Source organism: Betta splendens, chromosome 11 (assembly GCF_900634795.4).
Source record: "Betta splendens chromosome 11, fBetSpl5.4, whole genome shotgun sequence".
NCBI lineage: Eukaryota > Metazoa > Chordata > Actinopteri > Anabantiformes > Osphronemidae > Betta > Betta splendens.
Window position 1 is genome coordinate 16,454,525 of NC_040891.2, and position 54,612 is coordinate 16,509,136.

General features: G+C 44.8%; 1 protein-coding gene across 5 annotated transcripts; it reads right to left on the reverse strand.

Annotated features, from left to right (window-relative positions):
• Positions 1–29,394: 29,394 nt before the first annotated feature.
• LOC114865278 (retinal guanylyl cyclase 1-like) lies at positions 29,395–48,985 on the reverse strand. Of its 5 annotated transcripts, XM_055512873.1 has the most exons (18): positions 46,770–47,920; positions 46,433–46,652; positions 45,633–45,708; positions 45,475–45,559; positions 45,233–45,349; positions 45,067–45,150; positions 43,401–43,577; positions 42,864–43,017; positions 42,540–42,683; positions 42,274–42,422; positions 42,018–42,181; positions 41,370–41,493; positions 41,225–41,293; positions 40,802–40,976; positions 40,397–40,495; positions 40,219–40,304; positions 33,013–33,098; positions 29,395–32,882 (listed from the first exon to the last, which is right to left on the reverse strand). In XM_055512873.1, exons 1-18 carry the CDS (start codon positions 47,019–47,021, stop codon positions 32,795–32,797), a joined length of 2,349 nt encoding a protein of 782 aa, XP_055368848.1. In that variant the 5' UTR covers positions 47,022–47,920; the 3' UTR covers positions 29,395–32,794. The 5 variants fall into 5 exon arrangements, 4 of the variants coding, with proteins under 4 accessions (XP_055368848.1, XP_055368851.1, XP_055368850.1 ...); XM_055512876.1 differs by lacking the exons at positions 45,233–45,349; positions 46,770–47,920 and having other exon boundaries at positions 45,067–45,184; positions 46,433–46,496; XM_055512875.1 differs by lacking the exons at positions 45,633–45,708; positions 46,770–47,920 and having other exon boundaries at positions 46,433–46,437.
• Between the last annotated feature and the right edge of the window lie 5,627 nt (positions 48,986–54,612).

Sequence of the window (54,612 nt, forward strand, 5' to 3'; positions counted from 1 at the left end):
TGTCTGTGTGTCTGTGTCTGTGTCTGTGTGTCTGTGTGTTGTCAGTTGTGGTTTTATCACTTTATGGCTAAGTTGAAAAATTGAGAAGCTGATAGCTACACTACCAGCGCTGACCACTCTGACTGACTTTCTGCCCAGCCGGCCTTACATCTGCACAAAGCTCTGAATTCAAGCTTTAAGGAGATATAAGAACCATTCAGCTGTGACCTTCCTATCAGGTTCTACAGCAGGGAGGAAAGCCTCAATTTCTGGACGGCTGCGCGCAGGCTCTGGCCTCAAGAAATATGTAGTATTATAACGGCTGTGTCTCAGCAGGACAAGGTCACAGACAGATGGGCCTTGCATCTGCACAAAGCTCTGATTCTAAGCTTTAAGGAGATATAAGAACCATTCAGCTGTGACCTTCCTATCAGGTTTTAGAGCTGGGGGGAATGTGTCATTTTCTGGGCAGCTGCAGGACAGGCTCGCGCTTCCAGAAATATGTACTATTAGAACGCCTGTCTCTCAGCAGGACAAGGTCACAGACAGATGGGCCTTACATCTGCACAAAGCTCTGAATTCAAGCTTTAAGGAGATATAAGAACCATTCAGCTGTGACCTTCCTATCAGGTTTTACAGCAGCTGCATGGCAGGCTCTGGCCTTCAGAAATATGTAGTACTACAACGCCTGTCTCTCAGCAGACATGTGGACGCTGTGCTTCCTGACATTCATATGACTGTGTAGCACCATCTTACACAGCTCCACTACGTTGTAATGATGTTTTGTGCAATCTACGATGGCATCGCTCAAGCACACGCACGCACACAGACAGACACGCACACTGAACACAGAAGGAAATTGACACAGAGGTCAGAGGTCACTCGCTCATAACTGTTGAACGGCTGAACGTAGCCGGAAAACATGAGATTTCTGAAGTCGGCATGAAATTGTCATGCAGAAAAGTGCCACCAAACCCCCCCTCACGCGCGTTTGTCGCTAAACATCACGTGTATCACAGTCACACAAAGTGTAGAGGCTGCTTGGTCCTCCCTTGCTCATAACTTTTAAACCGCTTTACACAGACAAAAAACAACGACATTTCTGAACTCAGCACGAGATTCTCATGTACAAACGTGCCGGCAGTCACCTCCATGCCCCCCCCCTGACCCAAATTGCAGGGGTCACGTGCTGATAACTCTTGAACCACTGCATTTACAGTGAAAACAATGACATTTCAGGACTCAGCGCGGAATTCTCATGCAGAAAAATGCCATGATATCCCTCAATGCCTCCATTCAGGCATGAACAAGCACCCTGTAGAGCTGACCTGAGCGTTATCTGTTGTAAACAGCCAGGATTTTTCACAGACACCTGCTGAATCATTGTAGCGCCTCGTGGCCAAAGCAGGTCACTGCGCCTGTCCGTTTGTGTGCAAACTGGCAGACTTTGCACAGCCTCGGACACCTGCGCCTGTCACATCCTCACACTCTGAAGGAGCTTACAGATGCTCCTGTCTGCCCAGCCGCTCTTTTAAAAGCAATAGAACATAAAAAAATCACTTCATGGTTGTCTGTGTTAAGTGCTTTCCAATGGTACCAGGCTCGTCTGTGTATGTTGTTCCTGCGACAGACTCAACGGTGCAGGTCCTGCAGCAGTCACTCAGCCGTTCTGAAGAGATATTAATTAAAATAATAAATTTTGACATCTCTAAATAATGCGGATTAAACAACATATTGGCAACTAGTCGCAAGAGAATTTTGCGCCGAATCCATCCGTGCAGGTCCCGTGGCGATCGGACCGTCCGTTCCCGAGATATTATTTTTAAAATAATAAATTTTGACATCTCTAAATATTGCGGATTAAACAACATATTGGCATCTCGGAACAAGAGAATTTTGCGCTGAATCCATCCGTGCAGGTCCCGTGGCGATCGGATCAGCCGTTCCCGAGATAATAATTTACGGAGCTTCCTGGTTTTGGATATAGCAACCTCTCCCTCTGGTGGACAACATCGGGCACTGCACTACTGGCCGCCTGGCATTCCCCGTTCTCGAGATATGATTCTTTCAGATTTAAACACAAGCGCTTCCACACTCATGCCTAAGCCTAATGCCAGATCCATACCTAACCATAACCACCCTAGTAATCATGCCTAATCATAACCACTTTTTAACCAAACGCCTCATCCTAAGCACCTTCAAACCCATCCCCCAACACAGGCCCAACCTATTTGTATTATAATTGTATAAAATGTTCATCCATTTCAACAAAAGGGACACGTCTGTCTGTTTGTGTGTGTGTGTGTGTGTGTGTGTGTGTGTGTGTGTGTGTGTGTGTGTGTGTGTGTGTGTGTGTGTGTGTGTGTGTCTGTGTCTGTGTCTGTGTCTGTGTGTCTGTGTGTTGTCAGTTGTATGTCATTGCAGGAGGCAAAGCAATAGAAAGTGGTTTTATCACTTTATGGCTAAGTTGAAAAATTGAGAAGCTGATAGCTACACTACCAGCGCTGACCACTCTGACTGACTTTCTGCCCAGCCGGCCTTACATCTGCACAAAGCTCTGAATTCAAGCTTTAAGGAGATATAAGAACCATTCAGCTGTGACTTTCCTATCAGGTTTTAGAGCTGGGGGGAATGTGTCATTTTCTGGGCAGCTGCAGGACAGGCTCGCGCTTCCAGAAATATGTACTATTAGAACGCCTGTCTCTCAGCAGGACAAGGTCACAGACAGATGGGCCTTGCATCTGCACGAAGCTCTGATTCTAAGCTTTAAGGAGATATAAGAACCATTCAGCTGTGACTTTCCTATCAGGTTTTAGAGCTGGGGGGAATGTGTCATTTTCTGAGCAGCTGCAGGGCAGGCTCTGGCCTCAAGAAATATGTAGTATTATAACGGCTGTGTCTCAGCAGGACAAGGTCACAGACAGATGGGCCTTACATCAGCACAAAGCTCTGAATTCAAGCTTTAAGGAGATATAAGAACCATTCAGCTGTGACCTTCCTATCAGGTTTTACAGCAGCTGCACGGCAGGCTCTGGCCTTCAGAAATATGTAGTACTACAACGCCTGTCTCTCAGCAGACATGTGGACGCTGTGCTTCCTGACATTCATATGACTGTGTAGCACCATCTTACACAGCTCCACTACGTTGTAATGATGTTTTGTGCAATCTACGATGGCATCGCTCAAGCACACGCACGCACACAGACAGACACGCACACTGAACACAGAAGGAAATTGACACAGAGGTCAGAGGTCACTCGCTCATAACTGTTGAACGGCTGAACGTAGCCGGAAAAACATGAGATTTCTGAAGTCGGCATGAAATTGTCATGCAGAAAAGTGCCACCAAACCCCCCCTCACGCGCGTTTGTCGCTAAAACATCACGTGTATCACAGTCACACAAAGTGTAGAGGCTGCTTGGTCCTCCCTTGCTCATAACTTTTAAACCGCTTTACACAGACAAAAAACAACGACATTTCTGAACTCAGCACGAGATTCTCATGTACAAACGTGCCGGCAGTCACCTCCATGCCCCCCCCCCTGACCCAAATTGCAGGGGTCACGTGCTGATAACTCTTGAACCACTGCATTTACAGTGAAAACAATGACATTTCAGGACTCAGCGCGGAATTCTCATGCAGAAAAATGCCATGATATCCCTCAATGCCTCCATTCAGGCATGAACAAGCACCCTGTAGAGCTGACCTGAGCGTTATCTGTTGTAAACAGCCAGGATTTTTTCACAGACACCTGCTGAATCATTGTAGCGCCTCGTGGCCAAAGCAGGTCACTGCGCCTGTCCGTTTGTGTGAAACTGGCAGACTTTGCACAGCCTCGGACACCTGCGCCTGTCACATCCTCACACTCTGAAGGAGCTTACAAGATGCTCCTGTCTGCCCAGCCCCTCTTTTAAAAGCAATAGAACATAAAAAAATCACTTCATGGTTGTGTGTTAAGTGCTTCCATGGTACCAGGCTCGTCTGTGTATGTTGTTCCTGCGACAGACTCAACGGTGCAGGTCCTGCAGCAGTCACTCCAGCCGTTCTGAAGATATAATTAATTAAAATAATAAATTTGACATCTCTAAAATATGCGGATGAAAGGACATATTGGCAACTTGTCGCAAGAGAATTTTGCGCTGAATCCATCCGTGCAGGTCCCGTGGCGATCGGACCGTCCGTTCCCGAGATATGATTTATTAAAATAATAAATTTTGACATCTCTAAAATATGCGGATGAAAGGACATATTGGCATCTAGTCGCAAGAGAATTTTGCGCTGAATCCATCCGTGCAGGTCCCGTGGCGATCGGACCGTCCGTTCCCGAGATATGATTTATTAAAATAATAAATTTTGACATCTCTAAATATGCAGATGTAAGGTCATATTGGCATCTCGGAACAAGAGAATTTTGCGCTGAATCCATTCGTGCAGGTCCCGTGGCGATCGGACCGTCCGTTCCCGAGATATGATTTATTAAAATAATAAATTTTGACATCTCTAAAATATGCGGATAAAAGGACATATTGGCATCTAGTCGCAAGAGAATTTTGCGCTGAATCCATCCGTGCAGGTCCCGTGGCGATCGGATCAGCCGTTCCCGAGATAATAATTTATGGAGCTTCCTGGTTTTGGATATAGCAACCTCTCCCTCTGGTGGACAACATCGGGCACTGCACTACTGGCCGCCTGGCATTCCCCGTTCTCGAGATATGATTCTTTCAGATTTAAACACAAGCGCTTCCACACTCATGCCTAAGCCTAATGCCAGATCCATACCTAACCATAACCACCCTAGTAATCATGCCTAATCATAACCACTTTTTAACCAAACGCCTCATCCTAAGCACCTTCAAACCCATCCCCCAACACAGGCCCAACCTATTTGTATTAAAATTGTATAAAATGTTCATCCATTTCAACAAAAGGGACACGTCTGTGTCTGTTTGTGTGTGTGTGTGTGTGTGTGTGTGTGTGTGTGTGTGTGTGTGTGTGTGTGTGTGTGTGTGTTGTCAGTTGTATGTCACTGCAGGAGGCAAAGCAGAGTGTTTGAAAGGCCCCCCCCCCCCCTGCTGTATAAAACGTTTATACATTTATACAAAAGGGACACGTGAGTGTGTGTGTCTCTGTGTCTGTGCATATGTGCACGTGTGCACAGCATTTCATATATGTTCTTGGAATTCAGTTTTACAATGAAGGCTATTTTATTTCATCACTGCTGTTACGAGGGCCAGGACAGATACTGTGTGGGGATGTGGACAGTGGATGCGGGTCACCTGGAGCTCACCTGGATGCAGAGTGCACGGATCCTTCCATCCCGTCTCCTCAGACAAACACATCACACTCGGGATGCATGTGGCTCAATACCCACTCTTGGCATCCCATACTCATATCCCTGACTAGTGACAGACAGCAGCGCCAGCCAATGGGCACACAGCCTCCGCTTCGCCTGCCTCCCTACCTGCCTGCTTGCAACTTCACAAAATCTGGGACGCTCCTGCCAACAGACGCCATCCTAGAACCTGGCTCTCCATTCAAACCCGGGAACCCACTTTTAAGCCCCCCCCCACACGCCTACCCCAACTGTGATGAAGCCAACCGCGCTCCCAAACCACGGTTAGGGTTAACGTCCCACTTGGGAAGCATGGTCTGGTGCCCATGTGGACACGGACCAAAAGGGGACATGCGAGTCTGCTCCTTTCCGGACTCTGTCCACGACGGAACATGCGAGTCTGCTCCGATGTGGACACTGTCCACGACGGAACATGCGAGTCTGCTCCGATCTGGACACTGTCCACGACGGAACATGCGAGTCTGCTCCGATCTGGACACTGTCCACGACGGAACATGCGCGTCTGCTCCTTTCTGGACACTGTCCACGATGGAACATGCGCGTCTGCTCCTTTCTGGACACTGTCCACGACGGAACATGCGAGTCTGCTCCTTTCCGGACACTGTCCACCAGGCAAGCTGCAGGTGTGCTCCCAACTGTACACTGTTCTTCATAATAATAGTTGTATGTCATTGCAGGAGGGACAGCGCAGTGTTTAAAGGTTTTTCAAAAACACTCTGGTACCTCTTTGTCACTGAGGCTGCAGCCCTCTGTTACAAAAAGTGTAGTCCTACACTTTTCGAAATCTTCCCTTAACCCTAGCAACCGGGTGGCCCGTTTTGGACGCAGACGAGTGCCCATGTGGACGCAGTGCTTCCTGACATTCATGTGACTGTGTAGCACCATCTTACACAGCACTATGTTGTAATGATGTTTTGTGTCCAAGCTTACACCAGATTGAAGCTTTAAGGAGATATAGAACCATTCAGCTGTGACCTTCCTATCAGGTTTACAGCAGCTGCACGGCAGGCTCTGGCCTTCAGAAATATGTAGTACTACAACGCCTGTCTCTCAGCAGACATGTGGACGCTGTGCTTCCTGACATTCATATGACTGTGTAGCACCATCTTACACAGCTCCACTACGTTGTAATGATGTTTTGTGCAATCTACGATGGCATCGCTCAAGCACACGCACGCACACAGACAGACACGCACACTGAACACAGAAGGAAATTGACACAGAGGTCAGAGGTCACTCGCTCATAACTGTTGAACGGCTGAACGTAGCGGGAAAAACATGAGATTTCTGAAGTCGGCATAAATTGTCATGCAGAAAAGTGCCACCAAACCCCCCCTCAGCGCGTTTGTCGCTAAACAGCACGTGTATCACAGTCACACAAAGTGTAGAGGCTGCTTGGTCCTCCCTTGCTCATAACTTTAAACCGCTTTACACAGACAAAAAACAACGACATTTCTGAACTCAGCACGAGATTCTCATGTACAAACGTGCCGGCAGTCACCTCCATGTCCCCCCCCTGACCCAAATTGCAGGGGTCACGTGCTGATAACTCTTGAACCACTGCATTTACAGTGAAAACAATGACATTTCAGGACTCAGCGCGGAATTCTCATGCAGAAAAATGCCATGATATCCCTCAATGCCTGCATTCAGGCATGAACAAGCACCCTGTAGAGCTGACCTGAGCGTTATCTGTTGTAAACAGCCAGGATTTTTCACAGACACCTGCTGAATCATTGTAGCGCCTCGTGGCCAAAGCAGGTCACTGCGCCTGTCCGTTTGTGTGCAAACTGGCAGACTTTGCACAGCCTCGGACACCTGCGCCTGTCACATCCTCACACTCTGAAGGAGCTTACAGATGCTCCTGTCTGCCCAGCCGCTCTTTTAAAAGCAATAGAACATAAAAAATCACTTCATGGTTGTCTGTGTTAAGTGAAGAAGATATAATTAATTAAAATAATAAATTTTGACATCTCTAAAAAATGCGGATTAAACAACATATTGGCAACTAGTCGCAAGAGAATTTTGCGCCGAATCCATCCGTGCAGGTCCCGTGGCGATCGGACCGTCCGTTCCCGAGATATGATTTATTAAAATAATAAATTTTGACATTTCTAAAATATGCGGATGTAAGGTCATATTGGCATCTCGGAACAAGAGAATTTTGCGCCGAATCCTTCCGTGCAGGTCCCGTGGCGATCGGACCGTCCGTTCCCGAGATATGATTTATTAAAATAATAAATTTTGACATCTCTAAAATATGCGGATTAAACAACATATTGGCAACTAGTCGCAAGAGAATTTTGCGCTGAATCCATTCGTGCAGGTCCCGTGGCGATCGGACCGTCCGTTCCCGAGATATGATTTATTAAAATAATAAATTTTGACATTTCTAAAATATGCGGATGTAAGGTCATATTGGCATCTCGGAACAAGAGAATTTTGCGCCGAATCCTTCCGTGCAGGTCCCGTGGCGATCGGACCGTCCGTTCCCGAGATATGATTTATTAAAATAATAAATTTTGACATCTCTAAAATATGCGGATGAAAGGACATATTGGCAACTAGTCGCAAGAGAATTTTGCGCTGAATCAATTCGTGCAGGTCCCGTGGCGATCGGACCGTCCGTTCCCGAGATATGATTTATTAAAATAATAAATTTTGACATTTCTAAAATATGCGGATGTAAGGTCATATTGGCATCTCGGAACAAGAGAATTTTGCGCTGAATCCATTCGTGCAGGTCCCGTGGCGATCGGACCGTCCGTTCCCGAGATATGATTTATTAAAATAATAAATTTTGACATCTCTAAAATATGCGGATGAAAGGACATATTGGCATCTCGGAACAAGAGAATTTTGCGCTGAATCCATCCGTGCAGGTCCCGTGGCGATCGGATCAGCCGTTCCCGAGATAATAATTTATGGAGCTTCCTGGTTTTGGATATAGCAACCTCTCCCTCTGGTGGACAACATCGGGCACTGCACTACTGGCCGCCTGGCATTCCCCGTTCTCGAGATATGATTCTTTCAGATTTAAACACAAGCGCTTCCACACTCATGCCTAAGCCTAATGCCAGATCCATACCTAACCATAACCACCCTAGTAATCATGCCTAATCATAACCACTTTTTAACCAAACGCCTCATCCTAAGCACCTTCAAACCCATCCCCCAACACAGGCCCAACCTATTTGTATTATAATTGTATAAATGTTCATCCATTTCAACAAAAGGGACACGTGTGTGTGTGTGTGTGTGTGTGTGTGTGTGTGTGTGTGTGTGTGTGTGTGTGTGTGTGTGTGTGTGTGTGTGTGTGTGTGTGTGTGTGTGTGTGTGTGTGTGTGTGTGTGTGTTGTCAGTTGTATGTCATTGCAGGAGGCAAAGCAGAGTGTTTGAAAGGCCACCCCCCCCCTTGCTGTATAAAACGTTTATACATTTATACAAAAGGGACACGTGAGTGTGTGTGTCTCTGTGTCTGTGCATATGTGCACGTGTGCACAGCATTTCATGTATGTTCTTGGAATTCAGTTTTACAATGAAGGCTATTTTATTTCATCACTGCTGTTACGAGGGCCAGGACAGATACTGTGTGGGGATGTGGACGGTGGATGCGGGTCACCTGGAGCTCACCTGGATGCAGAGTGCACGGATCCTTCCATCCCGTCTCCTCAGACAAACACATCACACTCGGGATGCATGTGGCTCAATACCCACTCTTGGCATCCCATACTCATATCCCTGACTAGTGACAGACAGCAGCGCCAGCCAATGGGCACACAGCCTCCGCTTCGCCTGCCTCCCTACCTGCCTGCTTGCAACTTCACAAAATCTGGGACGCTCCTGCCAACAGACGCCCTCCTAGAACCTGGCTCTCCATTCAAACCCGGGAACCCACTTTTAAGCCCCCCCCCCACATGCCTACCCCAACTGTGATGAAGCCAACCGCGCTCCCAAACCACGGTTAGGGTTAATGTCCCACTTGGGAAGCATGGTCTGGTGCCCATGTGGACACGGACCAAAAGGGGACATGCGAGTCTGCTCCTTTCCGGACTCTGTCCACGACGGAACATGCGAGTCTGCTCCGATCTGGACACTGTCCACGACGGAACATGCGAGTCTGCTCCGATCTGGACACTGTCCACGACGGAACATGCGAGTCTGCTCCGATCTGGACACTGTCCACGACGGAACATGCGAGTCTGCTCCGATCTGGACACTGTCCACGACGGAACATGCGAGTCTGCTCCGATCCGGACACTGTCCACGACGGAACATGCGAGTCTGCTCCGATCTGGACACTGTCCACGACGGAACATGCGAGTCTGCTCCGATCTGGACACTGTCCACGACGGAACATGCGAGTCTGCTCCGATCTGGACACTGTCCACGACGGAACATGCGCGTCTGCTCCTTTCTGGACACTGTCCACGATGGAACATGCGCGTCTGCTCCTTTCTGGACACTGTCCACGACGGAACATGCGAGTCTGCTCCTTTCCGGACACTGTCCACCAGGCAAGCTGCAGGTGTGCTCCCAACTGTACACTGTTCTTCATAATAATAGTTGTATGTCATTGCAGGAGGGACAGCGCAGTGTTTTAAAGGTTTTTCAAAAACACTCTGGTACCTCTTTGTCACTGAGGCTGCAGCCCTCTGTTACAAAAAGTGTAGCCCTACACTTTTCGAAATCTTCCCTTAACCTAGCAGCCTAGCAGCCGGGTGGCCCGTTTTGGACGCAGACGAGTGCCCATGTGGACGCAGTGCTTCCTGACATTCATGTGACTGTGTAGCACCATCTTACACAGCTACACTACGTTGTAATGATGTTTTGTGTCCAAGCTTACACCAGATTGAAGCTTTAAGGAGATATAAGAACCATTCAGCTGTGACCTTCCCATCAGGTTTTACAGCAGCTGCATGGCAGGCTCTGGCCTTCAGAAATATGTAGTACTACAACGCCTGTCTCTCAGCAGACATGTGGACGCTGTGCTTCCTGACATTCATATGACTGTGTAGCACCATCTTACACAGCTCCACTACGTTGTAATGATGTTTTGTGCAATCTACGATGGCATCGCTCAAGCACACGCACGCACGCACACAGACAGACACGCACACTGAACACAGAAGGAAATTGACACAGAGGTCAGAGGTCACTCGCTCATAACTGTTGAACGGCTGAACGTAGCCGGAAAAACATGAGATTTCTGAAGTCGGCATGAAATTGTCATGCAGAAAAGTGCCACCAAACCCCCCCCTCACGCGCGTTTGTCGCTAAACATCACGTGTATCACAGTCACACAAAGTGTAGAGGCTGCTTGGTCCTCCCTTGCTCATAACTTTTAAACCGCTTTACACAGACAAAAAACAACGACATTTCTGAACTCAGCACGAGATTCTCATGTACAAACGTGCCGGCAGTCACCTCCATGTCCCCCCCCTGACCCAAATTGCAGGGGTCACGTGCTGATAACTCTTGAACCACTGCATTTACAGTGAAAACAATGACATTTCAGGACTCAGCGCGGAATTCTCATGCAGAAAAATGCCATGATATCCCTCAATGCCTCCATTCAGGCATGAACAAGCACCCTGTAGAGCTGACCTGAGCGTTATCTGTTGTAACAGCCAGGATTTTTCACAGACACCTGCTGAATCATTGTAGCGCCTCGTGGCCAAAGCAGGTCACTGCGCCTGTCCGTTTGTGTGCAAACTGGCAGACTTTGCACAGCCTCGGACACCTGCGCCTGTCACATCCTCACACTCTGAAGGAGCTTACAGATGCTCCTGTCTGCCCAGCCCCTCTTTTAAAAGCAATAGAACATAAAAAATCACTTCATGGTTGTCTGTTAAGTGCTTTCCAATGGTACCAGGCTCGTCTGTGTATGTTGTTCCTGCGACAGACTCAACGGTGCAGGTCCTGCAGCAGTCACTCCAGCCGTTCTGAAGATATAATTAATTAAAATAATAAATTTTGACATCTCTAAAAAATGCGGATTAAACAACATATTGGCAACTAGTCGCAAGAGAATTTTGCGCCGAATCCATCCGTGCAGGTCCCGTGGCGATCGGACCGTCCGTTCCCGAGATATGATTTATTAAAATAATAATATTTGACATCTCTAAAATATGCGGATGAAAGGTCATATTGGCATCTCGGAACAAGAGAATTTTGCGCTGAATCCATCCGTGCAGGTCCCGTGGCGATCGGAGCAGCCGTTCCCGAGATATGATTTATTAAAATAATAAATTTTGACATTTCTAAAATATGCGGATGTAAGGTCATATTGGCATCTCGGAACAAGAGAATTTTGCGCTGAATCTATCCGTTCAGGTCCCGTGGCGATCGGACCGTCCGTTCCCGAGATATGATTTATTAAAATAATAAATTTTGACATTTCTAAAATATGCGGATGTAAGGTCATATTGGCATCTCGGAACAAGAGAATTTTGCGCTGAATCCATCCGTGCAGGTCCCGTGGCGATCGGACCGTCCGTTCCCGAGATATGATTTATTAAAATAATAAATTTTGACATTTCTAAAATATGCGGATGTAAGGTCATATTGGCATCTCGGAACAAGAGAATTTTGCGCTGAATCCATTCGTGCAGGTCCCGTGGCGATCGGACCGTCCGTTCCCGAGATATGATTTATTAAAATAATACATTTTGACATCTCTAAAATATGCGGATAAAAGGACATATTGGCATCTAGTCGCAAGAGAATTTTGCGCTGAATCCATCCGTGCAGGTCCCGTGGCGATCGGATCAGCCGTTCCCGAGATAATAATTTATGGAGCTTCCTGGTTTTGGATATAGCAACCTCTCCCTCTGGTGGACAACATCGGGCACTGCACTACTGGCCGCCTGGCATTCCCCGTTCTCGAGATATGATTCTTTCAGATTTAAACACAAGCGCTTCCACACTCATGCCTAAGCCTAATGCCAGATCCATACCTAACCATAACCACCCTAGTAATCATGCCTAATCATAACCACTTTTTAACCAAACGCCTCATCCTAAGCACCTTCAAACCCATCCCCCAACACAGGCCCAACCTATTTGTATTATAATTGTATAAAATGTTCATCCATTTCAACAAAAGGGACACGTGTGTGTCTGTTTGTGTGTGTGTCTGTGTGTGTGTGTGTGTGTGTGTGTGTGTGTGTGTGTGTGTGTGTGTGTGTGTGTGTGTGTGTGTTGTCAGTTGTATGTCATTGCAGGAAGCAAAGCAGAGTGTTTGAAAGGCCACCCCCCCCCTGCTGTATAAAACGTTTATACATTTATACAAAAGGGACACGTGAGTGTGTGTGTCTCTGTGTCTGTGCATATGTGCACGTGTGCACAGCATTTCATATATGTTCTTGGAATTCAGTTTTACAATGAAGGCTATTTTATTTCATCACTGCTGTTACGAGGGCCAGGACAGATACTGTGTGGGGATGTGGACAGTGGATGCGGGTCACCTGGAGCTCACCTGGATGCAGAGTGCACAGATCCTTCCATCCCGTCTCCTCAGACAAACACATCACACTCGGGATGCATGTGGCTCAATACCCACTCTTGGCATCCCATACTCATATCCCTGACTAGTGACAGACAGCAGCGCCAGCCAATGGGCACACAGCCTCCGCTTCGCCTGCCTCCCTACCTGCCTGCTTGCAACTTCACAAAATCTGGGACGCTCCTGCCAACAGACGCCATCCTAGAACCTGGCTCTCCATTCAAACCCGGGAACCCACTTTTAAGCCCCCCCCCACACGCCTACCCCAACTGTGATGAAGCCAACCGCGCTCCCAAACCACGGTTAGGGTTAACGTCCCACTTGGGAGGCATGGTCTGGTGCCCATGTGGACACGGACCAAAAGGGGACATGCGAGTCTGCTCCGATCTGGACACTGTCCACGACGGAACATGCGCGTCTGCTCCTTTCTGGACACTGTCCACGACGGAACATGCGAGTCTGCTCCGATCTGGACACTGTCCACGACGGAACATGCGAGTCTGCTCCGATCTGGACACTGTCCACGACGGAACATGCGAGTCTGCTCCGATCTGGACACTGTCCACGACGGAACATGCGAGTCTGCTCCGATCTGGACACTGTCCACGACGGAACATGCGAGTCAGCTCCGATCTGGACACTGTCCACGACGGAACATGCGAGTCTGCTCCGATCTGGACACTGTCCACGACGGAACATGCGAGTCTGCTCCGATCTGGACACTGTCCACGACGGAACATGCGAGTCAGCTCCGATCTGGACACTGTCCACGACGGAACATGCGAGTCTGCTCCGATCTGGACACTGTCCACGACGGAACATGCGAGTCTGCTCCGATCTGGACACTGTCCACGACGGAACATGCGAGTCTGCTCCGATCTGGACACTGTCCACGACGGAACATGCGAGTCTGCTCCGATCTGGACACTGTCCACGACGGAACATGCGCGTCTGCTCCTTTCTGGACACTGTCCACGATGGAACATGCGCGTCTGCTCCTTTCTGGACACTGTCCACGACGGAACATGCGAGTCTGCTCCTTTCCGGACACTGTCCACCAGGCAAGCTGCAGGTGTGCTCCCAACTGTACACTGTTCTTCATAATAATAGTTGTATGTCATTGCAGGAGGGACAGCGCAGTGTTTTAAAGGTTTTTCAAAAACACTCTGGTACCTCTTTGTCACTGAGGCTGCAGCCCTCTGTTACAAAAAGTGTAGCCCTACACTTTTCGAAATCTTCCCTTAACCCTAGCAACCGGGTGGCCCGTACGCAGACGAGTGCCCATGTGGACGCAGTGCTTCCTGACATTCATGTGACTGTGTAGCACCATCTTACACAGCTACACTATGTTGTAATGATGTTTTGTGTCCAAGCTTACACCAGATTGAAGCTTTAAGGAGATATAAGAACCATTCAGCTGTGACCTTCCTATCAGGTTTTACAGCAGCTGCATGGCAGGCTCTGGCCTTCAGAAATATGTAGTACTACAACGCCTGTCTCTCAGCAGACATGTGGACGCTGTGCTTCCTGACATTCATATGACTGTGTAGCACCATCTTACACAGCTCCACTACGTTGTAATGATGTTTTGTGCAATCTACGATGGCATCGCTCAAGCACACGCACGCACACAGACAGACACGCACACTGAACACAGAAGGAAATTGACACAGAGGTCAGAGGTCACTCGCTCATAACTGTTGAACGGCTGAACGTAGCCGGAAAAACATGAGATTTCTGAAGTCGGCATGAAATTGTCATGCAGAAAAGTGCCACCAAACCCCCCCCTCACGCGCGTTTGTCGCTAAACATCACGTGTATCACAGTCACACAAAGTGTAGAGGCTGCTTGGTCCTCCCTTGCTCATAACTTTTAAACCGCTTTACACAGACAAAAAACAACGACATTTCTGAACTCAGCACGAGATTCTCATGTACAAACGTGCCGGCAGTCACCTCCATGTCCCCCCCCTGACCCAAATTGCAGGGGTCACGTGCTGATAACTCTTGAACCACTGCATTTACAGTGAAAACAATGACATTTCAGGACTCAGCGCGGAATTCTCATGCAGAAAAATGCCATGATATCCCTCAATGCCTGCATTCAGGCATGAACAAGCACCCTGTAGAGCTGACCTGAGCGTTATCTGTTGTAAACAGCCAGGATTTTTCACAGACACCTGCTGAATCATTGTAGCGCCTCGTGGCCAAAGCAGGTCACTGCGCCTGTCCGTTTGTGTGCAAACTGGCAGACTTTGCACAGCCTCGGACACCTGCGCCTGTCACATCCTCACACTCTGAAGGAGCTTACAGATGCTCCTGTCTGCCCAGCCCCTCTTTTAAAAGCAATAGAACATAAAAAATCACTTCATGGTTGTCTGTGTTAAGTGCTTTCCAATGGTACCAGGCTCGTCTGTGTATGTTGTTCCTGCGACAGACTCAACGGTGCAGGTCCTGCAGCAGTCACTCCAGCCGTTCTGAAGATATAATTAATTAAAATAATAAATTTTGACATCTCTAAATAATGCGGATTAAACAACATATTGGCAACTAGTCGCAAGAGAATTTTGCGCCGAATCCATCCGTGCAGGTCCCGTGGCGATCGGACCGTCCGTTCCCGAGATATGATTTATTAAAATAATAAATTTTGACATCTCTAAAATATGCGGATGTAAGGTCATATTGGCATCTCGGAACAAGAGAATTTTGCGCCGAATCCATTCGTGCAGGTCCCGTGGCGATCGGACCGTCCGTTCCCGAGATATGATTTATTAAAATAATAAATTTTGACATTTCTAAAATATGCGGATGTAAGGTCATATTGGCATCTCGGAACAAGAGAATTTTGCGCCGAATCCTTCCGTGCAGGTCCCGTGGCGATCGGACCGTCCGTTCCCGAGATATGATTTATTAAAATAATAAATTTTGACATCTCTAAAATATGCGGATGAAAGGACATATTGGCATCTCGGAACAAGAGAATTTTGCGCTGAATCCATTCGTGCAGGTCCCGTGGCGATCGGACCGTCCGTTCCCGAGATATGATTTATTAAAATAATACATTTTGACATCTCTAAAATATGCGGATAAAAGGACATATTGGCATCTAGTCGCAAGAGAATTTTGCGCTGAATCCATCCGTGCAGGTCCCGTGGCGATCGGATCAGCCGTTCCCGAGATAATAATTTATGGAGCTTCCTGGTTTTGGATATAGCAACCTCTCCCTCTGGTGGACAACATCGGGCACTGCACTACTGGCCGCCTGGCATTCCCCGTTCTCGAGATATGATTCTTTCAGATTTAAACACAAGCGCTTCCACACTCATGCCTAAGCCTAATGCCAGATCCATACCTAACCATAACCACCCTAGTAATCATGCCTAATCATAACCACTTTTTTACCAAACGCCTCATCCTAAGCACCTTCAAACCCATCCCCCAACACAGGCCCAACCTATTTGTATTATAATTGTATAAAATGTTCATCCATTTCAACAAAAGGGACACGTGTGTGTGTCTGTTTGTGTGTGTGTGTGTGTGTGTGTGTGTGTGTGTGTGTGTGTGTGTGTGTGTGTGTGTGTGTGTGTGTGTGTGTGTGTGTGTGTGTTGTCAGTTGTATGTCACTGCAGGAGGCAAAGCAGAGTGTTTGAAAGGCCACCCCCCCCCTGCTGTATAAAACGTTTATACATTTATACAAAAGGGACACGTGAGTGTGTGTGTCTCTGTGTCTGTGCATATGTGCACGTGTGCACAGCATTTCATATATGTTCTTGGAATTCAGTTTTACAATGAAGGCTATTTTATTTCATCACTGCTGTTACGAGGGCCAGGACAGATACTGTGTGGGGATGTGGACAGTGGATGCGGGTCACCTGGAGCTCACCTGGATGCAGAGTGCACGGATCCTTCCATCCCGTCTCCTCAGACAAACACATCACACTCGGGATGCATGTGGCTCAATACCCACTCTTGGCATCCCATACTCATATCCCTGACTAGTGACAGACAGCAGCGCCAGCCAATGGGCACACAGCCTCCGCTTCGCCTGCCTCCCTACCTGCCTGCTTGCAACTTCACAAAATCTGGGACGCTCCTGCCAACAGACGCCATCCTAGAACCTGGCTCTCCATTCAAACCCGGGAACCCACTTTTAAGCCCCCCCCCACACGCCTACCCCAACTGTGATGAAGCCAACCGCGCTCCCAAACCACGGTTAGGGTTAACGTCCCACTTGGGAAGCATGGTCTGGTGCCCATGTGGACACGGACCAAAAGGGGACATGCGAGTCTGCTCCTTTCCGGACTCTGTCCACGACGGAACATGCGAGTCTGCTCCGATCTGGACACTGTCCACGACGGAACATGCGAGTCTGCTCCGATCTGGACACTGTCCACGACGGAACATGCGAGTCTGCTCCGATCTGGACACTGTCCACGACGGAACATGCGAGTCTGCTCCGATCTGGACACTGTCCACGACGGAACATGCGAGTCAGCTCCGATCTGGACACTGTCCACGACGGAACATGCGAGTCTGCTCCGATCTGGACACTGTCCACGACGGAACATGCGAGTCTGCTCCGATCTGGACACTGTCCACGACGGAACATGCGAGTCAGCTCCGATCTGGACACTGTCCACGACGGAACATGCGAGTCTGCTCCGATCTGGACACTGTCCACGACGGAACATGCGAGTCTGCTCCGATCTGGACACTGTCCACGACGGAACATGCGAGTCTGCTCCGATCTGGACACTGTCCACGACGGAACATGCGAGTCTGCTCCGATCTGGACACTGTCCACGACGGAACATGCGAGTCAGCTCCGATCTGGACACTGTCCACGACGGAACATGCGAGTCAGCTCCGATCTGGACACTGTCCACGACGGAACATGCGAGTCAGCTCCGATCTGGACACTGTCCACGACGGAACATGCGAGTCTGCTCCGATCTGGACACTGTCCACGACGGAACATGCGAGTCTGCTCCGATCTGGACACTGTCCACGACGGAACATGCGCGTCTGCTCCTTTCTGGACACTGTCCACGACGGAACATGCGCGTCTGCTCCTTTCTGGACACTGTCCACGACGGAACATGCGAGTCTGCTCCTTTCCGGACACTGTCCACCAGGCAAGCTGCAGGTGTGCTCCCAACTGTACACTGTTCTTCATAATAATAGTTGTATGTCATTGCAGGAGGGACAGCGCAGTGTTTTAAAGGTTTTTCAAAAACACTCTGGTACCTCTTTGTCACTGAGGCTGCAGCCCTCTGTTACAAAAAGTGTAGCCCTACACTTTTCGAAATCTTCCCTTAACCTAACCCCCTAACCCTAACCCTAACCCTAACCCCCTAACCCTAACCCTAACCCTAACCCCACATTGCTCCATCCTAGATAAAAAGAAAGAGAGAAAAAAATACAAAGGTTTACTCACCGGACAACAAGCTAACAGGAACATCTTAACATAAATAAACAGGAAATTTATCAGACAAACTGCAATATCAACCCCTGTATGCCAGTGCGCCCTAATCCACCTTTTGTGGACTATTTAAATTGATTTAACCCTAACCTAACCTAGCCAGATGCCAGGGGTTAATTGCACATCTGATTAAGCCTTAACTTTTCTCCTTCCTTGAATTAGAGTCACCCTGTGAAAGCTACAGATGAAGCATGTGTCAACTCCAACACAAACATCCATTCTTTTCCTCTATATGGACAGATATTGGTTGTTCTCCACCTACACAAACCCCTCCTTTCTGTCCTATCTTTTTTTCTTTATTCTATCTCACCTCCTCCTTCCTACACACATCCTGATTATGTTCCCCATGGATCCTCCCAGATCATCTTTCCCTCCAAAAACTTCAGGTAACACAACCTATCATTGGGCAGCTTATCACATGTGCAGATATCTCTTTTACAGGATTGGCTGCAAGCACGACCATCATTACCTATCAGACAGGGCTCAACCAATTGAGTTAAACCAAACATCAGGGGGCGGGGGGGCCCGCCCTCCTTCCACATCTTCATTTACACCTGCTGTGCTCCCCGGCAGAAAAAAACCTCCCTCTGAAGAAGCAGTGTCTACTGCGAAACGTTAGGGAATTTTTTAAGCTGAATCAGGTGAATACCTTGTGATCGAGTTTCACCTAAAGCTTTATTGGATTAATTCAATCCTTTTTTATCGAAATAGTGACCTTGGTCAATTTAATAAATTTTATTTTTTTTACAAAATTCTTTTAACAGATTTTATCTAACGAATTTGTCTAATAAAGATTTAGTTTTTTAACTATGGGACACTAGTCAGGGATCTACTGAACGGGTTGGATTAAAATGACGGAAATGGACAATTTTAATGGAAGTGTCGCCCCATCTCTGAAGTAGCAAGACGGCGGTTTTTTCTATCATCGACGACTCCAGCGAACACGCCAGCGACTCCATTCAACACCTCCTCAACGAAGGGCGGACGGAGAGAGCAGAGACACCTCACGGCGAGGGCTGGAGGCGTGAGCCCCAAGGTAGGCCCCTGACTAACTATGTCCTCAATTCACAGATCCAAGATCGCCTGCTCCAGCTTACCGGGGACCACAGCATCACCAACACATAATAGGGACAAATATAGGAATAACAGACTGTCTCTCTCTAGAAAGAATAGAATAAACAGGGAAAGTAATGACAATGAACACACAGCCGCTCTACCTCCCCCTCCTCCTCCTCCTCGGACTGCTCAGCCAGGCTTAGATATAACCACGAAACAACTCTGTAAAAGTTACTTTAAACTCATACAAGCGGTACACCATAAGCAGATTATGGATAAGGCCATCTCCACTCAGACACCGCCGAAAGGCATGTACAGGCAGGTTAGGAAGCTTACTAACTTTATTAAACCATCCTCTCCTACAGAACAATTCATAGCCTCCATAGAAGAAAACACCTTGCTATGGATGCAAAATAATTTATTAATCCTCCAAAATCATTATTCCAATATTATTCTTAATTATAAGCAATTAATTTTTGAAGAAACTGCCTTCCGCATTTCCACAAACTGGGCGCATAGACGCTACGGGAACAGACTAACGCAGGACACAATCCAGGCGGCCCGGGCTGTAATAGAGGACCGACCCGAACAACTTCATGCTCTGGACTCCCTACCTCCCTCCCCCATAGAGAGACCCAGGCTCAAAACAGCGCTCGACCTGAACCTGGAGGATCAGGAGGAATTTCCCTCCTTACCGGAGCCAGGGGGCGATTTCGGACCCCGACACAGCAGACCAGCAACGACAACGGGAGGAGCGATTTCTAATGAGGAGAACATCCCTCCCCCCCAGCCTGCCAGGTCACCTGCCAAGCAGATCCCCTAGAGGGACGTAATTTTACCTCACCGACTGCACAGATTCCCAAATCACCGCCACTTACTGCCGTCCAATATCCTCTCCAGTCCGAACCGAACAAGCAGCGGACAGCGACTCCACTCCCTCCACACGCAAAGCGACGCATTCCTGCTGGGGATGAAGACATGACAACGAGCGAAACAGAAGAAGAAAACCATGATGGTGATAATTTAAATGCAACGAACAACTCAAACAGTGGACAGGCACAAGAGAATCAGCCTCACGTGACTACTCACCTCAGCCGATCCAATGTGGCAGTAGATTGCAGCCAGCGCATAGAACCACTCGCCTCACAACCCACCGCTGAGACTAACCTCTTCTTCTTCTTCCTCCACCTTTCCTTTACAGTGCGACACGGGACCGAGGCACGATAGCCAGCGACACTCCACACATCCCGAGCAAAACGCAAACACAAAAGAGGTGGTGGGAAATCACATGACGAAAAGAGGTCGGACGTGTTTAATTACACGGCCCAAAATGGCACACCGACCCGTTCTGATCCCACTAATACCACCCACAAGGGATGTGTGGATAACACTGCCTCGGCCCGTGCGCACGACGAGGGGGAGGGACAAACGGAGGCTGCATCAGCCTCAAGTTTCAAACACAAACCCATACACCTTCCAACTCAACATAAAGTTAGGGAAGGCAGAAAAATAATTGATTGGCATTTCAAAGGCCGTAAACCAATCTGGTTTCTAGGCGACTCCAATCTATTTCGAATCCCAGCCTTCTATGACCACAACATCCAAATTGACAGCTACCCGGGAGCCGCATTCTACCACTTTCAGAACATCCTGGAGAAAACACCGGAGCATCCTCTCGTCAAGATTGTGGTCATATCAGTAGGCATAAATAACAAAGATCAGGACCCACATAAAACTTCCATAAAACAGTTGAGACAGATCTACAGGAGAGCTCAATCGGTCTTTCCAACGCTAACATCGCCTTCCCTCTCATTAATTATTCACCTCTTCTTTCACAAGCGCAAAAAAACAACTTGAATATCATTAACGACTTCATCTCCAGCCACTTACCTTTCTTAGTCCGCTGCCAGCCGAGGAATTTGCCACCACACAGGACGCCATACACTGGACGAAGGACACCGCCAGAAACATGTTCCATCACTGGTGCGCAGAGCTACAGCTAAATTTAAAATAGCCGTGAGGTCCATTCTGGACACGGAGGAAACACTACGGGACAGTGGAAGCTCGGTGAGTGAAAAAATAACAAAAACTCTCTCCGGAGCTCAGCCCCGCCCTCATGCTCTCTCGACGCCTCCCTCCCTCGCGCACAGCACTCACTTCCAACACACGGATATCGTGCTCCCTCGTTCAGATTTGACAATAAATGCACACCCGAATCCACGGATAAAACCGGACCTGTCCTGGAGCTCTCCATCAAACATTTTAAACCTGTCCACACTCTTTGAACCGAACACACTTCAAATTCGTCTATTGGAGAAGGGACTTACTTTTATCCCACTCCCAACCCGCTAGATCGGACAACGCTGCGCCGGGACCTCCATAACTTCCATCGAAGAATCAAACTGATCGAGTACTTCCAGGATGAGAATATGACACAGCCGCCGTTCGCTACCGTCGAGCTGGGAGCCTCCTTGCGACGCAATAAGCAAACACACACAGAGCTGATCCGCCGGGACATCACCATTCTAAACCGTTACACACCGCTCTTTCAAAGAACGGACCATGACGGTGGAGGACAGGGCAGCGATCTCAGCTCTGAAACATAATCCCAATATCATCATAAAACCAGCGGATAAAGGATCAAAAATTGTCATCATGGATTCACAACAATATGCACTGGAGGCACGGAGACAGTTGAACAACACAAAATACTACAAACCTATTGCCAACAGCATACAAAGTCAGACTCAGTCACGTGCTAGACATATTATACAAAGTTTGTATACAAACCACTTTATTTCTGCCAAGCAGAGAGACTTTCTCTTTGGACCGGATCCACCTCGCAATAGACTTTTTTACCTACTCCCCAAAATTCACAAGGACCCACTTACCTGGACAGTTCCACACATCATCCCTCCCGGCAGACCCATTGTTTCGGACTGCGACAGTGCCACATACAATATATCAAAGTATATTGATTTTTTCTTGGGCCCCCTTGCCTGCAGACATCCCAGTTATTTGAAAGACACCTATCACTTTTTAAATAGGATACGGCCCATGATTTTGCCACACAATGTCATACTCTTCACCATTGACATTGATAGTTTATACACAAACATTAACACAGAGATGGGCTTGAGAGCGATACAGCGAGTGTTTGATCAATATCCGGACCCGAACAGACCAGATGTGGAATTGATGTCACTTCTGAAACTATGTCTGAAAAACAATGATTTTGAATTTGATGGCCAGCAATACTTACAGGTGGAGGGTACAGCCATGGGTCACAGATATGCCCCTTCCTATGCAAACATTTATATGAGTGAGTGGGAACGGGAGGCACTGCAGAAATGCCCATTGAAACCCACTTTTTATTTTCGATTTCTGGATGACATCATTGGAGCCTGGAGCCATGGACGGGAGAACTTTCAAACTTTTTTTGAAACCTTAAACAACCATCATCCCTCCATTAAATGCAAATATGACCTGCAATCCGATGAAATTAACTTTTTAGACACTACAATATTCTTTGAATCCATTGATACAGACAATAAAAGATTACTGTCCCGGGTCTACTTTAAACCCACAGATGCTCATGCACTACTTCATAAGGCCAGTTATCATCCCAAACACACGTTCAAAGGCATAATCAAATCACAGATCATCCGCTTTCACAGAATATCTTCCAGAGAGACAGACCTGAACCAGGCCATTTCCACACTGTTCTGCAGCCTCAGAACACGCGGCTACTCCAGGAGGTTTCTCAGGGCCATCAAAACAAACACACTGGCATCTATCAACAACCCCTCTCCGTCTCTCCCCTCTCCTCACCGACTGACTCCTTTGCTGCCTCCTCCTCCTCCCCACAGCCGAGAAGGCAGACCTCGAGATGGGAGACAAGACAGGAAGATGGAGAACCTCATCCCCCTGGTCACAACTTACTCTAAACCTTACCTTAATCTGCAGAGCATCTGGAAAGAAAACTTTCACACTACAATGTCGGATCACAGATTATTCCACAACCACAAGATAATCTCAGCTTTTCGGAGAAACAAAAACCTGAGAGACCTGTTGACTCAAGCAAAGTTCTGCAGATACAAAAGTACAAGTGATGACGACACACATTGGGCCTTCAGGCAGGTAAAGTTTTTATTCAACAGACATAGCGGTGCTGGTGTAGCAGTCAATGGCAGATTCAACTTGAATAGCTTCAATCTGGTTTACTGCATTGTTTGTCAGACCTGTGGAAAGATGTATGTGGGTGAGACAGGAAAAACACTTCTCACCAGATTGAAACAGCACATCCACAACATTCAAGTGGCAAAGCTGAATTCTCTCCTGGTCCAACACTTCCAAATTCATTCCCTTCACAGCCTCACCATCTCAGGCATTCAAACCTGTGCTACATGGACAACTGGACAGAGGAGGAGACATGAGTCATTATGGATCAATAAATTACTGACCAGGACCCCTCTGGGACTAAACAGCTGAACTCCTATGATGATGTACCAGCATATCTTGTCCAATTATAAACACAATATAATTAATTCTGATTTATCTATTTATATAAACATAATAATGAATTGGAGGATTACTAACATAATAACAACAACAACTATAGGTAGTAGCTACTATCATTTAGCTTGATTTAAATCTGTGAGGCTGGCGGTTATTTTCAATTGTAACTATTCCTATCCTTATCTCCCTTTCTCTAATCTAACCTGATAAAATTTTAGTTTTTCTTCCCCTACCGTCATCCAGGTTTCTTTTTTTTTTTTCTGCTTGAACTTTCTCCTCTCATCCTACTTTTTATTTATTACCTAATCCTAATTTTCTTATTTCTACTGTTACTGTACCCCCCTCCCCCTCCTCTTCTCCTAACCCTAAGGACTCAGGTCTCTTGCCTGACCCCAACCCCTTGGCTCTTCAATTTAACCTACTCCCCTATCTCACTCCCTTACCTCTTGGTTGATTGATTTCATCAGCTACTTACGTCCCGTTCCTCACTCGTCCTGACTGGGACCTTTGGAGTGAGAGGAGGCCCAACTAATGGAGGGTCACGATGCTGGGGTGCCACCTATGTCTAATATACCGTTGCTGATAATAAAACATCTTCTAGAAAGAAATATTCTCCTGATTATGTTTATTACAACCAGCTAAGATGAGACCAGCACTTATTTCTTTGCCTGATTATATTATGAACTTTTTGAATTTATTATCATGAGAATAAAACTTCTATATGCATTCTGGCTGGCATGATCTACAGTATAATACGCCATTATGCATTTAATTGAATAATATTTATTGTTTGTATTCTGTGTGTTTGTGTGTGTGTATATATCTATATGTGTGTGGGTGTGTGTGTGGATGTGCACACACAACAGAACAATCATTATAGGGATCTAGAATGATTCTGTATGCATGAATAATAATACTAAAACTTTGACTATGTATTATGACGCTATTTATTTATTTATTTATTTATATTTGAAAATACATGCATGAATAGCACAATAGGACCTTAGGTGTATGGGAGGAATACCCCCCTTTTTTTTCCCCCCCTTAATAATCTACTCTAATTTATTCTTCACTTGCATGAACTTTATACTTACCTGATGTTGGCACTTGTCCTCTTATTGTCATTTGTTCTGCATGAAAAAGGAAAAAAGATATACAAATATGAATATTATTACAATTTTGATATTAATTCACAAGACAGGAACTGCAGGCACTTTATAATACTTCAGCACTTACCGACCTAGGTGGCAGCCGGAGCCAGAAGGCCTCAATCCAGGGGTGGACCACCTCCTCCTCCTCCTCCTCCTTCTTCTCCTCCCTCTCTGCCGTCATCACATTGCTCCATCCTAGATAAAAAGAAAGAGAGAAAAAAATACAAAGGTTTACTCACCGGACAACAAGCTAACAGGAACATCTTAACATAAATAAACAGGAAATTTATCAGACAAACTGCAATATCAACCCCTGTATGCCAGTGCGCCCTAATCCACCTTTTGTGGACTATTTAAATTGATTTAACCCTAACCTAACCCTAACCCTAACCCTAACCCTAACCCTCTCCGCTCACCTCAGTCCACATCTCCGTCCTCCATCGGGACCGACCGACATCAGCTGGGAGCAAATGAGCAGGGCACGGACTACAGAGCGATCGTCCCACTAGTTACAACCTACTCAAAACCATACCTTCCGTTACAAAATTTCTTTAAAAACAATTTTTATACAGCAATGTCAAAACAGGACCCATTTAAAGACATTAAAATAATCTCTGCTTTTAGGAAGAATAATAGTCTAAAAGATCTTCTAATTAAGACCAGATTTTGTAGACACAGGCAGGCCAATAACAGGGATAAGCACTGGGCGTTTAAACCAAAAAAGTTCATATTTAATCCACACGGGGGCGCTGGAGCACCAATTATAGATAACTTCAGCCTTAGAAGCTCCAACCTGGTTTATTGCATCGTTTGTGATACCTGTGGGAAACTGTACGTGGGGGAAACAGGTCAGACTTTACTCTTGAGGCTTCAGCAGCACATCCGAAGTATTGAGACAGCCAGAACGTCGACCCCCCTGGTGCAGCACTTCAATACTCACCCCCTGCAATCCTTAAGCATCACTGGGATCCAATCATGCACGACCTGGACAGAGGGTCAACGCAGGAGACAAGAGAAACTATGGATGGAGAGATTAAACACTAAAACTCCGTCAGGGTTGAATGTGTAATAGCATTTATTAAAAGTTTTCATATTTCTCCTTATCCTACCACCTCTCTTCTCTTTTTTCCCCCCCCAACCCAGGCCTAAGTCCAACCAGCGCGGCGCGCCTCCCCCGGGGCCAGCCGACGACGCCGGGGCCCCACCGCAGGGGGGGAACGCGACGACCGGCCCGCTCCGCAGCCCCGAACCCGAACCACGGGCCGTGAGCCAAACGGGAGGACGCCCCCCCCATCCCCTAACCCTAACCACTGTCCTTCATTATATCCAAACTTTTTATTACCTTCCCCCTCCCTCATCCCCTAATCCTAACCACCCCCCTCATCTCATTCCCTAACCCCAACCATCTTCTTTTTCATTCATATTTGTCTACATTAGAGCAGCCACTGGAAGGGATGTACGTAATTTTATGTAGTTGAAGGTCCTTTACCCATGAGGGAGTACAGCAAAATGATTATCTCCACTATACATCACAGGCACTTATTAAACAAGTTTTGACTATTTTACTATATTTATTCTCCTGGGTTATGTGTACACGTATGCATGTAGTTGTGAGATGTGTGTGTATATGTGTATATGTATGTGTGTGTATATGTTACTGTGTGTGCGTGTGCGTGTGCGGGCCAGCAAGTATGAATGATGGATAGAATGTTTGTGGTCGAGTGCACACATAATCCAGGTATCCTACATGAATTTCTCTTGATATGAAATTACCTTTTACTAATGCATGGTGTGCTTTTTATAAAATTTTAGATATCTGCAATGATGTTGTGAGGTTTCTATTTAATTATTTATTATGTGTTCCTGTATATGCATGACCTCTATTTACTAATGCACTTTTTTTCCCCACTGATGGCACTTTTGATTGTGGAGATCCTCAAACCCAGACACTCCTCCCTCGGACTGGTAGGGAGATGCTGCTGAGATGCTTGCCTCTCTCTCCCTCTCATGACCACTGGACAAACATCTAAAACAAATAAAATTACAAAATATTAGGCCCAACCACAGAGCATAAATAGATGGGATCAAGTCCTCAGGCCTCTGTTAGTGCAGACCCCTGTTGCCAGCGCAAACAGATCCACATCGTGGTGAAATTGTAGAATTATTTGCCCCTATCCTAACCCTAAATCAGGGCATTATATAGGGCAGCCACTGTTGTTTTTCCAAATGCTAACATCTTCTTCCCCCTCATTAATTACTCATCTTCATTGAGACAGGTGCAGAAAACAATCTGGCGGTTATTAACAGATACATTACAGATTACTTGCCTTCATTGCCCAGACTTCCACAGGACCGGTTCAGAACCCGAGCAGACAACATCCACTGGACCACGGATACAGCACACAACATCCTACACCTGTGGTGTCAAAAGTTAAATTTACATTAAGATGTGACCCTAGCCAGGGCAGGGAGGACAGGGGATCTGGGCCGCCCACCTCATACACACGTGACAGACCAGAGAAAATGGAGTCCTCTCACTCCAATGTTCTTATCCTCTCCAGGTTTTTTATACCGACAACAGCCCAACTGAGTCTACTGTAGAGGGGCCTGACTTTTATTCCGCAGCAACCACACATAGATGTCTCAGAACTTAGGAGAGATCTACATTCTTACCATAGACGCATTAAACTGATGGATCACTTTGACAATCCACAGCCACAAGCACTGCCATTCATTCAGGCATCTAGCTGGGAGCCTAAGTGGACACAGCTCAGCAAAGGGGTTCAGAAGCTGATCAAGAAAGATGTACGTTGCTTGTCCTCTCATACACCAGCAGATGGAGCCATTGCCAACCTGTCTGTTGATGAGCGACAGGCAGTGAGGGAGCTGCAGACTAATCCACACATCATTATTAAACCGGCCGACAAAGGCTCCAAAGTAGTGATCATGGACAAGCAGCAGTACTCACTTGAGGCACGAAGACAGCTTAGCAATCAGGAACACTACAGATCCATTACTGAAAGCCTGCAAACACAAACACAGACTAGGATTCACTCCATAGTCCAGCAGTTATATGTGGCAGGTTATATTAAGGCTAAACAAAGGGATTACCTATATGGCCCCAATGATCCCAGGGGCAGGCTATTTTACCTGTTGCCCAAAATCCATAAAGATCCGAACACCTGGCCAGTCCCACATCAAGTGCCCCCGGGCAGACCTATAGTTTCAGATTGCAATAGCTGCACTTACCACATCTCTCAATACATAGACCACTTTCTTGGGCCCCTCTCCAGTAGACATCCTAGTTATCTGAAGGACACTTACCACTTTTTGGAGGTCATCAAAGGCTTAAAGCTCCCTTGCCACGCCATGCTCTTTACAATAGACGTAACCAGCCTGTACACTAACATTGACACAGAAATGGGACTCAGTGCAATCCGTGCTAACTTTGAAAGATTTCCGGACCCACGTAGACCTGACCGCCACCTGTTGCAATTATTAGAAATATGCCTGAGGAACAATGACTTTGAGTTTGATGGTGACCTTTATCTGCAGGTACAGGGGACGGCCATGGGACAGAGATACGCTCCTTCTTACGCCAATTTATACATGAGTAAGTGGGAGCGAGAAGCGCTGGCAAAGTGTCTGCACAAGCCGATCCTCTACCGCAGGTTCTTGGATGACATCATAGGAATCTGGACACATGACCAAGACAGTTTCATTCAGTTTTTCCATACCCTTAACAACCACCATCCTACCATCAAGTTACAGTATACACTGCACACTGAACAAGTTAATTTCTTGGACACGACAGTGTTTTTTTACACCTACCTCGGCGGAAGAAAAGACGATTTTAACAAAAGTCTACTTCAAAGCCACAGACACACACGCTCTTCTCCATAAAACCAATTACCATCCTAAACACACTTTTAAGGCTGTAGTTAAATCACAAATCATTCGCTTCCATAGAATCTGCTCTAGACACAGTGACACCTTAGCGGCCATACGTGAGCTGTTCCAAAGCCTGCGGCGGAGGGGATATTCCAGGTCCTTCCTGAGAAAAGTGAAGAGAGACACACTGTCCGCCCTCGCTCCCACTTGCCCCCGACTGATACCGCTTATAACCACGTTCTCCCACAGCTACCGGAACTGGCATCGAGAAGTTTCAGTCATTCAAAAGTCATTTCAGCGTACAGGAAAAATAAAAATCTCAAAGACCTACTGGTACATGCCAAGTTTGTTCAGGAACCGCAGGGCCGTTTGGGTCCTCACCATAAGCATAAGCCGGTCCTGTGTCTGGGCAATGTACGCTTTACACACAGAATATGGTTTACTGTATAATATGTAATGTGTGCCGTAAGATCTACATCGGAGAGACAAAACATGACATTGCCACTAGACTCCAGCAACACCTGTACACAATTCAGAAAGGACAACTTGATAAGGAACTGGTCAAACATTTTCAAACTCATTCGGTCAGATTTCTGACCATCTCTGGCCTGGAGTGGCGGGCCACCGGGACAGATGGGCAGCGGAAGAGAAGGGAGAGGCATTGGATACACACATTGAACACAAGAACACCAACTGGTTTAAATGAAAAATGGTGTATTTGTAGCAAGGGAAAACTTTGACAATCAGGACGTTTGGTAAAAGAGGAGGAAGGCTTTGCACAGATCCATGGGGGAGACAGCTTGTAACTCCTATAGAACAGACAGGGGAAACAAAAGAAGGATTTATGAGCACCTTGTGTAAATATTTCCTTGGCCATTTATTGGTATTATTTATTTATTTATATATTGCATGCCTACTAATGAATATTGTGTATTAGACTTATAGCTTTGTAATATTACTCACCTGGTATATATGGTTTTTGTTTCTTCTTCTATAATGAATGCACTTGAGTCACAATGCATGATTTACCTATTGTGACCATAATTAATAGCACTTAAACATAAGCACTTATCCGAGGATTAACTCCTCACTGTATTGAATCATATGATGATGTTAATAATAATAATAATAATAAAAGTAATAAATAGATAAACTTCATTTTGTGTTCTCCTATAAACCAACTTCTATTTGGAAATTTCAAGCTTCATAAGTAGCGACCTAACCAGAGAGCCGACAGCCACCTGAGCCAGTGCACCAAAACTCAAATAAGAGTCTACAATTCACTTAAACCTATCCTTCACCTAACCCTAACCCTGGCTGTAACTCTTGGGCATCGGTCTTTTCATTGCACCTCTCTGGGCCTCTGTCATTTGGCTCACTTCCCTCCGAGCTGACTTGATTTTGGCTTTCAACCCTCATTTCCATGGTGGGTATTGTTTCTCATGGCTCCCATGGTTGCTCTTATAGCCAAGCACCTCCAGGATCACTGATGCTGAAGCGTATATCAGCTCATTGGTTTCAGTGATTGTTGTGGTAGGGATCGCTCTGAATGCTGCATTCATATCTTCCATGACACTTTATGATGGTACTTCCCTTAGTTGTTGTAGTTGGCTTCGGGTTGCCTGCTCAATCTTGTCATGATCTTATCTTTCAGGTCAGTCGCTGCCGCGCTCAGCGTGTCCGTGCTCATTGGGGCTTCGTACCCAATTTCCGGTTGGGGAGATGATGAAATCTTCCCTCTGACCTGGCGTCCTGGCTGCCCCTTACCATAGCATTTGTCTTGTACCTCGTCAATCTCAAGTTGTGATAGCAGTTGCTGTTTGTGGATGTTGGAACACTGAGCTACTGGTTGCTTTGCCATCAGCCTTGAATGTGGGTTTCTCCGTTCCCATTCACCGCACATTCTTTGCATGTAACCCCTCTGACTAGGGTTACTTGAGTAGTAGCATTCCAACAGAGCCTTGTTCTCGCATCTCAGCCATTTCCTTCTTGTTCCAGTAGCCCACTTCTAGCCAAGCAGACCTTGTTAGACCGGGCAACATCTGAGCCAGTATCTCATTTGCTTTATTGTTTCTCATCATATGAGGTAGGCAGTAGCTTGAAGGGTCTTGCCCAAGGACCCACACTGGATGCTCACTCCGCCCCGACGGGGATTCGAACCGGGGTCCCCCCCATGTGCAATTCCTGCAACTTGCACATATATATAAATATATATTTAGCTTTCCTCCCAACCCCCTTGCCCCAGCGCCGATAAACCAAATACGGTTCTTTTAACTCATATATCACTCTTTTCCTAACGCTACCCCATTTCTCTTCCTATCTACACCATGGTAAAACAGTTTGTATCCTCCTCCAATACTACATGCTTTGCTGCCCTTCCACCTCATCTCCTGCACACATAGTACATCCCCCTTCCTTCTCTCCATCATGTCTGCCAACTATCTTCCCTGTCATTATGCCAACGTTAACAGTCCCTGTTCTCAGATCTATGCTCCTGCCTTTCCTCTTCTCTCTCTGTACACACACCCTTCTGCCTCCTCTCCTTTTTCGAACAACAGTAGCCTAATTTCCACCAGCACACCGTTGGTTAACAGCATCGGTGGCGGGCGTTGTTAACCCAGGCCTTGACCAATCCGGTATGAAATTCAAATGGACAATTTGCATATTTGTTTTTGACAAGTTTTAAACCGGTTGCCCTTCCTGACGCAACCCTCTCTATTTATCTGGGCTTGGAACCGGCACAGACGTCACTGGCTTGCAACCCTTAGGTCTAGATTATGTGTATATAGTTATATATGTTTATTTAAAGTATTACTGTAATGAAGGCTATTTTTTATTTTTGTAGTTACTATATGAGGACCATGACATATACTGTGTAGGATGCTGGGGACACCTTTATCCCACAGCTGTGGAAGGTACATCTTGTGTTACACTCTTTTTGCTACACAGACTTTGGTCAGTAGATGTCACTAGTCTGAAGCCCTTAAGCAAGGCTTCATGAACCTGTTGATGCAATTAGTGGATAGGAAGCTTTAAGGCCCATGTGAGTCTTCATCTCCACTGTCACTAGTTCTGGCAAAATAACAAAGATGTAACGTGACAAACAGACATCTGACTAATTTCACAGAGACAGAATTCATCCAGAGTGGAAATTCTAGGAAATCATGGGCTGCCCATGTGCGGTGACATGTAGGTAACGGCTGGCATAAATTTCAACATGGTAATTAATTTGGTACATCTGGTCATACATGCTTTGATTTCAGGATTTATTTATGAGTTAATTTTTTTTATTTATGAAATGACAACTATAAAATAAAGTTACATTCTGCTCCACCCAGTTGTCCAAGCACCAACACCAACCAAGCAGGAACAGTTTGGAAGGTAAGTGTTGGTTTGGAGACAGAAATTATTTTTTTTCTCTCCAAGATTATTTAATGACTGCTTATCAACTCAGACTTTGGCATCAACTCCACATTAACACAAGTCTAAAATGAAACGTCCCTAAAGACTTTCTAATCGTACTGTACTGAGTAGTTTTAAGGTACAATTACTGCAGTTACTGTATGACAGGATTACAGTAGGAATCAAGCGTCAGACCCATTTGAGGCACAGAAATGAACTGCTTGGTATAAGAATAATGATGAGTTGCTAGAAACCAGTCTGAGCTCAGTCTTCGAGGTAGTGTGTGCATGGATACTGTTCATGTTTAGAGCCAAGTCTTTGTTGTTAAGTTGCTGATCCACAGGAATTTCAACATGTGTCCAGGAATTGTGGGGGAACTGGAACCATCAACCCCGAGGATCATAGACAGCTGTCTATCGTGGCTCAGTAGGACAGCTGTCCTAACAATCACATGTTTTATTTCTTCATCATCTTCTGTCTGTCCAGAAACTTCTGTCGTCTCTCAACTGGGATTTCATCCAGACTTATGCCATGGTTACTGGCCCTGACAAAGACAGAAGGACAGAGAGAAACCAACCTAGACTCACCAGTTCGGTCACATATTTGTCATCAGAATAAAAGTCCCAATGACTCTGATTAAAACAATTAAGCTGACTATAATTATTGGTTCTTACCCGCCACTGAGATCTGGAGGAACAGGAAGAGGTTTAGTGAAACCTTCTCGACCCATTAGCCAGTAAGTGTCCTCTGAGCCCTTGACCTAAAAAAATAGAAAAACATGTACACATCTAAATTCGATCCTGCAACTTGTACATAAAATAAAACATACTTTACATGCAACCAGTTTTATTTTTAACCATTTTTCACGAATAGTTGCACATACAAAAACTACACACACACACACACACACACAGTTGTGCTCAAATTAATACAGTCCAAATAAACAGTCCAAGTTGAAAAATCGCTGAAAGCTGCTGATTCTGTGTAATAAAACCATTGAAAGGGGTGTGTTCAAAATAATAGCAGTGTGGAGTCATTCCTCTGTTTTTAATTATATTAAATTCAATTCAATTTTATTTATATTGCGCCATATCACAACAAAGTTATCTCAATGCACTTTACATGGTAAGGTTTAAGACCTTACACAACTAAACCCATAAAATCCCACATACAGCAAGCCTTAAATTGTAATAATTACAATTTAAAAAAAAGAGTAAATGCTGTAGATGTTGGTTTTAGTCCTTTGACTCTGAACAGTGTCTGTACCAACCTATTTTACACAGATTTTTAGGCGAACAAATGGATTGGAAAAGGAAAAAAGACATACACAGTGGCTGAGTAGTTCAGTAGGTAGAATATTGGCCTGGAAAGCTAAAGATCCACAGTTTTCACACTAGCACAAGTAACTTCACACTAGCTCCTTGTGCGTCGCACAGTGGCTGCTCACTATTCCTCCAAGGGATGGGTCAAATGCAGAGGAAAGATTTCTCCAAGGGGATCAATAAAGCATGTATCGTATACAAAGAAGTGCCCTAATCTGCTTCCTAACCCAGAACAGCCAAAATGGCAATGGCAAAGACAATGATCAGCTCCAAGAAGATCAAACATAGTTTAAAGTTACCTGTAAGGGCTGTAACAATTAAACATGCTTATTTGAAAAAGGGCTATTGGCATGAAACAAAGACTCATTGATGAAAACATGACGTGATAAAGAGGTTACCATTTGCCAAAGAACACACTGACTCATAATGTGGCAATATTTCTCCTTCTGTCTTTCTCTTGGTCCGATTTATCGCACAACAGGAACCATGGATCAGTTTAAATACATCAAAATACTTAATGAGGTCATGCTTCCTTATGCAGAAGAGGTGTGCTTTAACAAGACAAGTTAAACCAAGGCCAATAATGTTTCTCAGACCATTTAGCAAGTACAGACTTAGCGTTACTTAGTATTGTTGAGTCTTGGCGTCCTTTTGTGTACAAGGAGAATAACAGGGGTGAAGGACATATCCCTGGGGGGATGTGGTGCTGGTGGTCCGGGTATCCGAGACAAGCTTCCCCAGTGTCACATACTGCTGTCTGTCCGTGAGGAAGTCTGTGATCCACCTGCAGGTGGAGTCAGTCATCTGGGAGAGTTTGTCATGGAGCAGGGATGGAGCTATTGTGTTGAATGCAGAGCTGAAGTCTATAAACTGGCGTAGGATCCTAAAGAGTCCAGATGCTGGAAGTTGAGGGCCATGTTTACAGCATCGTCTACTGATCCGTTGGCTCTATAGGCAACTGCAGGGGGTCCAGGAGGGGGTCTGTGATGTTTTTGAGGTAGGAGAGGATGTGGCGCTCAAAGGACTTCATTACTACAGAGGTCAGTGTCAGGATCCTGGGCTGGCTCTGCCAGCCATCTTGTTGTTGTTTTTACCCTTTACCACACCTTCTCCCTCACCATGCTACGCCTCGGCTTTGGACCATGCCCACTCCCCTCTTTCCCTCTGTAGTCTCCTGGCAATCAGCCCAACTCTCCACACCTGCGCTTCCCCTCTGCCTCCCTTTAAAGACTCCTGCAGCACAGCACTCGGTGCTGGGTCATTGTCAATTTATCCTGCTCTCGCTCCAAGCTACTGCTTGCCACGGACTCACTATTATCTAAAGATTTATGGACTGCAGTTTTGTGTTATCTTTGTCTGGTTATGTTAGTCATGCATTGCTCACTTTGTAGGACGTGTAGTAGTACCTGTCGTTTGTTCAGCCATGTTTGCCTCGGTTGTTTCCATGCCATGCCTAGCCTTGTGTGCATGCCTTGTTCATGTTTAGCATAGCCCCTTGCTCATGTTTAGCCTAGGTCATTATTTTACATTTACCCTAGCTCATTGTTTTACGTTTAGTCATGCTATAGCTCCTTGTTTCACGTTTAGCCATGCCGTCTCTTAGTCTCGAGTTCATGCCGCGACATGTATTAGTTTCGGGTTCATGCCGCGTCATGTATTAGTCTCGATTTCATGCCACACCATGTATTAGTCTCGAGTCCATGCCACGCCATGTATTAGTCTCGAGTCCATGCCATGATGCAAGTTTTTTGTTTAAGTAGGCTATGTTGCTAGCTCTCTGTTTAAGTAGGCCATGTTGTAGCTCTTCGTTTAAGTAAGCCATGTTGCTAGCTATGTTTTGTTCATGCCATTGTTTTACTCACGTTTTGCCAATGCCATGCCTTTGCCACGTTCTGCTCGTTTTTTTTCTTATTAAGCCAAGTTGGAATCTTTGCCTACTAGTGTATCGTTTTAGTTATAAAGGAGTGTTTTGTGTTTGAGTTTGTTATACAGAATAAACTGTTTCATGGATTCCTGGCCCGCAATATACTCTGACTCGGTCCGAACAGACTTTCACAGCCCCAATCCGCCATCTCGGGTGGCGGATCGTGACAGTCAGGGCCATGGGTCTGTAGTCATTCAGTCGTGATTCTGGTCTTTTTGGGGCCAGGGATGATGACTGAGGATTTGAGGCAGACTGGCACATGACAAGTCTCCAGTGAGGTGTTGAAAATGTCTGTGAACACTGGAGACAGCTGGTTGGCACAGTGCTTCAGGGTGGAGCTGCAGCTTTGCGGGCCTGGACATCCATTCTGTGGATGGTTTAGTTTGCTAATTTTCTATTTGACTTGTACCCTGCCCAGAGGTTTTTTGTTCAACATTAATGTATTGTAAGATCTCTTGTGTTTTCTGTTATGAAATCTTTTGTTTGCACTCCTGCATATAACTATATAACTAAGTTTAAATTTTGTTTAATAAGTGAACTGAGGCAGGTGGCACGGTGGTGCAGTGGGTAGCACAGCGAGAAGGTCCTGGGTTCGATTCCCAGAGGTGGACAGGGTGCCTTTCCATGTGGAGTTTGCATGTTCTCCCCGTGTTTGGTTGGGTTCTTGGCATAGGTTCTCTCCAGGTTTTTCAGCTTCCTCCCACGGTCCAAAAACAAGCATTACTGTACGTAGGTTGATTTGTTACTCTAAAAATTGCCTGTGTGTGTGAATGGTTGTTTGCCTATGTGTTGCCCTGCGATGGACTGGCGACCTATTCAAAAAACTTTATTAATCCCAGAGGGACATTATTTTGGACACTTTGATCGCTGTCACAGATGGAGGTACACACAAGAAGGAGATGCTACCACATCTACACACACTCACATCAAGTCTAATTACTATTGTATAATTACATCAATTACTAGCTCAAGTTTTATTATACATGTTTTTGCATGGATGAAGATTAACCCTTACAGACAGAGGAGGAGTTGTACAGGCCAATGGCCACCGCTATGAAGGATCTCCGGTGGCGTTCTGTGGAGCAATACTGATCAGCCTCTGGCTGAAGGTGCTCCTCTGTCCAGCCAGCAAACTGTTGAGGTGTTGTTTAGGATAGAGAGGAGTTTGACCAGCACTCTCTTCTGAGCAAACAAATTTAGGGGGTCCAGCTCCACCCCCAGCACAGAACCAGCCTTTCTGATCAGTTTGTTTAGTCTGTTACTGTCTGCTACATTCATGTTGCTGCCCCAGCAGATCACAGCGTAGAACACTACACTTTTTCCAGTCCAGTTTATTGTCCAAGTACACTCCCAGGTATTTGTACTCGGTCACCACCTCCACCTCTTCATTTTTAATAGTGAGAGGGGTGACAGCACTCACAGATTTCCTAAAGTCAATCACCAGCTCCTTAGTTTTACTGATGTTCAGTTGGAGGTGGTTCTGTCCACACCAGTCCACAAAGCTGTTCACCCCTTCATGGTACTCTGTGACATCATCACCCTGGATATGTCCTACAATAGAAGAGTCATCAGAGAACATCTGGAGATGACAGGACTCTGAGTTGTACCTGAAGTCTGAGGTGTATAGGGTGAAGAGGAAGGGAGATAGGACTGTCCCCTGTAGAGCTCCTGTGCTGCAGACCACGGTGTCAGAAACACAGTTCTGCAGGCGGATGTACTCGGGGTGGTTGATGAGGTAGTCTATGATCCATGAGATCAGGGGGGGCTCCACCTGCATGTCCTTCTGTTAATTTCCCAGCAGCGCAGGCTCAATGGTGTCAGGTTTTGGTCTTGTTTCCAGTTCCTGTTTTATTTTTGTAGGACTTCCGGTTTTGTTCATGTCAGCTGTTTCCTGTCACTCCCGATTCACCATGCACACCAGTCACATATTAGTAATCACTCCTGTATTTAAGCACCAGTAATCGCCACATCCGTTGCCAAATCGTTGTACGCATGTCGTCACTTTCCAGCATTCAGTTGTTCAGCTTACCTCGTCTTCGACCCTGTTCCGAGTTCCCGACTGTTGATTCTCACCTGATCCTGACTGGTACCGTACTCTGTTGATTCTGTTGCTGAACCCTGCCTGTTAACTGGGCGTGATTAAGCCTGCTCCCTCTGTGCCTTAATCTTTGTGCCTACACGTGAATGACCTGGACTGTCTGTGACTACGATTCTTGTATTAAACCCTTTTACTCATACCATCTGTCTGCTGCATCTGCACTGTGCATTTGGGTCCTCTCTCTGCCGTTCCCTGACAAATGGTGTTAAATGCACTGGAGAAATCAAAGAACATGATCCTCACTGAGGCGCCAGGTTTGTCCAGGTGGTTGTAGGTGCGATGGAGCAGATGTATGATGACGCCATCCACTCCTAGATGGGGTCTATATGTGATCTGGAGGGGGTCAGCTGAGGGTTTGACCAGAGAACACAAGGAGTCCAGGATCAGCCTCTCAAAAGCCTTCATGATGTGAGAGGTCAGAGCCATGGGTCTGTAGTCATTGAGGACTCTGGGATGTGGCATCTTATTCACTGGCACAATGCATGACTTTTTCTGCCCAAGAGGAACTCTCTCCAGCTGCAGGCTCAGGATGAAGAGTGTTGGAGGACACCACATATTGTAGCTGGGGAGCACAGACTTTCAGCAACCTTTGGGCTGATTCCATCAGGTCCTGCAGTCTTCTTTGGATTAAGCTTGCTCAGCTCCTTTCTCACCTGATCTGCTGTGATTTTGTATGAGGTGGAGTTGGGAGTGGATTAGTCCTGTGAGTGATGTAAAGGGGCGCCTATAGTGAGCAGCGGGGGGTTTAGAGGCCCAAACTGGAATTTGGTAAAGAACTTATTAAGTTCATTGGTCCTGTCATTGGACCCCTCAGTCATCTGGCTGCTGGACTTGTAGCCAGTGATGGTCCTCATGCCCCCTCCACACTCCCCTGGTGTTGTTGTTCTGAAGTCTTTCTTCCAGTTTCCTCCTGTAAGCCTCCTTCCCCTCCCTGAGACACTAGACTCTCTCTGGACACTAGTAGCTGCCTACCTGTCCCTGGACCTGAATGCTTCTTTTCATTCAGGGTGGCTTTGATGTCACGAGTGACCCATGGTTTGTTGTTAGGAAAGCAGTGAAAGGTTTTATCAGGTACATGGGTGTCGACGCCGAAATTAATATAATCTGTGATGCAGTCTGTCAGTCCATGAGGTTCACAAAGAGCCTCCCAGTCAGTGTCTGTAAAGCAGCTCTGCAGAGCAATGCGGTCCTTATCTGTCCACCTTTTAACGATTTTAATGGTGGCAGGCAGCCTTCGAACCTGAGGTGCGTATTGTGGCAGCAGATGAATCAAATTGTGATCCAACTTTCCCAGAGGGGGGAGGGCAGTGGAAGAGTAGGCATCCTTAACATTAGCATACATCAGGTCCAGTGTCTTCTCGCCTCTGGTGGGACAGTTCAAAACTGGGTGAAATGTAGGATGTGACTTGTCGAGGCTGATGTGATTAAAGTCTGGAGATCTGGAGATCATAAAGATAGCATCAGGATGTCTGGACTGCAGGTTGGAGATGGCCGTCTGTATGATGTCACACGCCGCGGCAGCGTTCACGGAAGGGGGATGTAAACACCGATGAGGATAACGTGTGGAAACTCTCTGGGTAAATAATATCAATGGAGGCCCACGGCCAGCAGTTTGATATCAGGGCTGCAGATCCGTTCTTTGACCGTCACATGTCCAGGACGGCACCACTTATTGTTAATAAAAACAGCCACCCCCCCTCCTCGCTTCTTCCTGGTCCTCACTTGGTCTCTGTCAAAGCGCACGGCGCAGAACCCGTCAGTGTTAATGCTGGAGTCTGGGATACCGTCATGCAGCCAGGTCTCCATGAAACACATCAAACTGCATGCAGCAAAGATTTTCTCCTCTCTCACTAGAGCTGTCAGTTTGTCCATTTTATTATCCAATGACCTCAATCAGCAAAGGGAGATGCGGGTTGAAATCTTCTCACCTTCTCTTTGTGCAGCGCCTTTCTTCAGTGTTTATTCCCTCCACCAAATTTTTTGCCTCCTCTGCATCCCCTCGTTTTCCTCCTTCTTTCATCAGGAAAGCTTGTCGTTTCTGGCAGAGTCAAGTATTTTGCTGCCGAACTTCAGCTGATCTCGGGTGTAAACAAAGTTCGCGTGGCGCCAAATCTGCTCTTGCGCACCAGCTTTACGAATGAGGGAAAGTGTAAATCCAAGCGAAAAAATGGACCAAAAAACTGTCTCAAATAACGTGATCAGAGAGAGTGCACCTTAAACACTAAGACTATATAAAGAAAATCATACGTAGTAGATAAAAAGTAAGGAAAAAAACAGAAAAGACAACATGACAGAGTGATTGCGCGCTCGCGCCTACACACATAAGGTCAGCTGGGATAGGTTCCAGCCCCGACGCGACCCCACATTCGTTCCAGTGAAACCAAGCTTAATAATGTTTTTCAGATCATTGAGGAACTACAGACATTTTAATTTGGATTAAAGGTACCGAAGAGCTTGTTCAACCATTACTTTGACAGTACAGAACCAACTGAACCAGATAACAACATTTATAAAAAAGGTTAAGAAAGCAGTGCACCTGTGCCTTCCTGGTGTCTATATGGTATCCCAGTTTTAGGCTGGCCAGGACCTTCACAGTGCTCAGGCTAATGTGGATCCTGTATGCTGGAGAAAAATAAGATGATGGTCTTACAAACAGTAACAGAACAGAAACAAGCTCAGGTCGAGTTCAGTCTGTCTGTGGAAGGAACACATACGCAGTCCACTGGACTCCATGAGTGATGCTGTGGTCACAGTGTCTCCAAACAGACAGTACCTGGGCATCGTTAGACCCACCACACCTGCCACCACCGGACCTGAGGACAGACACAGGGAGAAAGAGACCGATCAGAGAAATCCCAACAAGAACTAGAACAACACTACTTAAAAAGACTACAAGAAAGAAACCGAAAAAAAAAAATCTTCTCCCCAGGCTGCAATCCTTAGGCCAAAACTCGTTGAATATTGATTTAATTGATTGTCTGTCTACGGATGTGAATAAATATCTGTTTATTACCATTAAATCTCTGTTTATTACCATCAAGTGTTGTGGATTAAAGTTTGGTTTGAGGATTAACCTCAGAGGCAGGTCCCCACAACTAGACAGGGAACAGCATCAGTACCAGAGTGTAGTCCAATGCGTATTTTGACTTTCATCTCAGGCATATGTCTGATCTTGAAGGCTGCGATTGAGTGCAAGATGTCCAGAGACATGTTGGCCACTTCAGCAGCGTGGCGATTCCCATTTCTGTTGGGTACACCTGAAGCCACCATGTAAGCATCTCCAATAGTTTCTACCTGAAACCACACAGATCACAGCTACGTAAACATGATGTTCAGTGACTAGTTAGTCTGAAAGTTGAGTCATGTCAACTGCATTTTTTTCTTTTCCAGTAGCAGAAGTACAGTTAACTTGACTCAACTTTAACCTGGATGACTAAGATTCTTCACCGACATAGTGATGAGTTAGAACTGAATTGAATTAAGTGTTTCGTCTAAACAATGAAAATACTCTGATGATACTTGTCCACGTCTAGAGTCATTACCTTATAGACATCATGAGTAGCAATGATAGCATCAAACATGGTGTAGAGGTCATTCAGCAGGTCGACCACCTGCTCACAAACATACAGCTTTAGTCAAGCAGTGAAGAACAGGCAGTACTGAACCCGGCAATGAAGCAGTTTGTACCTCAATAGGTTCACTCAAAGCTGAGATGGTTGTAAATCCAACAATGTCACTGAAGTAAAGAGTGGCATCTGAATAATGTTCAGGTCGAACCGGCTTCCCCTTCTTCAGAGCCTGAGCTACAGACCTGAAAAACAACAATGCGTTTACTCAAGGAAGGTTAGTTTCAGCTTCCTGGTGGTTTGGTGTCAGTGGTACTGCTGTCCTGGGTGAACTGGAGAATAGACCTCCCTCCATTTACCACACTTTGTTTTTGAATGTTTGTTTTTTGGCTCCCAAATCATTTGCTGCATAAGCAATCTCATGGTGTGTCTCTAAATGTCAACATGCCAATTAACCCTATAAAACCAATGACTTTCTGGTTCAGGAAGATGTTGATGATCTAAACAACTTTCACAACTCCTCACTGCAGGTAGATCATATGTCTCTGAATAAATCCAATATTAAAACTTGCTGGCAGGTCAATATATAAAAAAGATGCAGTAAGTTTGCCACACCTGGTTCTTTACATCTCCATTATATTAGAAGAACTCTCTGTGATCAGCTGAGTCAGGAATCAAAGCAACATGTGTCCCGTTTCATGCTTCTGTTGTAAAGTGTGCTCACAGATCAAGTGTAACTTGGTTGTATTTTTAACAGGAAGTCTCTCACTTTGGCAGGAGCTGCCCAACAAGCTTCTCTGTCTTATTCCTCTCAACTTCTAGCTCATCTGTTCTTTCTCTAATCAGATCCTCCAGGTTTGAACTGTACTGTTCCAACATCCGCAGCATGGAGTCAATGATGTTTGCCCTCTTGCCCCTGTTACTGCCCCGAAACTGCAGATGTAAAAACACAATGACAGGACACAGGTTGACATGACTTTAGACTGAAACCACATCAATATGAAGCTAGTGAGGAGTTGTCTTACCTGTTTGAAAATGTTGTCAAAGCTCGGCCTCTTGTTGGGGTCTTCGTTCCAACATTCATTCATCAGACTGAGACAGTCATCAGGAGCTTCGTCCACCGAGACCATTGGTCTGCACAGAGGAGGGGGATTCTTCAGACGATCCACAATCTCTGAGAAAGAGACAGGTGGTCAGACATACATGTAAAGATGAGGGGGATTCTTCAGACAGTCCACGATCTCTGGCAGACAGACAGAGAAAAGGTAGACAGCTGCAGCTCCTATCTCACCATGAGCAGGCATGTCCATCATGGCATATGGCAGCGTTCTTGAAATCACTTCTTGTGTGATAATAGAGAAGCTGAAGACATCCCCAGCAAATGAACCTCCTTGGACCGGGTTCCTCAACAACTCTGGAGCCGTCCACAGCAGATCTGACAGAGAGACAATAGACAGACAGGTTTGGACCAGTCTGTTTGTTTTCAGTAGCAGAAACTATCATTTAAATTTTATGATCTGAGCACAGAAGAACATCTGAGATGACATTAGAGCTGGCATCAGACTTAAAAATAAAATCAACAAACTGAAGTGAAAACATTTAGCTGTGTTTCTACCCTGAGGATCCTCAGACAGGTTAAGGTTCTGAGCGTGAAGGATCATGGGAAGGCCGTAGTCAGTGACCTTCAGGACAAAGCGTCCATCCACCAAACAGTTTGTGGACTTCAGACGTCCGTGACTCAACCCTCGTAGATGAAGGTACTTCATCCCCTGAAACACAGAGATAAACATGCAGCTCTAATTCTGGTTTTAAGGTTTGTGTGGTGAGTGTGTGATTATATGGTCTCATTAACTTGAGTGTAGTCGAATTTGGTCTTTCTTTCTTTCTTTATATATTCTTATGTGTCGTTTGTCTATGTCTGTTGTTGGTTACTGGGGTTAAAGAGTTTGTCCTTGAGATTGAGTTTGAGAAGAACATCTACTCATGTCAGGTTGACCTGACCTCTGTTCATGTCAAAATGGTTCTGAGAAATTAAATGGATAAAACAAATTGAGTAAGCATCTAGACTTTGTCCACGCTTTACTGAAACATAGGCTGGTACTGTAGCTGTGGGGAATGTTTAAGAGATTTCTGCAGGTTCTGTCTAAAGCACCTTGATTAGGTCCATGATCAGTGAAGACTTGAACATCCAGTCCAGCCTCATGTTGCCATCTGCCAGCAGGTCAGCCAGACTTCCTCGAGGACAGTGTTCAACCACCAGAGCAAAGATCCCACAGTCCATAAACAGACCCAGGTACAGGTTGAGGTTCTCATGGCGCATCTCTCTCAACTGGGCCCAGACAGAAAATACATCAAGTTAAAGCATAACATTTAATCTGTATCATTAACATCAAAGTGTCGTATTGGTGGATGTCCTCTGACTAGATTGTAATGTTCATACTGTCAGAAAAATAAAATCAAAGATATGAAAATGTTTCAATTCACTACATTTATTCTGAGACGTTCTGACATCACCAGACTCTTGATGTGTCTTGTCAAGTTTTCACTGTACACTCCTTAAGTTCTTGTAAGAAAGGTTTTTTCTCTTTTCTTTCCTCTGTAAACATGGCTTCATAGATGAGCTTTGCAACTTCAAACTATCTTTCAAAACTCAAAACTTCGAGCTTCTCCTTTATGTTGCTATGGGTTATTCTTGGACTCATCAACTCAAAGAGTTATCATAAACCTTTATCAGTTTAAGATGGCTGTAGTGAAACATTTATAAAAAAAAAATAACCCTAATTTGGACCCTGGAAAATATCAACTATAGGCCTATATTCAGTTTAACCTTTATCTGTAACACCTAACCTTTATCTGCAAGTTTTTTAGAACCTGAGTGAGAATAACCTGAACAAAGATTTTTAGTCAGGATTTAGAAACAGCATAGAAACATCTCTGGTTAGAGTCACTAATTTTTCTCTTAGCTTCGGACAATGGTCTAGTTTATGTCCCGATCGATCCTAGGTGGAACCAATTAACTTAATTTAAAAATGATGAAACGTGACAGCATTTTCATTTGTCCGCTGTGTTGTATTAATTTATGGATTGATTGAACCTATGAATGAACAGAAGAAAGGAGTTGATGTTGTATTAATACTGAATTAAATTAAATTAAACTTAATCTGTAAAAACAGAGCTTAATATTATTAATATTGAGTTAAAATAATTAGTTAAGTTAAATAATGTATTTAATCTGTAACTCATGAAATGAAATGAGATGCTATTTAATGTAAAATTGAATAGCGTTTAATGAATTGTGTAATTTGTGCATTTGTTTTTTTATGGATTTTCTTTTGTTGTTTATTTAATCAAGGTTTTTCAGCTAACTGTGACATACCTAATTAACCTAAGTCAGGTAATCCTAAAATAAAAGGAAATTAGAATGAAAAGGAACTTGGTGGTCATTGAGTGAAATCCAACTATCCATCCTCATGTGATGCCCTTTTCAAACAGGGATCTGCATAACAAATAGCAGCTTGACAGTCTGATGGTCCTGTTGTCTCTCTGTTGTCTTGTTAGTGCTGCATTCACAAAATATATTATTAATAATATATTATTAGTATTATTAGGAAACACTCTATAAATATTCATTTCTAAACAGATTATTTCTCTTTTGCATGTATAATATCAAACTGAAAAAAATCTAATAAAAGCTAAAACTCAACTTTTCTCTACAATGTGTGACTTCAAATCCAACTGATTTTGTCACTCAAATATTATTTGTTTCCTACTGTACTGTGTATCTACTGTGTGTTCAATGTGTATAGTGTGTCTCATACATGGCTAAACAGACTCTGGGTGTTCTGATTGACAGCAGTCATGGACTTCCCAACAGAAACCTTCTTCAGCCAAACCCAGTCACCCTGGTAACAGTGCAGGCAGAGCAACGTCAGTGTTCTGGAGAGAGGTGAACAAGTACATGGACAGGCGAAAACACAGCTGTACCTCCAGGATTCCAATGTTTGAGCTCTCAGGTGTTGTCAGAATGTAACTTCGAGCAATTGAACGGAACGGAGTTTTAATTTCCAGAAGACTCCGCATGATTGACTCATCATTCAATTTCTACAGAAACAAGACTATTGCATCATCATTCAGTCATGTAAGAAAAAGAAAGACTTTATACATCCCAAGCTAAAGCTCTACCACTAAGCTACCAAGCCACTGTAAGGTCAGCAATAGCTTCTGACCTTCCTGCTGACTTGAGTGTCAATGAAGACAATGTCATCCAAAGTCAGGATCAGTTTGCTGATGTTGGCTGCTCTCTTGAACTTCCTGTAAACATAGTACAGTTATTCTTCCAGATCAGATATGCTCTTATTTATTGTGAGGTTCAATGTATCATCACCTTATCCAGTAGAAAAATGCTCCAATAAGAACACAGACTAACAGCAGAAGGAAAAATGTTGACATAGTGTCAACACCTATACAAAGAAAAAAAATAAGAATAAAATGTCATTATGTTCCTCTATAGTCAGTGACAACCATCTACAGGTTGAACCTATACAAACTCCCCATGGGGTCACCAAGTGGTAAAGCCTCATCTTAATTTAAAGTTGAGCAGAAATTTCAACCTGTTATCTGATTATGAATATGATGTGTGTTTGGAATTTGAAAGCCTTATTTTTTTGTCCATTTTCCACCTGCTGTATGTGGAATTTGTTGGGTTTAGTTGTGTATGGTCTTAAACGTTACCTTGTAAAGCGTCTTGAGATAGTTTGCTATATAAATAAAATTTAATTACAAATTTTATTCATAAGAAGGTATTTTCTATTGGGATAGAACTTTAATATATATCTATGATATCTCTCTTTGACTGATTCATGAGTTCCCAACATTAGTTGCCTCTACAATGTATGTTTGTTTTTTTCATGTTTCATTTGCAGTTTTTGTGTTCATAAATATATAGACAATATATACAAGTAAAAACAGACAGATTATATAATATATTCAGAAAGTAGTAGTAACAGAGGATTCACATTGTTAGAGCTATGAATGTCTTAGATAGACATCAGCCTTTTATTGAGGTTTTCATATACATAATTGAATCCCTGCACAATTCTTTTTTATTGCTTTATAACTATTGTATTACCAAAGACCTAAATTAAACTGGAATTATTTTGCCTGTGGAATCAATTTTCCACTAACCCCCAGTGCAGGCTTCTTCTGGGCTGAACCAGCAGAAACTGGCTTTGGGCGGTTCTCCACCCGGGAAGACAAAGGAGCGACCCAAAGGCTTCAGACCTCCAAGTGTGTCATCAGTGTTCATTGGAGATAATAAGTGTGTGGGAACAAGTCTGTCTCCATCACTGTCCAACACCATGTACCTGGACTGTAGGCCTCGCCCCTCTTTACCTCCAGACAGCACCTGAAGAAATTAAGCTCACTGGGTCACAAGTTGATGGCCAAATATAATATTCTGAACTGAGTAATAAAAAAACTTTGACTAGCAGTGTATATAGTCTTCATAAAAAATTATGCTAACCTGATTGAAGCCATAGAAATTAAAGCTTCCGTCTGATTGGACAAGCTGGTCACCTGTCACCCAGTGCCCACCCCCTGCCTGACGACGTTCTTCTACCACCTTCGCAACAAAATACACCATGTTATAGATGGTGCCAAACAGCGGAGACACCTGGCGAAAAAGTTCAGGAGAAAAAAACATGATCTTAAACATCAAAATATATAAATAATATCTAGACAAGTATGTGACCATCTGAGTAGAAATAACCTGCATGACGATTTAGATCCATCATAGCAAAAAAATAGCTCGGGTTAGAGTCACTAATGAACAGTCTGGTTGAGTGTGCTGTACCCTTCAAATATATTCAGGCAGGTAATACACTGTCCATTACCATGTACCTGGACTGAGGCAATGCCCCTCTATACCTCCAGACAGCACCTGAATAAATTAAGCTGACTGGGTCACAAGTAGATGGCCAAACAAGGCAGCAAAATCTCTACAGCAAAGACAATTCAAGGTGCTTCACAGACATTTACAGGTCTGGTTGAGTGTACTGCAACCTTATACAGTAGTTTAATATTTTCAGGCAAGTAATACACATTATGTATATCAATATACAGATAACAATCCAAGATGGTGTCGCCTTAGTAGCTGCCTGCTGGAACAGCTCCCTACTATCTTTTCCAGTTTTTTCTGCTCTTATGATGTATGTTGGTCAGTTTTATGTTTTTTATGTTTTTATGTTTTATGTTTTTTTATTGTGGTAAAACCCTGCTTCTAGTGCGCACACAGGAAGACCACTTTAATTGCTCTTGTGCTCACTATCTCTATTATGTTACTTTTTTGGAAAAGGTTGGAGGACCCTCTCAGCCCAACTCATGTCTCCCTTGGTTTACCCCAGAAACACCTAATGATAAAGCTTCTAGGTTTTTAAATAAGTTTAAAATACACATTATAAAATGTTTGTTAAAAACGTTATGTTTATAGTTAATCGTAAATACTTAAGGAAATGTGTTAAATTATAAATGTGTTTAGTTTCTATAATAATAATTCTAATTAATTAATTCTAATTAATTATTATTATAATTAATTCAAATTCTAATTAATTCTCTCTAATAACCTCCCACAGGGTTAGGGTTAGAGTTCTATCTAACCCTAACCCTGGTTCTACTGTACATGAGACTGTGTCTGTTTTCTCCTGTAGTTGTTCTTCTCTCTCTGTCCTGGTCCTCAGGAATCATCAGACACAGAGCTTTAAATTTACTGTTCCAACCATCCTGGTTGTGTTAGGGTCTACGCTGCCCTTTATACCATGTCACCAGCAATTACTGATGCTGTTGTCATAATTACAAGGCCACTAAAGATTGCCTAATTATAACACATATTGATGAGGTGAATTTAATGGCCTGCTTCAAATGGGTGCGGTGCGTTCTATAATGAAGGGGTTTAGTTCGGGGACCACAGGAATAGTCCAGGATGGTGTTGTCAGGCCAGGACCTCCAGCATGACCTGGGTCGGTTTGCACCTGAGTGCAAAGCGGCTGGAATGACAATCAGTTCTTCCAATTTTGAGGCCATGGTTCTCGACTGGATGAAGACGGATTGCGTTCTCCAGGTTGGAGGAGAGTTTCTGCCTCAAGTGGAGGAGTTCAAGTATCTTGGGGCCTTGTTCATGAGTGAGGGAAGGAAAGAGTGTGAGATTGACAGACGGATCGGTGCGGCAGCTGCAGTAATAAGGTTGGTGTATCAGTCTGTTGTGTTGGAGACGGAGCTGAGCTGAAATACAAATTTCTCAATTTACCGGGCAATCTACGTTCCTACCCTCACCTTTGTTCATGAGCTTTGGGTCATGACCGAAAGGACAAGATCTTGAATACAAGCGGCCAAAATTAGTTACCTCTGCAGGGTGGCTGGGCGCAACCTTAGAGATACACCATGGTGAGGGTATAGAGCCGGTCCAGCATTCCACAATCAGGTCAACCAGGTTCCTGTTCTTGTATATGAGGTTTGACAATCGGCCAAAATCTTCTCTCCAGTAAACTGATATAAACTTTCCCGGGGAGGCTGAGAATTGTTATCCCCTGATAGCTGGAACATACTCTCCTTTCCTCCTTTTTATAAAGAGGGACAACCCCCCCGGTTGCCCAGTCAAGAGGAACTGTTACCAGCATCCACGTGATGTTGCAGGGGCTGTCACCGAAGCCATCCCCACAACATCCAGAGACTTGAGGTACACAGGACGAACCTCATCTGAAGAGTTTGCAAACTACCTCAGTGACCTCAGTCTGGTTGACGGGCAAGTCCACCCCTAAGTTCTTTGCTTTTTCAGCAGAAAGCGTGTTAGAGTACTCCTTCTAAAGTCGGATAACATCATCAGTCGAGGTCAACAGCTGCCCGCTGTTATTTTGAGGCTAAAGCCAGAAGGAGTTTTACCACAAGCTTGGAAATAGTGAATAAGGACTCAGTTTTCTTAACTTCGCACACCATGCTTGCTTGGGAGATAAATTCAGAAAAAACTATATTTATTTATATATTGGCCGCACCGGTTTGAGACGCACAAGTCCACATTGTAACGTGGGGTATTTACCATTCAAAGACGTTACACAGCAAGATTTTTTGTTATTTTTAATTATGTAAACACTGCAAAGTAAGTTTATCGTACAGTTACTTTTACTTTCCCACACACTTTCTCTGTCTTTCTTTCGCTGTTTCCTCAACTTTTTGGGGGTTGGCTGACTGACGGTAAGCGTATCGCGTCACTTCCGGTTACTGAGGTTTGCTGCCGCTGTGTGTGTACAGCGTTACTCTCCGCTCTTTTCTAAATATTATCGTTTTATATCTGATAGCGACTGCTGAACGTTGCAAAACAAGCTTGTAACACTCAAGCATCTTTTCCTTTCATTAAACGTCCTGCTAATTTACACTGTTATCTAAGTGTTTTCTCCGCTAGCGTAGCTCCTAGCTTACTTTCCTGCTATGGCTTCCCCCTTTTCCTCTCCCTCTCGCTCTGTTCGGTGCTCGGTGTGTCTTATGTTTAGCTTATCCTCTGCCTCCTTTAGTGATGGTAATGGTATCTGTAATAGGTGTACGCTAGTTGCAGGGTTGGAGGCGAGGTTGTTAGACTTAGAGTCTCGGCTTCGCACTTTAGAAAACAGGCCAGCTAGCCAGGTCCCTTTAGCCGATGCGGAGCCTCCTAGCTTAGCTGCTACCAGTCCCCCGGCAGGTCCCAGGCAGCTGGGCAACGACTGGGTCACGGCTCGTAAGAAACGTAGCTTTAGGCAGGCGCCCACGGTGCACCACCAACCGCTTCACGTTTCAAACAGATTTTCCCCACTCAGCGACACACCCGCTGAGAAACCCACTCTGATCATTGGTGACTCCATAGTCCGAAACGTGAAGTTAGAGAATCCAGCGGTCATAGTTAAGTGTTTGCGTGGGGCCAGAGCGGGTGACATTGAGTCTTATCTTAAGCTCCTGTCTAAGGATAAACGTAAGTACGCTAAGATCATAATACACGCAGGAGCTAATGACGCCCGGTTACGCCAATCGGAAGTCACTAAAACTAACATTGAGTCGGTGTGTTCGTTCGCCAAAACAATGTCGGACTCCGTAGTTTTCTCTGGACCCCTCCCCAATGTGAACAGCGATGACATGTATAGCCGGCTGTCATCGCTCCACCGCTGGTTGTCTAGGTGGTGTCCTGCAAACGATGTGGGCTTTGTGGCTAATTGGAGCACTTTTTGGGGAAAACCTGGGCTGATTAGAAGAGACGGCGTCCATCCCACGTTGAACGGAGCCTCTCTGCTTTCTAGTAACATGGCCATGTTGCTTAGTCCCCCCCACTCCGTGACAACTCAGAGTGGAGCCCAGGAGGAGTAGCAGCCATTTATAAATCAGATTTATTAATTACTCCTAAACCTAAACATAGTTATAACTCATTTGAGAGCCTCACTCTGAGCCTTTCTCACCCAGACTCTAAAACTCAGAAGCCAGTTGTATTTTGTATTGTTTACCGTCCTCCTGCTCCATATTCAGAGTTCTTAACTGAATTCTCTGAATTCTTATCTGACTTAGTTCTTAGCACAGATAAAGTCATTGTAGTGGGAGACTTTAACACTCATGTAGATGTTGACAGCAACTGTCTCAGCACTGCTTTTAACTCCTTAATAGACACTATTGGTTTTACACAGCAGGTAAATGAACCCACTCATCGTTTTAACCACACCCTAGATCTTGTCCTGACATATGGGGTTGAAATTAATAATTTAATAGTTCTTCCCCAAAACCCTCTGTTATCTGACCATTTCTTATTAACTTTTGAATTTAGCACAACTGACCCTATAACAGCTGGAAAGAAATGTTACTATAGCAGATGTTTATTTGACAATGCTGTTGCCAGATTCAAGCAGATGATTCCATCATCTTTTGCCTCAATGTCTTGTAGATACACAGAGAACAGTCACCTTAATCCTTATGAACAGGTTGACTGTCTTGTAGATGATGCTGCAGCTTCTCTACGTACAATGTTAGACACAGTGGCTCCTCTGAAGAAGAAGACAGTAAATCAGAGGAGGTTAGCTCCGTGGTATAACTCAGACATCCGCAGCCTAAAGCAAAGGACTAGACAACTAGAAAGACAGTGGCGTTCCAACAAAATAAATGTAAACTGCATTGCATGGAAGGACAGTCTAATTAAATATAAAAAAGCACTTTGTGCTGCTAGAAAAACACATTATTCCTCCCTAATTGAGGAAAACAAAAACAACCCCAGGTTTCTTTTCAGCACTGTAGCCAGGCTGACAAAGAGTCATAGCTGTATTGAGTCTACTATCCCCTTAAATCTCAGCAGCAATGACTTTATGAACTACTTTACTAATAAAATTATCATCATTAGAAAAAAGATTCAGCAGCGACTTCTTCCAAATGACAGAAAGCACTGTCTAGATCCATCAACTTTAAATTTATTAAATCCTCTGTTTTACCTAGACAGCTTCTCCCCCATAACTCATATGGAGTTAACCTCAATAATTAACTCTTCCAAGTCGTCCACTTGTCTTTTAGATCCAATCCCAACCAGATTACTCAAAGAAGTTCTACCTTTAATCAGCTCATCCATATTAAATCAAATCAACCAATCTTTACAACTAGGCTATGTACCACAGGCTTTTAAGGTGGCTGTGGTCAAACCTCTATTGAAAAAACCAACCCTTGACCCTGGACAACTAGCCAACTATAGGCCCATTTCAAATTTACCCTTTATTTCCAAGATTCTGGAAAAAATCGTGGCTAAACAATTATCTGACCACCTTAGTGGGAATAACCTGTGCGAAGTTTTTCAGTCAGGATTTAGAAAACATCATAGCACAGAAACAGCTCTGGTTAGAGTCACTAATGATCTTCTATTAGCTTCGGACAATGGTCTAGTTTCTGTCCTTGTCCTGTTAGATCTTAGTGCTGCATTTGATACAATTGATCATAACATTCTATTACAGACACTAGAACATAGAATCGGGATTAATGGAACAGCATTGGGATGGTTTAAATCCTATTTGTTGAACAGATTCCAGTTTGTTCATGTTAATGATAAATTCTCCACACGCACAAGGATTAGCTATGGAGTTCCACAGGGTTCTGTGCTGGGTCCAATTCTGTTTAGCCTATACATGTCTCCTCTAGGTGAGATTATTAGAAAGCATTCTATTAATTTTCATTTTTATGCAGATGATACTCAGCTATACATGTCCTTGGAACCAAATGAAACAGATCAACTAGTCAAAATTCAGGATTGTTTAAAAGACATCAAATCCTGGATGTCCCAAAACTTCCTTCAACTAAACTCAGATAAAACCGAGATTCTTATTGTTGGGCCTAAAAATCTGAGAGAGACACTATTGAGTCAGATAGCCACCCTGGATGGCATAACATTAGCTTCAGATTCTACTGTGAGGAACCTTGGTGTCATGTTTGACCAGGATCTCTCTTTTACATCATACATTAAACAAATCTCCAGAACCGCCTACTTCCACCTTAGAAATATAGTTAAAATCAGAAGCATCCTCTCTCAGAGCGATGCAGAGAAACTGATCCATGCATTTGTTACCTCTAGGCTGGACTACTGTAACTCCTTACTCATAGGATGTCCTAACAGCTCCTTAAAAAGCCTACAGCTCATTCAAAATGCTGCAGCCAGAGTTCTGACAGGACTTAGAAAGAGAGATCACATTTCTCCTACATTAGCTTCTCTGCACTGGCTGCCTGTAAAATGTAGGATAGAATTTAAAATTCTCCTACTCACATACAAAGTACTCAATGATAAAGCTCCTTCTTATCTTAAAGACCTTATAGTTCCTTATGCTCCCAGCAGAACACTTCGTTCTCAGAGCGCTGGGCTACTTGTGGTTCCTAGAGTGTTTAAATGTAGAACAGGGGGCAGAGCTTTTAGCTACCAAGCTCCTCTCCTCTGGAACCAGCTCCCTCTTCAGGTTCGAGAAGCTGACACACTCTCCACCTTTAAGATTAGGCTTAAAACCTTCCTCTTTGATAAAGCTTATAGTTAGAGATGGTTCAGGTCACTGGCAATTATTGTTAGTCACAGGAACCATCTCTTAGTTAAGCTGCAATAGACATAGACTGCTGGGGGACTTAATTTATACACTGAGCTCCTCTGTTTCCTTCTACCTCCTCTGTCCCATAACCTCCCATCATTGTCCCATGTTTAACTAACCTTGTCTCTTTCTGTCCAGTAGTTGTGCTTCTCTCCTCCCCCCCCCCCCCCCCCCCCCCCCCCCACCCCCCCCCACCCCCACTCTTTCTCCCTCTCTGTCCTCACCTACAGGTATCATTGGACTCAAAGTTTGGTGTCTGTGATGGGCAGCTGCGGATCCAACCATTCTGCCTGCGTCCAGTCCCTGGTCCTACCATCCTGCCTGTGCTCTGTTGTTGCTTGTTGTTGCTTGTTGCTGTGCTTTTCTATCTCTCTATCCTCTCACCCCAACCGGTCGAGGCAGATGGCCGCCCACATCCAGTCTGGTTCTGCTGGAGGTTTCTTCCTCGTTAGAGAGGGAGTTTTTCCTCTCCACTGTTGCTGTCAAATTAAATGCTTGCTGTATGTGGGATTTGTTGGGTTTAGTTGTGTGAGGTTTTAAACCTTACTTTGTAAAGTGCCTTGAAATAACTTTGTTGTGATTTGGCGCTATATAAATAAAATTGAATTGAATTGAATTGAACTTTTTCCTCATAGTGAAGGGAGCTGCTGCCAGCACTGTCGGCCGGGCCCTGATAGACAGGCTTTTTTTAACTCAACATCTTTTAAGGTGGTGATTGTTTCGGCCTTTGTTGAGCGCAGCAAGTCCTTGCATAAGGACTTGTAAGAATAAGTGAACCGTCTTTACAATCTCTTTTGGCGAACTAGTCATTCATTTAACAATTATGCACCCCCAGCTCATGATTGTGATTTTGCATGTTGCAGGGTTCAGTGTTACAAACAATAATAACTACTACAATAATGATTTCATAACATTTTGTTGTGTTAATAAGTGAGTAAATGTCTTTTACATTTTTATTATGAGTAAGGTTCCGTTTTGTATTAGGGTCAGTTAATAGTTCTTATTTGACGGATTTGTTAGGTTTAGTTGTGTAAGATCATAAACCTTACCTTGTAAAGTACCTTTAGATAACTTGTGTTGTGATTTGGCGCTACATAAATTAAAATGAATTGAAATAAATTGACTTGAACAATGAATTTGCTGCAGAATCAGAATATTTATAAAATATGAATATTCATAGAATATAACATAAAATATGTAATAAAAGGACACAAACTGTAACAGTGAGAGAAGGAGAGCTTCTAAGCGACTGTGATTGTG

Excerpts from the sequence above, each read along its gene's own strand:
- LOC114865278 (XM_055512873.1), bottom strand. The coding sequence starts at position 47,021 with ATGCAGGTTATTTCTACTCAGATGGTCACATACTTGTCTAGATATTAT. Across the intron at positions 45,151-45,232 it reads CAAACATTGGAATCCTGGAG|GGTGACTGGGTTTGGCTGAA; the intron begins GTACAGCTGTGT and ends CACTGTTACCAG. Across the intron at positions 42,423-42,539 it reads GATGGACATGCCTGCTCATG|AGATTGTGGATCGTCTGAAG; the intron begins GTGAGATAGGAG and ends TCTCTTTCTCAG.